The sequence below is a fragment of the Vitis vinifera genome, chromosome 15 (assembly GCF_030704535.1).
Source record: "Vitis vinifera cultivar Pinot Noir 40024 chromosome 15, ASM3070453v1".
NCBI lineage: Eukaryota > Viridiplantae > Streptophyta > Magnoliopsida > Vitales > Vitaceae > Vitis > Vitis vinifera.
The window spans coordinates 1190571-1262262 of NC_081819.1; the positions used below are offsets into that span (position 1 = coordinate 1190571).

A 71692-nucleotide genomic window follows, 5' to 3' on the forward strand; every position below is an offset into this window, starting at 1 on the left:
GACAATTCAGGCTTTTTTAGATTTTGAAAACAAAAAAGAGTCATTGACTATTTTTTTTACAAACATTAACTCTTCTTAATCAAATGAAATCTAATGGTGAAAATGTTTTAGATCTCCAAGTTGTGGGGAAAATTCTTCAAATCTTAACCATGTAATTTGAATACAAGGTAACAATAATTATTGAAAGATCTTAGTACTATGACGTTGGGTGAATTGATGGATTCCTTACAAGCTCATGAACAACACTTAGATGAAAGGTCTTAGATTGAGGCAAAAGAAGCACTAGAAAGCCAAGTAAGTCTTAGAAGAGAAAAAATAAGTCTCAAAATAATTTTAAATCAAGTAAAAAAGGTTAAAATTTATAGAGTAGAGGATAAGAAAATTCTAGCTCATGCTAAAAAGAAGGAAGAGGTAATACTTCAACTTAAAGAAATAATAAATCTCATTTTTAATATTATAATTGGAAAAAATATGGTCATTACAAGTAAGAATGTAGGGCTTGGAGATATGATGAGAGGAATTTCCAGGTTAATGCTATAGAAGATAAAAATGAAAATTTAGAAACCTTGTTATTAGCTTATAGTGTTGGAAGGGATGAAAAAATATGGTTTTTTTATATAGGCTATAGTAATTATATGTCTGGTAGGAAAGAGATGTTTTTTGAGTTAGAGAAGACTTTTAATTCAGAGGTAAAATTTGGGAATGAATCAGTAGTATCGGTTAAGAGTAAATGTAAGATTTCCATTAAATTGAAGGATAAATCCTAAAATTTTATCTTTAATTTGTTATATATTCCATGTCTTCATAAAAATCTATCAAGTATGGGAAAACTTTCAGAAAAAAAATATGATATGCAAATCTATAAGGGCGTCTATACCATCAATGATGATAAAAAAAGGACTAGTGCAAAGGTAAATATGACATAAAATCATTTATTTTTATTAAATATTAATTGTGGATGATTACCTTTCTTTAGCTCTATAATTGATGATAGAAATTGGTTATGACACTCATGTTTTGAACATTTAATTTTAAAAGTCTAAAATTACCTGGCACAAAGCCATCATTAAATATTAATTGTGGATAATTACCTTTCTTTAGCTCTATAATTGATGAAAGAAATTGGTTATGACACTCATGTTTTGAACATTTAATTTTAAAAGTCTAAAATTACCTGCCACTAAGCTATTGGCTTTGTGCCAAGAATTCAAGACTATGTGGCACTCATATTAAGAAGAAGAAAGTGGACCTATATGAATTTTGATTTTCTATATATGTAGTGGTAATATGACCTTACTTTGGGTATAATTATTGGTAGTAATCTAAAAACTCAAGCAGATATTGCCCATCTCTATTGCATTTCATGCCAAACTTTTGTTGGGTGGAGAATAGTTAGGATATATATTGTTGCTTTATAACTCACAAATTAATTAATTTTATTTCATATATATGAGTTCCAATCTTATGGGTGAATAATTTTGCATTCAGGTTCGCGAGCACAGACAACACATATGAGTTCTACTTTTTTTAATATATTAATAAGCTATCAAACTTTTTTATGTTTATAATTAAAAAAAGGAAAAAAAAAACCCTGAAGATTAGTTAAGTTAGCTTAATATAAGGATTTAGTTTATCCATAAATTATAAATTTTTTAAAAACTTCTTATCATCTTAATGAATCAAGTGGTTTTTAATTAACAAAAAGTAAAAATAAAAAGTTGGACGAGTAATTTTATTTTGGAGTGAGTAGCCCTTTTTGTTATACATCACAAAGTAGTTTTTTTTTTACTAGAACATACATAACAATAGTACTTTTTGTACCTAAACATATTTGATTTGCAATATATATATATATAAACCATCATAACTTATATAGTCCAAAGTGGTTTTTCTATGATTTCAATTCATAAGTAATTGATAATTTATATATGTCTTCAAATAAGATGAATTTACAAGACTCAACTTTTGAAAAAATATCATCAAAAATACACTCAAAGAATATTTTGTGGTCATTTAAATGATGTAATAGATCTATGATGAATTTCTCAAATAATAATAATAATTTAACCTTTTCTTTTTCAAATGTTAATTTCCATTCTTGAATTTTTTTCTCTTTCTCTAGTATATTAAAAAAATAATATTCATACAAATAGTGCTACCTTTGGGACTAAATATCAAAATTTTAGTGGGACTCAAATCATATCAAGATACATTCTTTATGACATATGTGCCAACATCAAGAGTAAGTTTGTGATTAAAGCCTTCCAATTTAATTTTTAAAATTTTAAAAAGAATTTCAAATATCAAATAAGTAAAATCCTCTCTAAATTTTCCTATAAAGAGATCAAGGAGCTTTCTTTTACTTCAAAGGGGGGATGGGGAAAGGGAATTGGGCAAATTGAGGCAAACCGCATCATTGATGAGAAGGTTTCCTTATAGTCTACATCCTCTCATTGGATGTGTCTGAGAATTATCAAAGTAGAGGTTGAATAACTGCAAATTTTTGGTTAGGAATGGCCTAGCCACCATTCCAATCCTGCCAATTACGCAGACACAGGAAGAATCATATAATCTCCCTAAAAGCCCTCATGGATGCAGGTTGTTTTTTCTGTTGTTGAAATTTCAAATTGTTAGGAGGCATTGTATAGCAGTTTGTATTTGAATTGTTGTGATATTTTTCTACCCTTTGTGAATAAACATTTCATATTTATTAAAAAGCCTTCCTCATCCCAATTCATTTTGAAATTTTAAATGGTAAGTGTTTATGTTGATTTGAAGGAAAAGCATACCCTAATCCTGGTCTTAAAAAGGAAGAAAGAAAATCACAAGCATTAAATTCAGACTTGTTAAAAGAAAAGTCAACATTAGGTCCACATTTTGAAGGCATAGGGGAAGCTAAAATTGCTTGTGAGAGAGGCAAGTGGGCCTGGCCTGGCCTAGCATTGTGGTCAAACTCAAAACTCAAAAGGGGTCTTCTGTTTTTGAACTATTTCCTTTGTCACAATCCAAGAGCCATCACCCAAGTATTGGGGTAAAAATTCACGCATAGTACGAATTGTAACTCTTGGAATTCATGCATGTAGCCTATCATTTTGAAGTCCTAAACTCCTAACTATGAAATTCTTTAATCCAATATCCTCTATCTTATATTTTTCTTCGAGGATTCCCATAGTTCCTTTACAGTATTTATTTGATTCATACATTATATGATATGTTATTCAAATCATTAAGTACTTAGTTTTTGCATATGAAATCATAATGATTCCAAGCTCCATAGGTGCCTGTACTTGTGCATTACTTTACCCTCTCCTTAGAAATGGGGGCATTTTCATATGAGCAAGATTTAGAGTTGTGAGGTAGCACAACATTCTTTGTTGCCGGTTCTTCGAGTCCATTCTAATAAACTTTTCTAGCTTTTCACCATAAACAGCCAAAGTAATCAAATAGTAAAAATGAATTTGTTAGAAGACTGTTAAAAATGAATTTGAGGTAAATGACAGTCTAAATTTTCTTGTTAAACAAGAAAGTCAGAAAAGGATGGTGGTCAAAAGCGAAGTCTTCCCAGTTTCTGAGCTATTTGCTTTTCCACGGTCTTGAGCCCGCTGCCCACAATTTTAACAAATGTCTTTGGATAAATAACATTTGTTTAAGTAAAACACATTGATTTAATTAGTTAGGATTATATTATCAAATTTTGGTGAATTGTAATTGTTACTCACACTTGTCAAGGGGATTAACATTTGCTATTACATTCACAGTCATCGACATCACAACATTTACACTGAATAGAAATGTATAGAAAACTTTACATAGGATATACAGCCACTATGCCTGCACCACCACCACATGTGAGTACAAATTGGCCTTCACGGATTACAGGGTGGTAAGCATACTGCCGAATCTGTAACATATGTGCCATGATTATCAATCTTAATATCAAATAAATCAAGGAGAAAATTAAATATATAAATCCTTACTATTCTCCACCCAAGCCAGCTTCCACATGAAATACAGTAGATAGAAACCTCATCCACCTGACTCCCTGCAGGAGCTTCACCTACATATGATAGCATTGGATAGTCTCCTTCTCTAAAATTCACACCATTACTGCACACTTGGAACATCAGAATAGATCAAAAATCAAGAACAGTTAAAAAGACTATCAAAATGCGTTCTGATAGCATTGGAACCTTACACGTAATCAAAGAGGAGCTGAGCCGTGGAAAATGGATAAAGATCCTACAAGAATAGCAAAGAAATTAATTAAGCATGAAATCTTGCAAGTGAATCTTAATTAATAGAAAAGAAAAAGTACCTGAATAAAGTTATGGCCCAGAGCAATGAGAGTATGGCAAAAGATACAGCGGAACACACAAGGAAGTGGTGGGGTATCCAGAAAGGCTTCAAGAGCCTGAAGCATATGTGCAGTTGCTGGTGGAAGAGGGTCACTGTTAGGCATTTCCGCCATTGGAACTTGGAATATTAGAGATTATCACCTACTCTTCTTGATGGATCCTGCAGTATCATTTGCAAATTAGGAAAAGAAAGAATAATACCAGATATTTATGAAGAAGGCTTCAAGGTGTATGAAAGCACTCAACAGCTTAAATTTTCCCAGGAAAATGAAAGAAACCAAAATGAGAGAGGAGGGAGGAAGGGGAAGTTATTTTGTTTTAGAAAACCAAAATCGCTCCTGTTTTTCCTGTTTTTAATTAGAAAGTAACAACTTCCACGTGGAAAGGGAATCTGATTAGAAAAAAAAGAAAGGAAATTAATAACTTCCAAGTGAAATTGAGTTTCAGATTCTTAACTAAGAAACTGAGAGCGAAACAGTTATGAATGTGAAATCAACGACACCCAAGTTATCAGATTCTTGAAAACTAGCAAACTTGAATTTAATTTTCTGGAGAAAGTGAGCGAAAGCGAGAGAAAGTGATAGAGAAACAGTTATGATTCTTATATAGGAAACAAAGAAAATGAACTTGAAGAAATAGATCCATACAGAAAGAAAGACAAGGGTTAGGAGAATTTTACCGGATTGGTGACCAAAAAGACCAAGAAATTGCTGAATGTGAAGTCAACAACCTCCAAGTTATCAGATTCTTGAAAGCTAGCAAACTCTGAATTTAATTTTCTGGAGAAAGTGAGACCGAAAGTGGGAGAAAGTGAGAGAGAAACAGTTAAGATTCTTGAATATGAAACAAAGAAAATGGACTACTTGAGATGGATCTCCAGAGAGAGAGAAAGAAAGAAAGAAAGCAAGCAAGCAAGAAAGAAGGAAAGAAAAGAGCTTCGAGAATTTTACCGGATTGATGACCAAAAAGATCAAGAAATTGTTGAATGTGAAATCAACAACTTCCAAATTATAAGATCGTCTCAGATGGGTGAAAGCAGCAAGTTGAATTTTCTAGGGAAAGTGATAGAAAGCGAGTTTGATATTGGCGGGAAAGAGAGACGGTTATGAATGTGAAAGAGGAATAGTAATGATTATATACTCTAAACAGTTTTATGCAAGATTGTCATTACACTCAACAACCTTCATATTACCACCGTGCCATCACATGTTTTTATATTTAGAGTCAAACATCAAATAGAATGCATATTAAAAATTTATCCCTTACTTGGATCATGAATTTTTTAAATTACCTTTTATTTTTCTTTTGAAACAATGATTAAATATCATGTTCTATTATTTTTTTTATAAAAGAAATAAGATATTCTATAATTTTTATTTTGCTCTATCTGAAGGATGTAGTGCATTATTTTATTAAAATATTCATTGGGTAAGTACAATAAAATAAATATCATCACCTTCCAAAATTAGTTATACCTCATTCCTCATTCCACTTAATATTATATGGTCATGTCAAGGAGATATAAGTTTTGACAAGGTACCTTTGATCTAGCCTGTGTGTTACAAAATAATTTACAATCTTTTAGAAATGGTGACTCGTTTTCATAAATCCAATTTCAATTCTTCCATTCTTTATTAAATAATTTCAACCATACAAATTAGAAACTTTCTATGATCCTTTAATAATATCATTAATATGAAAATACAATATTTACTTAGATTTATAGTTTGCATTGATAAATCATAGCTTCTATGATCAAGTCCTTTGAAAATTGAATATGGATTTTTAAATTTATTTTCTTTTTAGGACCTTGGGTTATTCATGATCAAGCTAAGTTTTATAGCTCAAAATTTTATCTGAAATATTTTCTTAGTTTAGATCCTTAATTACCATTTAATGATTGAAATTGAAGTATGTCACATCGTTTAGGTTCTCACTTCTTTTATAGATTTGGCTTTAGGATATGTAACAATAGGACAAACTTAGTTAACTAGTGATTAAGGGATAACAAGAATCATTATTACTTCTATAAAGTACTATTGTACCTTCTTTAGTTTGATTTTGACTTTAGTACTCTATTCTAAAATTGGTTTTGGTAAGCCAAGGTCAAAGATCGTGGTTCTCCCAACCAAAAACAACTAAAAAGAACAAGCAACTATTGGTATAGTGGCTTGATCCATCCCATAGGGACAGGTCTTGTGATACCTAATGGTGTAAATATCTAAGATTTCCAGTCTAAATCCTACGTTATTTTTAACCTAATCTAATTGAATTAGAAAGATGAGCTTTTTAGGTTTCAAAATGTACAAAAACATACTAAAAATATAAAGTGATCAAATAATGATGAAATAATCTAGAAACAAGTTCACTCCTAAGTTCAAATCTCAAGGAAAGTAGGATCCAATATGCTCCTATGACAGTCACACTATTTCACATTCAGTTTTCAACCTATTAAGCCATATACTCATCTCAAACACTAACCCTAGAGGCGTCGCAATAAGGGATCAAATCGAATCTTTGTGAATTAACTCTTATGAGGAAGCATTCATTAAATCCAATAAGAATCAAACATACATAACCCTAATAAATTTTAAAGAGAGTTATTTTTCCATGTAAAATTTGTGAGAAAGATGAATCTTAGAGTAAGGACAACTTTTCTTAACACTTTAGATGCACTCCACTAAGACTTTCCCATAGGAGATCCACTTTTTGTAGATATAATTGGTGTTTAGCCACTCAATGTTATTCCCACATAATGTATTGAATTCATGAAATCAATAGAGATTTATTGCAAAAATCAAAAGTAAGTTTTTGTGTTTTTCATCCTTCCTCCTCGTAAAAATCTCTCATTAACTCTTTATACTTGCAACCAAACCCTAAAAAAAAAAAATCAAGAAAATGCTTAAAATGTCTGTTACAGAATCAGAATCTACCTTACTTATGTAGTTGACTTACCTTATTTATGTATTGATTATAGGCTTGATTATAGGATGTAAATATAGGAGACTTACCTTAGATAGACTAGCATAGCATGTATAAATAGAGATGTTTCTGTTATGAATAAAGGAAGAGTTTACATATTCATTTTCTTTCTCTACATTTTACATGGTATTAGAGCCACGTTTGGCTCAAGGGAATTTTCTAGGTTTTGGGTTTTGTTCCTAACAGTCTGGAACAGTAACCTGTTACGTTTTTTTTTAGTCTGGATTGCGTCACCGCCAACCCAGGGAGGAGCACATTATTGTTTCCGGAGCGTGGGAGCACATGAGGCCACTGTTTCTTCACTGATTTGACTTTTCGACGTTTCCCATCTCTCGATCTGACTTTCTGATGTTTCCCATCTTTCCGACCATTCTCAAGTGGCATTCCGGTGTTCGATCAACTGTTGAGAGGAACATCTCCTTGGTAGGTTCTGTCCCTTTGATTTGTTCTCTGATTCCTTGTGGATATTCATTTTGGGTATCAGCTGTTTTTGGTTTACTGCTGGAATTATATTGTGAATATCAATTAAAATGACTGACAACAAAGCTTCTATAACTGAAATAGTTCCAGCACTGTCCAAAATAACTGATCATAAATTAAATGGCACTAATTATCTAGAATGGAGCAAGACAATTAGAGTTTATTTGCGTAGTGTTGAAAAAGATGACCATCTGACCATGGAAACCCTTGATAATGAAACTAGAAAGACTTGGATAAGGGATGAAAAATGCACGTTTATTCCTACAAATAAGGAATTCTATTGATAGTGAAATTGTTGGACTACTTAATCATTGTGAGTTTGTTAAAGAATTAATGGATTATCTGGAGTTCTTATATTCTGGCAAAGAGAATGTGTCCCGAATGTATGATGTGTGCAAAGCCTTCTATCGTGCTAAAAAGGAGGCCAAATCTCTCACAACTTATTTTATGGATTTTAAGAAGACTTATGAGGAGTTGAATGTACTTTTACCTTTCAGTACTGATATTAAGGCGCAACAAACTCAGAGAGAAAAAATGGCAGTAATGAGTTTTTTAGCTGGCCTTCCATCTGAATTTGAAACTGCTAAATCTCAAATTCTTTCCAATTCTGAGATTGGTTCACTTCAAGAAGTGTTCAGTAGAATTTTGCGTACTGAAGGTACCTCATCTATCCAGTAGACTAATAATGTTCTTGTTGCCAAAGGAGGAAGCAATGATACTGGGAGAAAATCAAACAACAGGGGAGGAAGCAAGACTTCTGATAGCTATAACAATGATTCAAGCAACATTGTTTGCTACTACTGTCATGAGCCAGACCATACCAAGAAATACTGCAAGAAATTACAAAACCATAATCAAAGAAATCAGATTGCTAATGTTGCCACCGCCTCTAGTACTTCTTCAAGTTCTTCTGATAAGACGATCATGGTCTTAGTTGATGGGTTTGCAAAATTCTCTCAGTATCAGGAATCATTGAAGATTTCTACTTCGGTTACTGCTCTTGTTGAGACAGGTAAAACATGTCTTATCTCCTCCTCAAACAAATGGGTAATTGATTCAGGTGCCACTAATCACATGATAGGTAATCCTAAAACATTCTCTAGTTTTCAATCACATTTAGCCCCTTCTCCTGTTACCATTGCTGATGGGTCAACCTTTAATGTTGTGGGTTCTGGGACTATCAAACTAACATCCTCTATCACTTTGTCATCTGTTCTAAGTTTACCTAAGCTTGCCTTTAACTTGATATCTGTCAGTAAACTTAACAAAGATCTGAACTATTGTATCTCATTCTTTCTTGACCATTGCCTTTTTTAGGATCTTATGATGAAGCAGATTATTGGTAAATGACATGTATCTGATGGTCTTTACATTCTTGATGCGTGGGTACCTCGGTCGTTTTCTTGTTCTAGCATCGCTTCTTCAGTTAAAGCTCATTTTCGTTTGGGACATTCATCTTTACCAGTGTTAAAGAAGTTATGTCCTCAGTTTCATAGTTTACCTTCGTTTAATTGTGAATCATGTCATTTTGCAAAGCATCACCGTAGTTCGTTAAGCCCAAGAGTTAATAAGAGGGCTGAATCTATTTTTGAGTTAGTACACTCTGATGTTTGGGGACCTTGTCCTGTTACTTCTAAAACTGGATTTCGATATTTTGTTACATTTGTGGATGATTTTTCTCAAACGACTTGGATTTATTTTATGAAGAATCGGTTTGAAGTTTTCTCTCATTTTTGCGCATTTTGTGCTAAGATTAAAACACAGTTTAATATCTTTGTACGAACATTGAGAAGTGATAATGGTAAAGAATATATGTCTAACTCATTTCATAGTTACATGACTCAACACGGGATTCTTCATCAATCCTCTTGTGTGGATACTCCTTCTCAAAATGGAGTTGCTGAGAGAAAGAACAGACATTTACTAGAAATAGCCCGGGCACTCTTGTTCCAGATGAAGGTTCCTTAACAGTTTTGGGCTGATGCGATATCTACTGATTGCTTTTTGATTAATCACATGCCATCTACAGTACTCAATGATCAAATCCCATACAGTATATTGTTTCCAAAGAAGTCTCTATTTCCAGTTGAACCACGAATTTTTGGAAGCACTTGCTATGTTCGAGATGTAAGGCCATCTGTGACTAAACTAGATCCCAAAGCCTTGAAGTGTGTGTTCTTAGGGTATTCTCGTCTTCAGAAAGGTTATCGATGATTTTCTCCTGATCTCAACAAGTATGTGGTATCGACTGATGTGGTATTTTCAGAAGATACACCTTTTTATTCTTCACCCCCAAATTCAGAAAGTGAGGAGGAGGGTGAAAATTGGCACATATATCAAGAAACCATCCCAAGTACTCCCACTGATTCTTCTGAGCAACCACACGCTGTTGTTGACTTATTGCCTACTCCAACTAAGCCACCAATTGTTCAGGAATACTCCAAAGGAGACAAAAGATACATGTCCTGCACCAACTTCTTCGTTATCTGATCCTCCCAGTGACCTTGACCTCCCCATTGGTCTTCGCAAAGGTAAACATCAATGCAAATCAGTTTATTCCATTGCTAATTTCGTTTCTTATGATCACTTGTCTCCTTCTCGAGCGCTTTTGTTGCCCCTTTAGATTCTGTCACTATTCCCAAAATTGTCAAGGAAGCCTTGAATCACCCTGGATGGTATAATGCAATGCTTGAGGAAATACAAGCTCTAAAAGTCAATCACACATGGAATCTAGTTGATTTACCAATAGGAAAGAACGTTGTGGGATGTAAGTGAGCCTTTGCAATAAAAGTTAATCTTGATGGCTCAGTGGCACGACTGAAAGCCAGACTTGTAGTTAAAGTCTATGCTCATACTTATGGGGTGGACTATTCTGATACTTTCTCTCCAGTAGCCAGACTTGCTTCAATCCGCCTGATTATATCAATTGTTGCTTCTCAGCATTGGCCCCTGCACCAACTGGATATAAAAAATGCATTCCTTCATGGAGATCTCCAGGAAGAAGTATATATGGCGCAACCACCTGGGTTTGTTGCTCAGGGGGAGTATGGGAAAGTGTGTCATCTCAGAAAATCTCTCCATGGATTGAAGCAGAGTCCTCGAGCTTGGTTTGGCAAGTTTAGTGAGGTGATTCAAGAGTTTGGGATGAACAAAAGCAAAGTTGATCATTCAGTCTTCTATAGACAGTCAGCAAATGGTATTATTCTTCTCATTATTTATGTTGATGACATTGTCATAACAGGAAATGATTGTGCATGAATTTCTTCTCTCAAATTGTTTATGCATTCCAAGTTTCACACAAAGGACTTGGGCGAGCTAAAATATTTCTTAGGAGTAGAAGTATCAAGAAGCAAAAGAGGAATCTTCTTGTCACAGAGGAAATATGTTCTTGACTTGCAGAAACTGGAAAGATGGAAGCCAAGCCATGTAGCACACCGATGATCCCTAATGTACATTTGACGAAAGATGATGGTGATCCATTTGATAATCCAGAAAGATACAAAAGATTGGTTGGGAAATTGAATTACCTTACAGTGACTCGCCCAGACATTGCTTATGCAGTTAATATTGTCAATCAGTTTATGTCTGCACCTACAGTGAAGCATTGGGCAGCCTTGGAGCAGATTTTGTGTTATTTGAAAAGAGCTCCTGGTATGGGCATATTGTACATCAATCATAGACATGCTCAAATTAAGTGTTTTACAGATGCTGACTGGGCTGGATCCTAAGATGATAGACGATCCACAACAGGATTTTGTGTCTTTGTTGGTCGGAATCTTGTATCTTGGAAGAGCAAGAAGCAGAATGTGGTATCTCGGTCTAGTGCAGAATCAGAATACAGAGCCATGGCGCAAGCCACGTGTGAAATTATGTGATTGTATCATCTTCTAATTGGGATTGGAATAAAGACTCCCATGCCAGAAAAACTTGGGTGCGACAACCAAGCAGCTATTCATATCGCCTCAAATCCAGTATATCATGAAAGAACTAAACATATTGAAGTAGATTGTCACTTTATTCGTGAGAAGATTCAAGAAAATTTGATTTCCACAGGTTATGTGAAGACTGGAGAACAACTGGGAGATATTTTCACTAAGGCGTTAAATGGAACTCGGGTTGAATATTTTTGTAACAAGCTGGGCATGATTAACATTTATGCTCCAGCTTGAGGGGGAGTGTTACAGAATCAGAATCTACCTTATTTATGTAGTTGACTTACCTTATTTATGTATTGATTATAGGATGTAAATATAGGAGACTTCCCTTAGATAGACTAGCATAGCATGTATAAATAGAGATGTTTCTGTTATGAATAAAGAAAGAGTTTACATATTCACTTTCTTTCTCTGCAGTTTACAATGTCTAAAAATGAACAAGGGATCCAAATGAAGGAAGTCTTGGAAAAAAATAACAAATTTTATAATCAAAATTCCAATACATGATCATTGTTGTATTGAAATGTTCAATAAAGGCCTTATCTTTTTAGGTCACCATTGAAACCCATGGGTCCTTGTTGAAATCAATATTGAATCATTTTGTCCTTGTATCAAAAAGTTCATCTTGAATAACATCATTCCTCTTAGCCTTCTCTTGTTGTATTAAACTCCAATACACTCAAATCAAGTTAAATCACTCCACAAAACACTATTTGCATGGATTGGTATTGAATATGCAAAAATGAAAGTATTTTCCAAAATCTTGAGCTTATATTGGCTTGGTGTAGAAATTTTCAATAGTGAAAATTTGATAAATGATTTTGTCATCCCCATTGGTATCAAAATTTCCTACCAAGGTTTTAGTTATGAAAATTATGTGTAAATGTTATTGACTACAATCGATGAAGGAAACTAAGGCTTGACTCTCTAGGTGCTTTATCAAATTTTTGATAAATCACATTTTGGTGTCAAAATAGGTTCAAAAAAGGGCATCAAACATCCAATTTTTGCTATTCATATGCCTTGAACTTTATCAATATTTTGAAATGATAATTTCTAAAGAGCCTTCCAACATTGATTTCCCCTGGTGTCGAAATGACTTTGATACTTCCTTTATATTGAAAAAACTTATTTCTTTTTCTTTTTTTTTTTTGCATTCTTTCATCCTTCTACAAATCTCTAAGTCTTGTTCTTTGATCTTGATCCTTCTTTTGACCTTCTTAAGACCTTTTTCCCAACCATATCATCCCTGAACTCCTTAAGCTAGCTTCCTTTCCTTCCTTTCCTTCTTCAATTCTTGAGTCACTTTGTACAATACTTAGCTTTTTATTCTTTTTTTTTTCATTGCATTTTCACTAACTAGACATGTTAGTATACATATAAGAACTGAGCATATACTTAAGTTAAAAGACAATGATTATCACTTAAAGTATATGAAAATCAATCTTTTGAGAATATATAAACAATGGCTTTGAGTGCTGCTCATTTTCCTACTCCAAACTACAAATAGAGTTTATTATTCTATTACTTTATCCCAACCATTATTGAATCCTTTTTGGGTTTTTATTTTACCCATTATTTCTCTATAATCCTAATCTTAAACTTCCAAACTTTACGTCCTAGAGTAGTTATGCGTTCCTCATGGGTGTGTTGTCACATACACAATCTATAGGAAAAAACTAAATAGAAATGTATTAAATCAATGAATCAAAACCAAAAGTCAAAACATATGAAAAAGAGAGCGAATATAACCTTAGGTCCAGCTTCAGGAACTACTTGCGTCAACATATAGGTGCTTCCATGTTTCATAAGTTGGGCATTAGGCGGGAAATCCCATATATGGTGGCTTGGGAAATGTCCAAAAATGTGGGCCTCCCACTATCTCAAAGCATCAAGGTGAATGGCACCACGGGTGTGATTGTTGCCATCTTAGTGCTATTTTTTCTTGAGGCTTAAACTTGCATAGTGCAAAATGGTGCCAAGGCCTATGGTAATGCCAAGATGGCACCATCCTTGCTTCCAAATGCTAAGTCCCAATCCTTTGTTTTCCCTGTGCAATGCCTCAATAGCTACACCAAATGGTAAACTCCAAGTAAAAAATTAAATCTTTTGACTTTGTTTAGGTTGGTTTGACTACGATCAATTGAGGAACATGTATGTCGTCTATCATGGGCTTAGTCTTATATACATATAAGATTTTAAACAATAAACACGACCATGTATATTTTGTTTGTATTAATATCCTTAAAAAACCATTATTAATATGATAATATGCTAAGATCTACATGGAATGTATCCATGTACTTTTGTACTTTTAACTTATCTATGTGTCTTTTCTATAAATAAATTCAAGTAGGACGTGTCTATCTTTATATGTTACTAAATATCATAAATAATCATATAAGGCCTATGAAAGTTTTATGTCCTCGCGGGTTTCTTGAAAGTAAATTACATGAAGTAATAATTTATATATGTTTTATTTTAAGGTAAATTATAGTAATTATTATTAATCTTAAAAAAAAAATATATTATCTCACATTTTTATTCTAAAATTAAAAAGTTCCAATTATATTTAAAAATTTGGAAGTATCTTCCATGGAATATGTCCCTCATTAATTGACCCATTTTGAAGCATTAATGGGTCAGACCTTCAATCCTTTTGGGCATTGCATCCTGGATACCAAGAATATCTCTTCTAATTTGAATGGTATTACTAGGTTTCTTATGAATTTATTTATCCCAACATAAAAGCTTCTGAACACATTCTACTAGAGGAACAAATGACTAAAGCATCCATTGTTGCATGCAACAGAGCTAGTATTAGCTAGCAATTGTAATCCTACTTCAAGTTTCAAATTTTATTCAATTGGTATTACATCACAAGTTTATCACATTGGATAACTGCATTGAGATTCTTAGTAACAGAGACCGTATCTATGGAGAGCCATCAGCCATGAGCCACGTCATTGAGCCATTATGGCTGAGGAGGAGGAGGAGAAGGAACTGGCAGCACAAAATGGCCTACATCGACAATAGGGTGGCCTGGGCTCCGCCGAAGCTGCATGTGAGATCTTGAGCTTGAGATTAGAGATTGCCAACACGTAAAACAGAAGATTGTGTGCATGATAAACAGAAGTTTGAGCGAATGGTATTTCTTACAACTTTCCAGCCAGCAGGTTGTGTGCATGATAAACAGAAGATACGGGTCAAGCCCAAATGAGCCGCCTGATTTGCAGCTCTAATCCCATCATAAGTTGTTATCCCTAAGCAAGAATCGAACATGCTGGCGCTGCATCCATGAACAAAATAATAATTAAAAGTAATAATTCTATCTGTAATAATTCAAAGTAATAAGAATCGATCAGAAAATAATAATATCACCCTACAAGGAGAACATTCATCAAACAAATATACAAGAAAAATGTGATTCTGATATATGGGGAGAGACATACTCGAACATTTTGCCTGCTAATAAAGCGTCAAGAGCAGTGGTTACAGGTGATCCATGTTGGAGTTAAGTCAGGATTTCCATGGATTATGGTTTGTTTCGCTTGTCGTCCCAACTATCACTCTCCTTAACCCATGCATTTAGAATTAAGTTTATGATAAAGAATTAATACAAATATTGTAACAAAGATGAGAACCGAGATGAAAAAGATTCAATAAGATTAATTTGAAAAGGCAATCTGATCAGAAAAAAGAAATTAACAACTTCCAAGTGAAATTGAGTTTCAGATTCTTGACTAAGGACTAGTTAAGGTATCCGGAAAAAGAAAGAAAGGATTAGCTAATATACTTGTACTTGATTGATGATGAATGAACAAGACTAAGAAGAAATTGCTGATTGTGAAATCAACAACACCCAAGTTATCAGATTCTTGAAAGCTAGCAAACTTGAATTTAATTTTCTGGAGAAAGTGAGACCTGAAGTGAGAGAAAGTTGAGAGAATTTTACCGGATTAATGACCAAAAAGACCAAGAAATTGTTAGAATGTGAAATCAACAACTTCCAAAGATTGTCTCAGATTTGTGAAAGCTAGTAAGTTGAATTTTCTAGGGAAAATGAGAGAAAGCAAGAGTTTGTTATTGGTTTGAAAGAGAGACAGTTATGAATGTGAAAGAGGAATAGTGACTGATTCTATAGTGTACTCTGAATAGTTATGGAAGATTCTAATTAATCTCAACTAATTTTTTAAAAATCGTAAAATTTATTACAAAAATTCTGAATTGTTGACAAAAATTTCAACAATTTCCTTGGTATGAAATTTACTAGTTAAAGTTTATATCTTTTTACAAAATATACAACTTTTAAAATAACTTTTATATTGTGAGGAATAACTTCTATAAAGAACGGGTCCTATCCATTTAGTCGAAAAAGAATCTCCCATGTGCTAGTTTTCTTTTATCTCCAAGCTTGGTTGTTCTTCTTTAACTCTCTACAAAGCTTGGCATTTTGTGTGTGTGTTTTTTTATTTATTAAATTAAGACAATGAATTGGTTATACAATATGTGCTTTATATATACCCATAGGAATCCTAATTAAACCTAGACTTTGTTTCTTTACTATCCTAAAATTATTAATATTTGAATTTGGTTCTTTTGATGTTGAAATCCTAATTCTATTAGGAGTTTAGTTTTAAATATATTAGGTTTTTATAATTGTTTATATATATATTAAAAAACAATAGAAAACATGGTGTGATAATTTTTACATAATTATTTATCATCTCCTTTATTTATTTAATTTTTTCATTCCTTTTGTGTGGAGAAATTGTTCTTGTGCTGGAAAGATTATTTTTGGTTGCTCACATTTGGTATAAGCACTTGACGGTTAAGATGCAAGCAATTAATTATAATAATATAATCCAATTCCAGTTTCCAAATTTTGATGGAAAAAATAATTTTGAATTTGAGTATCAAGATATTCGGGGAGTAGTAAATCAATGATTTGTTGTACCAACAAATCAAGCACAACTCACACAAGTACAAAAGTACAATTTGGAAAATTCCAAAAAGAAAATTTTAAGGACTCGCACCTTTGCATCTATTAGTCGATAGAAACAACTATTTTTAAGAAGAGTACAATTGCAATCACACAAGAAAGGTGCATGCGACATTCTTTTGAATACCGACAAAGGGGTATAGAAGGAGCAGAAGGCTCTATCATAGATTTTGAGAAAACAATTCAGGCTTTTTTAGATTTTGAAAACAAAAAAGAGTCATTGACTATTTTTTACAAACATTAACTCTTCTTAATCAAATGAAATATAATGGTGAAAATGTTTCAAATCTCCAAGTTGTGGAAAAAATTCGTCAAATCTTAACCATGTAATTTGAATACAAGGTAACAATAATTATTGAAAGATCTTCGTACTATGACGTTGGGTGAATTGATGGATTCCTTACAAGCCCATGAACAACACTTAGATGAAAGGTCTTAGATTGAGGCAAAAGAAGCACTAGAAAGCCAAGTAAGTCTTAGAAGAGAAAAAATAAGTCTCAAAATAATTCTAAATCAAGTAAAAAAGGTTAAAATTTATAGAATAGAGGATAAGAAAATTCTAACTCATGCTAAAAAGAAGGAAGAGGTAATATTTTAACTTAAAGAAATAATAAATCTCATTTTTAATATTATAATTGAAAAAAATATGGTCATTACAAGAAAGAATGTAGGGCTTGGAGATATGATGAGAGGAATTTCTAGGTTAATGCTATAGAAGATAAAAATGAAAATTTAGAGACCTTGTTATCAGCTTATAGTGCTGGAAGGGATGAAAAAAAAAGTATATGGTTTTTTTATATAGGCTATAGTAATCATATGTTTGGTAGGAAAGAAATGTTTTCTGAGTTAGAGAAGACTTTTAATTCAGAGGTAAAATTTGGGAATGAATCAGTAGTACCAGTTAGGAGTAAAGGTAAGATTTCCATTAAATTGAAAGATAAATCCTAAAATTTTATCTTTAATTTGTTAGATGTTCCATGTCTTCATCAAAATCTATCAAGTATGGGGAAACTTTCAGATAACAAATATGATATGCAGATCTATAAGGGTATCTATACCATCAATGATGATAAAAAAAAGGACTAGTGAAAAGGTAAATATGACATAAAATCATTTATTTTCATTAAATATTAATTGTGGATAATTACCTTTCTTTAGCTCTATAATTGATGATAGAAATTGGTTATGACACTCACGTTTTGAACATTTAAATTTTAAAAGTCTAAAATTACTTGCTACTAAGAAGATGGTTTCTGAGTCGCTTTTTATTAATTCTTCAAATGAGGTTTTAAGAAAAAAGCTTAGAGATAATTTTCCTATCAAAAAATCATGGGGAGCTAGGATGTCTCACAAGTTGATTCATTCAAATCTACGTCCAATGGAGGTTCTCTTAAATGAAGGTCACAAGTATTTTCTAAATTTTTTTTAATGATTTTAGTCAGAAGGCTTGGGTTTAGTTTTTTAAAGAAAAAAGGAGATGCATGTGAAAATTTCAAATTTTTTTAAGTTTATGTGGAAAAACAAAGTGAATATACAATCAAAATTTTGAGAATATATTAGGGTACTAAATATACTATTAGTGATTTTTTTTAAAAAAAATGCGATATTGAGCATCAATTGGCCACAAGGTATGCTCTACAACAAAACAGAATTGTAGAGAGAAAAAATAGAATAATTATGGTTATGGTGAGGTGCATGTTGCACTTAAAACAATTGCCTAGAATATTTTTGGGCCTAAACAATTTCTTGTGCAGTTTATTGATTTATTGAATAGGTGCTCCACTAAAAGTGTTTATGCAAAAACCCCAAAAGAAGCTTGGAGTCATAGGAAGTCTAACATTGGTTATCTAAGGGTGTTTAGTGGCATAACATATGCTTATGTACTTGATGCATTGGAAAAAAAAAATATGATGATAAAGGTGAAAAGTATATTTTTGTTTGTTATAACAAAAGGCTATAAATTGTACAATCCACAAACCAAGAAGGTTATTGTCAATCGTGATGCGATTTTCTATGAGCAAGTAGTATGAGATTGGTCCTCTAATAAAAAAGGACCATCAAGTGTACATATTCATCTTGAAGAACAAAGTGAAGATCAAAGTATGAATCCTACTATTACACCAATTATGACTCCATGTCTGATAGAGTCATCAAGGTGTCCATAATGTCAACATGTTTTACCTATATGTTTGCATGATTATGTGGTTGGTTGTGACAAGGACCTAACAAGGGAAAAAATGATGAATTTTGATTTATTAAATTATAAGAAAGTTGCTTAAGATGATTGTTGGCTTGAAGCTATAGATGAAGAATTTCATATAATTGAGACAAACAATACATTATGCAATTGAGGAAATATATTAGAGTTGAATATGATGTTGTAAAACTGACTAGATTCTCTTTGGACCTTTTCTTTTTTGGTCTTATCTTGATTCATATATAACTTGTAATGAAAGTTTGGCTTGCAAGATTTCATGTTTTCTCTACTGTTCTTGTAGGTGTTGCCTCCAATGACCATTCCAACATAGTCCAATGCCACATCAATAACATTTAAGTTTTATATTTTTGTTTCACAAGATTTACCTTTTTGCAAATTTCTAGCTATTGGCTTTGTGCCAAAAATTCAAGACTATGTGGCATTCATGTTAAGAAGAAAGTGGACCTGTATGAATTTTGATTTTCTACATATGTAGTGGTAATATGACCTTACTTTGGGTATAATTATTGGTAGTAATCTAAAAACTCAAGCGGATATTGCCCATCTCTATTGCATTTCATGCCAAACTTTTGTTGGGTGGAGAATAGTTAGGATATATATTGCTTTATAACTCACAAATTAATTAATTTTATTTCATATATATGAGTTCCAATCTTATGGGTGAATAATTTTGCATTCAGGTTTGCGAGCACAGACAACACATATGAGTTCTACTTTTTTTAATATATTAATAAGCTATCAAACTTTTTTATGTTTATAATTAAAAAAAGGAAAAAAAAAACCCTGAAGATTAGTTAAGTTAGCTTAATATAAGGATTTAGTTTATCCATAAATTATAAATTTTTTAAAAACTTCTTATTATCTTAATAAATCAAGTGGTTTTTAATTAACAAAAAAGAAAAATAAAATGTTGGACGAGTAATTTTATTTTGGAATAAGTAGCCCTTTTTGTTATACATCACAAAATAGTTTTTTTTTTTTTTTTAACTAGAACATACATAACAATAGTACTTTTTGTACCTAAACATATTCGATTTGCAATAGATATATATATATATATATAAACCATCATAACTTATATATCCAAAGTGGTTTTTATATGATTTCAATTCATAAGTAATTGATAATTTATATATGTCATCAAATAAGATGAATTTACAAGACTCAACTTTTGAAAAAATATCATCTAAAATACACTCGACACATCAAAACATTTACACTGAATAGAAATGTATAGAAAACTTTACATTGGAAACACAGCCTCTATGCCTACATCACCATCACATACGAGTACAAAATGGCCTACACGGATTACAGGGTGGTAAGCAGACTGCCGAATCTGTAACATATGTTCCATGATTATCAATCTGAATATCAAATAACATATAGATAAATCAAGGAGAAAATTAATTAATTTGTTAAATATATAAATCCTTACTATTCTCCACCCAAGCCAGCTTCCACATGAAATACAGTAGATATAAACCTTATCCACAAGACTCCCTGCAGGAGATTCACCTACATATGCTAGCACTGAGTAATGTTCTCTAATATTCACACCAGCACTGCACACTTGGAACATCAGAATAGATCAAAAATCAAGAACAGTTAAAAAGACTATCAAAATGCGTTCTGATAGCATTGGAACCTTACGCGTTATCAAAGAGGAGCTGAGCCGTGGAAAATGGATAAAGATCCTACAAGAATAGCAAAGAAATTAATTAAGCATGAAATCTTGCAAGTGAATCTTAATTAATAGAAAAGAAAAAGTACCTGAATATAGTTGTGGCCCTGAGCAATGAGAGCATGGCAAAAGATACAGCGGAACACACAAGGAAGTGGTGGGGTATCCAGAAAGGATTCAAGAGCCTGAAGCATATGTGCAGTTGCTGGTGGAAGAGGGTTACTGTTAGGCATTTCCGCCATTGGAACTTGGAATATCAGAGATTATCAGCTACTCTTCTTGATGGATCCTGCAGTATCATTTGCAAATTAGGAAAAGAAAGAATAATACCAGATATTTATGAAGAAGGCTTCAAGGTGTATGAAAGCACTCAACAGCTTAAATTTTCCCAAGAAAATGAAAGAAACCAAAATGAGAGAGGAGGGAGGAAGGGGAAGTTATTTTGTTTTAGAAAACCAAAATCACTCCTGTGTTTTCCTGGTTTTAATTAGAAAGCAACAACTTCCACGTGGAAAGGGAATCTGATTAGAAAAAAAAGAAGGAAATTAATAACTTCCAAGTGAAATTGAGTTTCAGATTCTTAACCAAGAAACTGAGAGCGAAACAGTTATGAATGTGAAATCAACGACACCCAAGTTATCAGAATCTTGAATTTAATTTTCTGGAGAAAGTGAGCGAAAGCGAGAGAAAGTGATAGAGAAACAGTTATGATTCTTATATAGGAAACAAAGAAAATGAACTTGAAGAAATAGATCCATACAGAAAGAAAGAAAAGGGTTAGGAGAATTTTACCGGATTGATGACCAAAGAAACCAGGAGATTGTTGAATATGAAATCAACGATCTTCAAATTATAAGATTGTCTCGGACTGGTGAAAGCTAGCAGGTTGAATTTTCTAGGGAACGTGAGAAAAAGCGAGAGTTTCTTATTTGTTCGAAAGCAAGACGATTATGAACGTGAAAGAGGAGTCGTGATGATTATATACAGTTATGCAAGATTATCAGTAAGCTCAACCACCTTCATATTATATTACCACCTTGCCATCGAGTCAAACATCAAATAGAAAGCATATTAAAAATGCATCCCTTGTTTGGATCATCAATTTTTTAAATTACCTTTTATTTTTCTTTTGAAACAATGATCAAATATTTTGTTCTATTAGTTTTTTCAAAATATAGTATATTCTATAATTTTTATTTTGCTCTATATTAAGAATGTGTCATAGTAATTTATTAAAACGCCCATTGGGTAACTGCAATAAAATATTCTACAATTTTCATTTTGCTCTATCTTAAGGATGTAGTGCATTATTTTCATTAAAATATTCATTGGGTAAGTACAATAAAATAAATATCATCGCCTTACAAAATTAGTTATACCTCACTTCTCATTCCACTTAATATTGTATTGTCGTTTCAAGGAGATATAAGTTTTGACAAGGTAACTTTGGTCTAGCATTTGTGTTACAAAATAATTTACAATCTTTTATAAATGATAACTCATTTTCATAAAACCAATTTCAATACTTCCATTTTTTAATAAATAATTTAAATCATGCAAATTAGAAACTTTCTATGATCCTTTAATAATATCATTAAAATGAAAATACAATATTTACTTAGATTTATAATTGGCATTGATAAATCATAGCTTCTATGATCAAGTCCTTTGGAAATTGAATATGGATTATTAAATTTATTTTCCTTTTAGGACCTTGGGTTATTTGTGATCAACTTAAGTTCTATCACTCAAAATTGTATTTAAAATATTTTCTTAGTTCAGATCCTTAATTACCATTTAATGCATCAAATTGAAGTATGTCACAAAGTTTAGGTTCTCACTTCTCTCGTAGATTTGGCTTTAGGATATGTAATGATAGGATAAACTTAGTTAACTAGTGATTAAGGGATGACAAGAAGCACTAGTACCTCCATAAAGTACTATTATACCTTCTTTGGTTTGATTCTAACTTTAGTACTCTATTCTAAAATTGGTTTTGGTAAGCCAAGGTCAAAGACCCTTGTTCTCCCAACAAAAAACAACTAAAAAGAACAAGCAACTATTGGTATAGTGGCTTGATCGATCCCATAGGCTATGTTTGGTTCCCGGAAAGTACAAAGGAAAGAAAAAAAATGCTAAGGAAAATGATTTTCTCATGTTTGGTTGTCCTATGAAAAATATCAAAGAAAGTCAAATATAATTAAAACTAATTAAAAACTTATGTATTTTTAAATTATTTAATTTTTATATTGATGAGTTAAAATAAATAAAATGAGTTTAAAGTAACAAAAAAAATAATTTATCAACTTTTAATCTATTTTTTTATTTTCCTTCACTTTTTCTTTCCTTCTACTTTTCCTTTGTATTTTCTTTCCCTCGCATTTTCCCTCAAATTTTCCGGGAACCAAACATAGCCATAGGGACAGGTATTGTGATACTTAATGGTGTAAAGATCTAAGATTTCCGGCCTAAATCCTATGTTATTTTTAACCTAATATAATTGAATTAGAAAGATGAGCTTTTTAAGTTTCAAAATGTAGAAAAGCATACTATGAATATGAAGTGATCAAACAATGATAAAATTATCCAGAAACAAGTTCACTCTAGTGAAAGTCTTCCTCCCTGTTCCCGTAGACGTAAACAATCTGTTGAACCACAAAAAATCTGTGTATTTTGTTTTTCTCTAATTTCTTCACCAGGAATTGTCAGCAAGAAAATCAACAGAGTGTTTTGCAGGCTCTTTACTTCTGAGTTCAGTTTCATGAGCAGTTGTAGAATATTATGCTAAAAGCAAGAATCTGGGGCATCCAGAAGAGAATCTTCTTACATGTTTGGCTGGTCTGTTCACAGAGTTAGGCTCTCAGAAAAAGAAAACAGGGGTAATTGGTCCCAAACGATTTGTACAAGGGTCGAGGAAAATTCCCCATCTTTCTGTATCAAGGATCAGACCACATGGGCAGTGATTATCAATTTTGAAAGGGTGAAAGGTCCTGCAGATGATGCAAGTAGAAAACCAGAGGATGCAGTCACATGTCAAGGGACTGAACCAGAACATCAGGCTCTCGTTCCTGACTGAGCCCCGTGGCAGTGGGAGTCCTCACGCTTGGCATTTCATTTTGTTTCTTCTGTGGTGTCGGGCCACGAGCTTCCAATGAAGAAAGCTGCCTATTGGCAAGAACTGGAGGAACAATTTGTATGTCTTCAGAACCTGATACAGCCGAATGAGCAATTATGCAGTTCAGGAAATGCTACCGGCATCCCACTTAATTCAACAGGAACATTGATGAAACCTTTTTGCAACAAAAGGAGGCACGTCCAAAGCTTTATCGGATTTGGAAGTCATTAAGGTTCCCAGTTCAAGAGAGCGTATGGGAAATCAGAAGTTGCAGTTGATGAAGGAAGAATCTGTAGTTCCAGCTCCTGCTGCAAAACTTTCCAGTCCAAGTTTTGTTGAAAGGATATTTGATCGTGCATGGGAAGATTCACATACTGAATCTGGTCTTGTCCGCTCATCGTCCATTTGTATTTCTTTGTTGGATCCGAAAAGAGCAGTTTCTTCTCTTTTCAGTCGGTCTATCCGGAATCAGCACATGTATAAATCACACATCTCTGTCAACCCTGAGGCTGTTGACGCAATGCTATCTAAACTTAGTGATTTGCTTATGCTTTTGAAATGTGTCATCTGATGAGAAAATTTTACCCACAGCCGCCTGGTGAACTGAGACCTCCTCTCGGGAAACGTCGACTGATCAAGAATGTAGAGTTTATTGCAGTACTATTGCGAACTGGCAATGAAATTGCAGAAAAGGAATTAGTCAGCTCTGGTGCCATTCAACGAATCCTCGTTTTCTTCTTTGAGTACCCATACAATAACTCCTTGCACCATCATGAAGAAAGCATTATATTGTCATGTTTGGAAAGTATAGGAAAAATGCCTGAGGATTCAAGCAGTTGGACCAATCTACAAGAACACCAGCTCCTGAACCAGTCAATGCACTGCAGAAAGTTGAGAGAACCTTGGAAGATGGAAAAGAAATGGGAAGATTACACTCCCAAAGAATGGGTTGAAAAGTATTCATCTCTTCTCATGGCCAGAGCATTGTAAGACTTATCTAATCAAAATAGTCAGTTGCAAACCAAGGCATCCACAGTGGCAAAGAATTGATGAAGGAACTGAAATTCGGATACAAATTTACCAGGATATTCCTTGAGAGAGATACAGGATATATTTTCAAATCTAAAGTTTTCACTGGATGGAGACAAGAACGAAGCTAATGGAAATCCTGAAAATTCTGATGAGAATGCTGTTGATGGGAAGAGTAAGTTAGAGAATGTTATTTTGACATGGTCGAAGGGTTTTGTAAGGGATACACAGTTAGCTGGGTTGATCCAAAGATTACATCTGATCATTCTGCTGCTTGACAGTTCATGACAGTTGCAGGAGAGTTTTTCCTGCCCCTAGAACGACAAAGATTTGGTCTAATTTCCAATAGCTCTCTGCTTTGATCTCTGGGCATTGGAGATTCTGGTTCATGGTTTGCAAAGGTTTACTTTGCTCGACGTCCCTCTTGTTCAAAGATTCTGAAGGAAAGGGATGACCTCCGACGTGTTTTACAGATGCGAAATTCATTTGTTACTGGAATACGGAAATGTTAAAGCCTGCAAACACTGGTAGAGCTTGGGGTGAGGATCGGACATTACCCATTGCTGTTGATGGTTTGGAAAAATCAGAAATGAAGGAGCGTTCTGAGATAAAGCCAGATGCTTCTCCAAATGCGATGTCGACTAAACCTGTTGTTAGCAAAGGCTTATTTCTGATGCTTGATCAAGGTTGAATGATGACTCCCATGGCTTTCCTGGAGCGCATCAGAGATGACTTTGTGTGATGATATGGGGGTAAGATCAAGACTGTCACAGCTCCTCATGTAAACAGCCTTAACAGGGATTTTAGTTCAAAATTGAAGAAACACATGCAGTACTGTGTTGATCATCCCGAGGAGATAAGCATGCTTGCGAAGGTGAAAAACATTCTACACGAGGCTTGACGATGACATGAAGACTGTAGCTACTATGGATGTTTTTTTGTATCAAAGATGGAAGCAGGGGTGAAACCGTGAAAACCTCATCAAATTTTGGAATTTCAAGTGAGACTTTCGATGTGATAGAGATTCAAACCAAGCCGGTCTTCCAGGTTCCATTTGCTAGACATGTTGGCCAGCATAATCCCTCCCAATACCCAGGCGGCCCCACTCTGCATGGCCATGCATGACCACCTTCACTCCTGGTGTACTTTCCTATTTGGTGTTTTTTATCTGCTTTTCTTTTATTTTCATTTTCCTTTTTAAATAAAATTCATTTTCCATTTCTTAAAAATTCTTCAAAAACTCCTCTATAAATATTTCAAAGTTAATAAATTATATAATAACATGAATAAATTATATAATTCCAAAAATAATGGAATTCCTCTACATTTTTATAATCTTTCTCCATGATCATCGTAAATATAGAATTTATAGAATTAATTCATGAAAATAAATTAGACATTGATGGAGCCATGTATGAGATTTTTGCCATTTTATTGGTGATTCTAATTGTCTTGTACTTGTTGATCTTTACTCATCTCATTGATTATTTTTTGATGCTTCTCTCAACCATAGCATAACTTAATATTTCTAGGTATTCGATCAATCAATCAATCAATCAATTATTGTACTTGCCTTAACTTAATTAGTAGAAACCTAACTTTAAGACTTAAAAAAGGGTGTAATGGGTTATTATGGTACCTTCTCAATAATTTAACCCCCCACTCAAACTTGGTTTTTTTTATATTTATGTTTTCCTTTTAAGAGTGATTTTTTTTCCTTTTTTTTATTATAAAAAATAAAATAAAAAAATAAAAAAAGTCACCACCCGAACACAATTTTTACAAAAAAAAAATCAAAATTTCAAAATACGAGTCTTGCCATGGAATGAGGATGCACGTGGAAAATGTGGGTTCACACCTATCCACCAATAAATATATTTTTTTAATATTTTAAAATAAGAAATTTTAAATTAAAAAGATTAAGCTGATAAATGTATAGAAAAAAGTGAAGGCTCAAGGAATTTCTTGTAATTTAATTAATGCCATTAATATGGAAATATTAATGTGACAAATATATAATTTTTATAATTATTATGATGAGATTAATTGGTAAATATGAAAAATTAAATATAAAATAAGGATATTTTGGCAATTTTTACACAGTGATTTACCCTTTTTACATTTAATTTTTGCTCAACACACTAATTTTATTTAAAGATAATTACAAAAGATTCCACATCACAATAATATTCCTTTTTTTAATTTTTTTTTATTTTACTAAAAAAAATTGGTGATTTATCCTTATATATATATTTAACTTTCCCCATATTAATCCATTAATTTTCTTTTAAAAATTTATGATAAAGGTATAGATAAAGTCAAGGCTCAAGATTTTTTGTAATTTAATTAATGTGATTAATATGGAAATAACTTAAACTTAATTTTTACAATTTTTAAGAATAACATGAAAGAGATGTTTGATAAAACTAAATACTTATTACTTAATGATTTAAATTGATTTTAAGTTAAATTATACTTATGTTATTGACTTAAAACTTATTACTTAATTTTTATTTTAAGTATTAAAATTGTTTGATAAAATTAAGGTGGTGTTTTTTTTTTTTACTTAATCCTAAATAGAACATTAATGTTTAATAGTGTTAAATATTAGGTTGTTTGTTTTTGTAGTATTTTATTTCTATTAAGTATTAAAAAGTAAAGAAAAACCAATATGTTATTTTTTTTTTATTTAGAAAAAGCTACATATTTTGGTTTTTTATGTTTAGTAAAAAGTTTATAATAAATCATGAAAAAGTAGAAAAACAAATAACTTAAATTCTGAAAACAAATTGCTTTCAACAAAAAACCAAAAAAACAAACACCACCTAACTTAAAACTTATTCCAACTCATCAAATTGATATATTTATCTTTATAAATCATAATTAGAATAAAAAAGATCGAGTAATAATAAAGGTTATGAAATAGCAAAGAAGATTATGGAGATAATTATGACAAATAAAATAAAAAGATAAAATAAAAATATGAATTTAAGAATAAGTTAATAATTTTAACTTATTACCTTAAAATTATTTTTTACTTTAAATCATATCATTAAATTATTTTAGCAAACATCCTTAATTTGTTTAATAACTTCAATTAAGTTATTATGTGGTTTTAAGTTATTGGTTGATTTACCAAACACTCATAAACTTATCAACAAATAGTTTAAATATCAATAAATAAAAAATAAATTCTTAAATATTTTATATAATATAAGTTTTAAATAAAAATAATTGATAAGATAAATTGTAAAATTAAAGACATTTTTCAAAACAACACGGTTGCACATATAGCTTTTTAAAATTTATTTTTTAAAATAACATTTTATTTTATCATGCAATCCAAATTTTAAATCAGTTTTTTTTTAAAAAAATTAATCTGATAAATCATTTTTTATCATTATCTATATATATATTCAAAATTTTCAAACTGTATCTTAACCAAACCGTTATAAATTCCAATGTTTAAAACCCAATTCATCACTCCTTCCCGGGATTTGTTTCATGTTTGGGTCTAGGGTTTATGATTTTCTTTTTCGGCTTTGAACAACATGGAAGCAGCCATTGCCACTGTTGTTCCATCTTCTTTAGGATTCTCCAGAGCTACCAATTTCCGTTCTAGATCGACTGTTTTCAATGTCAATGGATACCTTAATTTGAAGGTACCGAATTGGTCTTTTGCATTTTGAAATCAGATGTAATTGTTTGTTGATCAATTTTAATTTTGTTGGTTAAGATTTTGATCGATACCCATCATTCTGCTTGCTGAGAAAAGCTTGGGCAGAGACCAAACTACTTGAAATTTCAGAATTGTACCGGTTTTTCTTTTTTGCTTTTCTGTTTGTTTGGGATTTTCCAATAAAATAAGTTTATGCTTTGGCTTCTGTTGCGTAGATTTTGAACAGTTTGGGCCTGTAGATTGATTTGTTTGGTTGATTTTTGGTTTAATTTGTGAATGGCAGTCTCACTCAAGGCCTGGACATAGGAAAATGGCTTCTGGATGGAAAGAGCAGACAATGGTTAGGGCATCAGCAACTGTCGACAACGACTCATATGAGTCGGCAGCTCCAATCGCCCCACTTCGCCTGGAATCTCCAATTGGTCGGTTTTTGACTGAGATCTTAATAAGCCACCCACATCTTGTGCCTGCTGCAGTTGAACGGCAGCTTGAACAGTTTCAAACAGACCGTGATGCCGAGGGACACAAGCAAGAGTCTTCAGCTTCTGGCATTGAGTTATTATTATACAGGTTAGTATCAGACCCAGCCGCATAACATAAGCTATGTTTGTTTGCTGAGAAAACTTAAAACAGAAGTAGGAAAATAATTTTAAGGCTTATATATTCTTATATTTAGCTCCTAGTAGTATGGGTAAATCTCTGGATTGATTTTTGTTTTTTTCTTGGTGAACCAAAATTTTCAATTTTTAGTTTCAAGAATTTAAATACGTTAGAAGATAACTCTTGTTGGGTTTTCCCTTTGTAGGAGGATTGCAAAAGTTAAGGCTAATGAAAGGAAAAAAGCTCTTGAAGAAATCTTGTATGTATTGGTTGTGCAGAAATTTGTGGGTGCCAATGTTCCTTTGATACCCAGAATGAGCCCCTCTTCCCTGGGCTCGTCTGGCCGAGTAGACAATTGGCCAAGCCTGGATAGGGACCTTGGGGAGCTTCACTCTCCTGAAGCCACTGAGATGATCCAGAACCACCTAGCTTTCATTTTGGGAAACCGCTTTGGTGATTCAACCTCAGTGGCTAAGATGAGCAAACTCAGGGTTGGGCAGGTGTATGCCGCGTCTGTGATGTATGGTTACTTCCTTAAGAGGGTAGATGAGAGGTTTCAGCTTGAGAAGACAATGAAAATCCTTCCATATGCCTTGGATGGAGACAAGGGTTATGTTGAGGAAGCTATGGGGATGTCGCCCTTTGGTAGTGATGACTCTGTCCAAGGTGTAGAATCCCAGCCTGAGGCCTCATGTTGGGCTGGTGGCTTGACCATCGGTTCTTTTGGTCATTGGAAAAAACCGTCCTCACTTGGAAGCTATGTGAAGTTGATTGATGCAGAAACACTAATGAGGTATACAACAATAAGATCCATGGAGGCTGTAAGCATCATTCAGAAGCACACCCAGGCATTGTTTGGAAGACGTGACGTTGCTATAATTCCCAATATTCCTATGTGGACCTTGGATTCTTCCGAGGATGAACTCATCAAGATGAGCTTTGGTGGTTTGAAGAGACTTGTTTTGGAGGCTCTGACTTTTGGTTCTTTTCTCTGGGATGTTGAGAGCTTTGTGGATTCTAGGTTACATTTTGTTGTAAACTAACTTCTGTTTGCTTGAGTCCATGCCAGAAATAATCTTGGTAAAGATGTCATTAACTGACCAGCAAATTGATCTGTATATATTTACGCAATTTTAATTTGTTAAGGATCTTAAACAGTTGAATTTGTGATTTTGGTATCCACTATCCTAGAGTCGAAATTGAAATTCAGTATGCTAGATACTATTATTACCAGTCCTTCTCTCTCTCTCTCTCTCTCTCTCTCTTTGTATATATACATATAACAAATTTATGGTCTTCCATATAAACATGTCCTGAATCCCAGGCTACATTGACCAACGACTGTTTCCTCTCCATCTAGGAAAAGTTGCCTCTCTATTATCTTCAATTCCACTTGGGGTTAATGATTTGGCAGGTGGTGGCATTGGGGTTTTGGGTTTAAGGTACATCTTTGCCCCTTACCAGTAGGAATTTTGAAAGATTTTAGATAACCCATCTTGCTAGCAAGGGTTTGTGTATAAGTACAAAATTGCATAACCTTTATCCTTAGCTAATAGGAAGTTGAGTTTCATGAAGCCCCACCATGGCATGTGCTCCTACAAGCTCTTCAGTCACCTTTAAGCTATTTAATTTTTGCATTATGCTCATGTAAGAGTGATCTAGGCCCTACAGTTGAGGTCATATTTTTTTGTGGTCAGCATCTTACTGCGGCAGGAGGAGATTGTGAAGGCCCTTCCTGCAACTATGGGGTGTTTGTTGGCATTCAGGATCAGTACACCGTCGGGAACCTGCCACAAAGTTCATGATGTTGATTGTGTCAAACACTTACGTTTTTTTTTTGTTTCAATGTCTGGTCTGGTTTTAACCCTTTATCAAATACCTTATTTTTCTGGTTCCAAAAACAATGGTTTTAACAATTAGAAATTCTTTCATAGTTTTTTTCCAATCAAAACCGAAAAGAGTCCCAAGTTTTACACTCTTGCCAAGATTAAATTTCTTATTGCAATTAAAGCAATAAATCCATTTGTTACATTTGTCTCGTATAATTCTTATTGAATCATCCATGTTTATTGCTTCTAGTTGAGACACTGTTATTTGCTCCATAGAGGTTGGTTAACCTAACAACAACAGTAAGATTGTATGGTCAAGAGGCCTGTATATCAACTCAGAATGCTCTTCTTAGGGATACCCATGAAAACAACACAAATGTTGTTAAATATGATACTTAACCTGTAAAATTTTGTGTTGCTTGGTTGAATTTTCGCCTCAGTTTACCACAAATTGGTAAACTTGAGACAGTTCATGGTAAGCATGTCTTCCAACATCCTTCACATACCCAGATGCTACAGATCCCATGTCAACCTTGTAAGAGACTATGTCACAAAAACCAACAAATCGGAGATTCTCCCTCCTAAAAAAATTGAAAAGCTAAATTAATCAAACTCGAACTGAAGTAACTCCATCTCACATAATATTTCAAAAAAAAAAAAATTACACTGCTGCTCTAAACTCAATTTATAATTAACAGTGTTCCAAGAACTCAAATCCTGAGTTGAAGTAGCAAGTGTTGCTTGCATTTTGCAAACAAGTGAAACATCTAGCTATAAATAATAAAAAGCATGGTATGGTAAGAAGGGTTGAATCACAAACCCCACAAAAAAAGGAAGAAAAGATGAGTTGTGATGGTAAAGATAAATTAATGATCAAAACTTGACAGCAAGCCCAAAAACGTGCACCGATGCAATATCCATTCAAGATTTCAGTCTTCCAACCCCTAGACAGCTGCAAGATTAAAAAGAAAAATGAAAATAAATAAATGATCCACTGATAAGCTCCAACTGAAACTTGGCATCCATAATAAATAAGCAAACTCAGAGCAGATAGGTCATACAATATCTAGAAGTTGCTGCATTGTCATTTTCAATAAAGAACCACAAGGAATGTATTTATATTGATTTTATTATTGATGCTCATGATTAACGATTGAGTTTTTTCCATGCCAACACTCAACTGAGGAACTAGCCAAAATTGAATCAGTGACAGAAAATGTAGGCCATATTATGTGAACGAGTACCTTGGCTAGAAAGTTCAGCAGGAGGCTGGACAGAAGGCTCATCTTGAGGTTTCATGGCTGGAAAGAGAAGAACTTCCTGTCCCCCATAGAATTCAAAATGTGAGCAGTAACCAAGAATTTAACAGTCTCATTTATATATACCATGGTTCCTCCTCGATACATGCACATGTGTGTGAGAAAGAGATAGAGATCATAACACAAATATACCACAAAGGTAAAAACAAAAATATAATAGAAAAAAAGGTGAGATGCAAACCTTAATATTTTGTGAATCTGTTAACATCATTGTAAGTCGATCAATTCCCAATCCCCAGCCACCAGTGGGTGGTAATCCATACTCAAGAGCCATACAAAATGTTTCATCCAAAGCCATTGCTTCATCATCACCTGATTGTCGGTCCTGATATTTGGAAATACATTCACCTCAGAAAAAGTCAGTCATTCAATTAAGATGATACCTCAGTTGCACATTTCTGATGATTTTTTCTACCTTGAGTTGTTCGGCAAATCGCTGACGTTGGACCACAGGATCATTCAATTCAGTGTAAGCATTGCAAAGCTGTGCAATTACAGAGTAGTAGTAACAAGTATGAATGAGAGAGTTGGTTTAGAAAAAACAAAAAATAAAAATAGAAAACAAATCTTGAAGTAGCATAGGTACTTCATGCTTGTTGACAAACAATTCAAAACGTTCAGTCAAGCTTTGTTTCGATCTGTGCCACTTTGCCAAAGGACTCATTATTTCAGGATGGTTAGTGATGAAAGTAGGATTTACACATGTCTCCTCAAGAAAATGCCCCACAAGCTGCAACATTGCAAAATGGCAATAATTAAAAATCCATAAAATTTAAAATGTGCTATACATCATAAAAGATACAATTTAAATCACAAAATGTTGCAGCAAAAATAAGTCAGAAGTGGTGCATAAGTCTCAAATTGCACCAAAAATTCACTCAGAAGCTCATGCAACTTACTAAAAGTATTACAACCTACAAGCCAATGAAGACTATTATCGTCCAATAGAAAAAAACACAAAAACGTTTGAGAGAGAGAGAGGGGAGCCAGGGGGAGGGAAGGAATGCTCTGCCAGCATACAAGTAATTGTATTTTAATAAAAATAATCCATGTGAGAAAACATAAGTAAGAGCATTCCACCAAATTGATGATTGAAAAATTGGTAAGATAAAAGAAAAGGAAAAACAAATAGACCACGAAGGGCTTTAAGCATTTTCTCATGTCAGGCCTTAAAAATGGTATATTTTCAGAAACTGTTTTCAGAAAATATTTCCTACATGTGCTACCTTCAGGGAAGATCAAACTGTTGTGTTCTGCATTTTATGAAAAGCAAGCACTTGAACAATGAAACAACCAAAAAACAAGTTTTCAAGGATGTATTGCTTTCATTTTGGAGATAAAATGTCTTCATCAGAACATCTTTTCCTTGTAGGAATTGGGATTGAATTTAAGACATAGGAATTAGATGACCAAATTTCCTTTTTGATGGGTTTAATAATATTAGCTGTCTAATGCCCAAGCTTTATCTCTTTTTCTGGTTCATTCATCAAGTCTCCACACTTCAGGTTGAAACTCCAATGATGAACATGATTGCTGAGGGAGCAGCGGCTCATCCATAGGAATTAGAAGACCAAATAGATTCTTATAATGTATCAATACCAGGTCCAATAAAATTCAGAAGGTATTGGAGGAAGCCCTACCAAATAAAGGTTTTTGCTATTAGCTTAAGTTCAATTAAAGGATCACTACAACAAATAATACTCCAAAAATTGGGAGCCAAAGGAGTTTTTCAAAGTGCTCATGGTGGGAAAAATGTGTCAAAATGCTCCATTTTTAATTTTCTTTTATAGAAAAAATTTCCATAGAAAATTTAAGAAATTAAAACAATTTTTTAGGATTAATTTCACTCACCTCCCTTCAGAATTTGGCTAAATACGCTTGACCTTCATTGGTTTGAAGTTTCATCAAATACCCTCCTTATTTTGAGAGAGGAGAGGTGAATAAAAATGACAAATGAAAAGGATAAAAGCATTTGATGAAATTTCAAACCAATAAAGGTTAAGTGTATTTGGCCAAAACCTCAAGGGAGGTGACAAAGATTAACCCTAATCTTGTCTCCTTCACTAGCTCAATTTAAAAATCCAGAATTTGAAATATCATATAAAAATTTTGGCTCTGATAATGAGGCTGGAGATTAGGGAGGAATAGATCAAGGAGGGATGTTAGAAGTGACAACAGTGCCTTTGGTGTTAGAGGTGGTTACATCTAAAAGAAGTTAGTACTTGTGGTGGTGGTGGACAGTGAATGTGAGGCAATTATGCTGGTGGTTCTTAGACAAGATACCATTGGTGGTGGCACATATGTTGAAGGGTTGGCAGCAGAAGTGATACTTGTAAAATTACATAGATTTGAGATCAGTTTTGAAGAGGATAGTTTAGTGGGGTGGCCACCTATCAATACGATCTTGTCAATAGCATGTAGAAACATTATGTGATCCTAGTATTCATAGAAATGCTGATGCCGGCAACATGCACTAACAGGGGGGTGATGATAGTGGCAGCAATGCTGGCATGGTTCCAAAATTGTAAGTAATGGTGAAGACAACAGTGGCAGAAACAACGGTAGTTGTGTTAGTGTCAGTGGTATTGAGAGGAGCTGGTAGTGATTGTAAAGTGTAGCAGCACATGGCTAGCCTGGTGAAGGAGGTTAAGGTGGAAGAAATGTAGTTTGTTGGCAGTGCAGCTATCAGCCATCTACCAAGGGTTGAGATGAGCTCTTAGCTGAACCCATAAGGGCTACTGAACCATGAAGAGTCATGTTCTGGAACTTCCCCAGCAAGGAAGCAGTAATATAACATTAGACCACAAACTTTATCATATTCCCAGATTCCACTGACAAATATTGAGATGCTTACGAATGGGTCAAAAATAAATAGAGGATTTACTTTGTCCAACAAACGAGCAGTTGTTTGAGGAGGGGGGCATTTGATATCAAATTTCAAGCATGCATCCACCAAATATTTGTTTGCTTCATCGCTTGAGAGATCCTTGGGTATGCTGAGGTCTGCCATCTTCTCTAAATCCTCTATCATGTCAATCCTTCTGCAATATTTAAAACATCAATCACAAAAGTTATTCCAGAAGATAGATGTTTGAGGTTATACTTTGCACCATAGATTAATGTAGTCAATAAACCTGAAAGGTGGAGTAAAGTCAATCTCAATTGGGTCCTTATCCAAGCCATTTGCATGATATTTAATTTTGTAGCCACCTGTAAGTTCCTTGACCATACCTGTTTCAATGAACTATGGTTAGAAAAAAAATTCTGGGAAAAAATTAATAAGGATAATGAAATGCTACACGGAAAAAAAATGTGCTTTTTTGGAACAACCCAAATGCCGTGCCTACCACTCAACATTTTCTCAGTGAGCTCCATCACGTCATTGTAGTCTGCAAAGGCCATATAAAACTCACATGTAGTGAATTCAGGATTATGGGTCAAATCAATTCCCTCATTCCTAAATTGTTTTCCGATTTCATAAACACGGTCTAATCCACCAACAACTAGCTCCTTAAGATAGAGTTCAGGAGCGATACGCATATATAACTTCATGTTTAGGTCATTGTGATGAGTCACAAATGGACGAGCCGCTGCTCCTCCAGCAATCATGTTCATCATTGGAGTTTCAACCTGAAGTGTGGAGACTCGAATGAATGAGAAAAAGAGATAACGCTTGGGCATTAGACAGCTAATAATATTAAACAATATTGATAATAAAGAAGATTAACACCTGAACAGATGACTAACCTCCAAGAAATCAAGATTGTCAAGAAAGCTTCTAATGTATGAAATAATCTTAGCTCGGGTCTTGAATATTTGTCGAACCTCCATATTCAACATCAAATCCAGGTAACGTTGACGATATCGAGTTTCCTACCAAAAATATAAATAAGCAAATAAATTTAAAATTTTAAAAATAAAATAAATTAAATTAAAAAAAAAAAAAAAAACCTTGATAACCAAATAATGAAAGGGATTTTTTTTTTCTAAACTACCAAGAATAAAAATAATGCAACAACTTATAAAAATAGGAAACAAAGAATTTCAAACAGCACAATTAATAATGTCAACACAACTCCATACTGCTCAGATGATTGAAGTGGAACTCACGTCGGTGTGCCACTGGGATAAAAACTCACTTTTCTGTTATTCTATAAGACACTATTCACATTAATGCACTAGCCACATTAATATTATAAAGAACATTCAGGTTATTGACTATAGGAGGGAGGTGTGGTTTGGTGCAACAAAACAACCAAACTTCCCTTCACTAGTTTTGTTGAGTTCTAGGCACTTCCATCAATGTAAACTAACCTGCATCCAAATTGTTCACTAATAGTCATTTAATCAACTTTAGCCCTAATAAACTTAACACTCTCCCAAGTAAACCTTACACTATACTTATATAAATAAGTCTAAAAACACATCATTATATTAACAATCACTATTAACGATGGCAAGAGAGCAGCTACCACATCCATATTTGGCATTCCCATCCTCTCCTGCTCCCATTCTCTCCTGCAATGCCCTCCATTCCATCAAACATCCACAGCCGTGTCACAGGCTGGAAAAATTGATATATCACGATAATCAGCCAAAACCAATCAGCAATGTTGCCATATTGCCGATATATCAGCAATCTTTTGCCAATTTCTGAGAAAAATCAGCCTCCCAAGATGTCTCCATCATTTTTTGCTTTGGAATTTGCCGATACACGTTATTTCATAAAAAATATCCCCAATTTTTAGCGACATTTTCGTCCTTGCTTATAACTTGGGTTGCTCTTCCTGAAATGCCCTAAATCAAATCCAATTGTGATCAGATCAGATCACAATCACAATTGGATTCTAACTCAATCTTGATTCCAAATGCTCAATTAGATGATTGCATCAATAGATAATCACTCTAACATACATTAGAATGTGTAATGATATATAAAGCACTTTGCCCTATTGATTGGGGCACTCCCAAGTAAACCTTACACTATACTTATATAAATAAGTCTAAAAACACATTATATTAACAATCACCATTAACGATGGCAAGAGAGCAGCTGCAACATCCATATTTGGCATTCCCATCCTCTCCTGCTCCCATTCTCTCCTGCAATGCCCTCCATTCCATCAAACATCCACAGCCATGCCACAGGCTGGAAAAATTGATATATCACGATAATCGGCCAAAACCAATCAGCATTGTTGCCATGTTGCCGATATATCAGCAATCTTTTGCCAAATTTTGAGAAAAATCAGCCTCCCAAGATGTCTCCATCATTTTTTGCTTTGGAATTTGCCGATACACGTTATTTCATCAAAAATATCCCCAATTTTTAGCAACATTTTCGTCTTTGCTTATAACTTTGGTTGCTCTTCCTGAAATGCCCTAAATCAAATCCAATCGTGATCAGATCAGATCACAATCACAATTGGATTCTAACTCAATCTTGATTCCAAATTCTCAATTAGATGATTACATCAATAGATAATCACTCTAACATACATTAGAATGTGTAATGATATATAGAGCACTTTGCCCTATTGATTGGGGCACAATGAATGCTTTTCAACTCAAGACTCTATCCATCTATGTCCAACTGTTTGAACACTTGAAGAAGATCAAATCTCCTTTTTAGTTTGATATTATCAGAAAGAAAAGAAAATTATACCATTTATATGAGGAACTTCTACTACCATTTGCTTTTTAACAATTAAATGAGTACCATAACAGTTCTAATTACATGATAGTTATTTGGTGTCATTATAATCTTGAATTCTTCATGCATAAATAGATAAATGTGTATTATATATATTAAAGCTACCTAGATAAAGTTTCACATATATGTTCACCCTTGAGGCTTGGATCAAATGGTAAAGGGTTAAGAAGGGTTTGTGGGAGGTTTCAGATTAAAGACCCAATGGGACAAAAATTTACCAATCTAAAAAAAAATCATATTATATGTTCAATACAATAAATCCACAATCACTCACATATAAACATCCTTCCATCTAGAGTTTTTGGAGTTGACATGTCTAATACCCCATGTTTGTGTCCATGTATCTCTAATATTGTTCAGGTTCTTTTCAAGGGGTAAAACTAATTCAGGCTGATCAACTAACTGATAGGTTTCCCAAGTGGGTCAAAAATACATTGAAAATGGACATTGCAAAATCTTTTTTTTACCTTGCTCTTTGCATTGCTAAAAATCCCATCCCCCCTTCCCCCTCTCCCACCAAAAACAAGGTAATTTGTAGACCTACATCATGAGCCAGTATAACTAATATGCCTTGTTCGAAAGAGACAAAGTGGGTCATGTGAAACCAACAGCCATGGAAATAAAAAAATAAAAAAAATGTGTATGAATATTTAATCAGTAAATATGCATGCATTTCAAATTCAACACAATGATACAGAAATTGAACGAGTAAAATGAATTAATTATAGAAAACCACATTTTTTTTTTCATTTAACTAGGATGAAATCAATAAGAGCAATTCAAGAAACTCAACTCAAATGAAAAACAAAAAGAACAAAATTTGGACAATTGACACAATTTCAAACAGTTAGAGGTCATGTTTTAAGTTGTAGGCTATTAACTAATACCTGATCTTTCAAAATATATGTTTCAGGATTCCTGGTACTTCCTGGGACCCATACATCAGTTTTCTGTACAAAATCCATAAAAAATTGATGTTAGGAAAAAGCCAGACGGCACTAAATCAATCACAAAACAAAATCTGTTCACCTTCACATTGGCATTATCAGAACCAGGACCAGCTTTCTGTCTTGGCATCATATGGAGACAATGAGATAAGACTATGAAAGATTTTGGAAAAATACTTAGCTCCCCCCTTTTGGTTTTTCCTGAAAGATAGTTTAAAAAAAATAAAAGAAAAAAGAAAAAACCAAATTAAAAATAAGGAACAACACAAATCACCATAGCTTGAATATGAGCATCATTAGAAATTCTACAATTAACTATAATGCAAAATGTTTTCCATAAACATTAACCCAAAAACCAGACTCCCATGGATAATAAAAGAGGTAAGATGACAAACAAAGCTTCAATAGAACAGTGAGAACATGACATGAAAGAAATGAAAGAACAATATCAGAATAGTTGCACATTGAGATGTTGACAATATTTTAACATCTTCTAAATGATTGCAATCGATAATATCCATGCAGTGCATCAAACATAACATCTAGTAAAAGAACCCATGAGATAATAACAAAGTCGTATGTAGTAGAAGGAAACAACTTAAAATGGTTGGGCATAGGAATAGATATCAGAAGCAAGTAGGAGAAGGGGTAGAAGAGAGCACCCTACACCAATCATAGTAAAGGTTCAGAGAATGTAGGAACATCCAAACACACATACAACTTTGACAGTAAAACTAAAAGCTTAACTAAGATTGTACAAGAAACATATCTAAAACCTACATTATCAAGTAATTAAAGAATTAGGAATTATACTACTGCATGGAAAAATGCCAAAAACATCAGATGTAGGCTCAAGGCTCCCATTCTCAATTTTTTTCCCTTCAAACGTAGCAGGTAGGTGCTAGGAGGGAAGAACAAAATAAAATTGATATACAAAGCTAATAAAGAACCAATATGATTCAGGATCATAACCAATAACCAATACTCTGGGATCTTATCCTGTTTCCAATAGGCAATGTTCCCTAATGACAAGCAGGATATTCACTATCCAGAAGATGCACCCTCATCATACTTGAGATACTCCATTACAGACACTGAGCAGGTTTCACAAGATAATTGATAATAGGAAGGTTTTTTTAATTCAATCTAGAAGTATATAATTCTCCTATAATATAAGGAGTTTCCAGCGAACTAAAGCATGGTTGAATGGATTTTTTTTGTTTGCAATCAAAGCTAATCCATGTCTAATTCTGGTTGGTTGCTTCTCTTTCTTTCATTTTTTGTTTTTCTTGATAGATAAAGAAGTGTATCTATATATATACATAGGCACCAAAAGAGTGGCCCAAGGAATATAGGACGTATACACCTACCACCAAGAGGCTCAAACAAGAGAAGGATTTACAAAACAAAAAGGGCAACAAGAGCCCAACCAATTAAAGAAACTAACTAGAGTCAAAGAACCATCATTTATAAACATCTTAGTCTCCAACCAAAGAAAGCAAACAAAAGTTTTAGCCTTGGGATCAAAAGCACTTCATCATCAAAAGCAATCCTATTCCTTGACTTCCAAACCATCCAAAAGATGCATAAGGGTCTTACCCTCCGAACCTTCTTGCACTTTTTGCCCATAAACAAATCATGCCAACCTAGTAGTGTCTCTCTAACCCACGAGGGAAGCACCCAAAACACTTTGAAAAGAGCAAAGAGCAACTCTCATAAAACTTTTGTCTTTGCACAGTGCAAAAAGATGTGATCTATGGATTCTTCCTCCAATTGGCAAAGATAACATCTATTCACTAAAGACCACCCTCTTCTTTGGACTTGATCTAATGTTAAAAGTTTTTCCCCATGTTGCCTCCTAGGCAAAGAAGCATACTTTAGGCTGCACCCATGAGTTCCAAATGATTCACATTGGAAAAGAAATTAAACTGTATCTAATGTTAAAGTTTTTCCCCATGTTGCCTCCTAGGCAAAAAAGCATACTTTAGGTTGCACCCATGAGTTCCAAATGATTCACATTGGAAAAGAAATTAAACTGTCCAACTCCAAGGCGTTATAGAGGGACTTAACTGTAAACTTGCCACTTTTCATCTCTATCCAAAGCACCTTATCTTCCTCATCCCTACACACTCTCTTCCCATGAAAACACAACAAAAATATCTCCACACAATCCACCTCCTAATCATTGATAGACCTAGAGAAGCAAGGACTCTAACCCCCCCTTCCCCTCCTCCTCAACTGAGGAATTCCAAACATCCTGCACCCACACCACTTATCCTTCCAAAATTTCACATTTCGCCCATTACCACCAAGAATGAAATCTTACTACTCAAAGGTCTCAATCATTCCTTCACTTCCCAAAACCCAACATCATACCCCTCCCTCACTTCTCAAGAACACCACCCCCTCCTTCCCCATACATCCCATTAATGACTTGATTCCAAAGGGGCCCTCTCTCACTCACAAATCACTAACTCCATTTGCATAGGAGAGTCTTATTGAGAGTTGAGTGACACTTAACTCCCAATCCCCCTTTCCTCAATCTTATCGATTGTGGCATGCACAACAAAGACAAAATAAATTGGCAAACTAGACAAAGTGATTTGAATTAAGGTAATTCTTCCTCCTTTGGAAATGGATTGTTTCTTCCACATGACCAACCTTAGGTGAAACCTCTCTTCCACTCCATCCCAAGCTGCCACAAATTTAAATGGTACACCCAAAGGGAGAAATAAGAGGAAGGCTACCCACCTTACAACCAAACTTTGAAGCCAAATCATCTATAGTTTCCACCTTTCAACTAGAGTTAACTTGCTTTTATCCAAATTTATTCTCAACCCCATAATGGCATCAAACCACATAAACAACCATCATAAATAAGTCATTTGATTCTAAGAGGCCTCATAAAAGACAAGAGTATCATCATCAAACAAAAAATGGGATATTTGAACCCCTCACCTGACAACCCAATAAAAGTCCTTCTTTCACTGCCCTCTTTAAAAGGCAATTGAGTGACTTCATAGCAATCACAAATAAATAGGGTGAGAGGGGATCCCCTACATTAAGCCCCTAGATCTTTGAAAAAAGCGTACCAGGGTGCCATGACCAGGTTGGGAATACACACCACTTGATTCCGCTTCTCTTTCTTTCATATCCATCATTCAACTTTTTCTTCTCCTTCTCTTCTCTCTTATTTTCTTTCTTCCATCCTCCTTAATGCTGCTGATTGTTGACTGTTTAAGTAAATGCGGCTAGCTTATAGTATGTTGATGTTAGTAACTGCCCAGTCTTTATTACTGTTTTTTTCTGAGTTTAGGCTTTCATGATGTGATCTCAAAATTCTGGATGTCAAAGCACAGATAAGTGCTACTGTAATTGCTTTTTTGCAGTTATTTATTTTTAGTAGTAATGGCTACCATATCTGAAATAAAAGAGTCTCTTGGTGATTCTGAGAATATAATTGTTGTTCAACAAAATGACAATCCAAGTCTCAAAATTACCACTACTTTAGTCAATTCTAAAAACTATATGCAATGGTCTAGAGCAACACAAAAATTCATATCAAGCAAAGGAAAGTGGTCTTGTGTTGCAATGGTCTCAGCTTACTGTGAGTAATTTTTTTTCTTTTTATTTATTTATAAAAGAATGTATTAAGTGCAAAAAAATGCACAAGAGTACACCGGATGTATACAATGAGCAAAAGATGCAAAGCAAAAAGGAGGGAAAACAAAAAACTACTCCCTCTCTCAATCAAAGCCCATCTAATCTAAAAAATCAATTAATGAGAAAGAACTCCCATTAATGTACACGTGAACCCACATAGCAAGTTTGCTAAGGAATGAACTTTTTAGCCTTTGATCTGGCGTCTCCTCATCTTCAAACACTCTTTGATTTCTTTCTTTCTATATAGTCCAAAAAAAACATAATGAAGGCGCTCTCCATATCTTCCTACGCTCTTTTCTCACATAAGAAACTTGCCACCCTAGTAGGGTATCCCTTCCCGAGGTAGAAATAACCCAAGGGATATCAAATAAAGAGAACACCAACAGCCATAAGATCCTTGCTTTAGCACAATGAAGAAGAATGTGGTCAATGAATTCTACATCCTCTTTGCAAAGAGCATACCTATTGACCAACGACCAGCCTCTTCTTTGGAGCTGGTCCAAAGTCAACACCTTCATCTCCTAAGCTTCCTAAGCAAAAAAAAAAACCTCACTTTAGAAGGAACCCAGGAGTTCCAAATAATCCCTAAATGAAAATAGACAACACAATTTGGTTCCAACAAAGAGTAAAGGGATTATACAGAAAACCTTCTTTTGCTATCACCCTTCCAAACCACTTTATTCTCTTGCTCCCTATTCACCTATTGACCTTGGAGTTGAAGTAGAAGCCTCTCCACATAATCCAACACCCAATCATTTAGATTCCTAGCAAAATTGAAGTACCAATCCCCTCCTCCCTTCCTTTGCTCCCATAAATTTGCTACCCACACTTCTTTTGCCTTGGATAAGGCAAACAAAATTGGGAACATGTTTAAAGGCTCCTCACTACACCACCTATCTTTCCAAAACTTCACTCTCTTTCCATCCTCACTCATAGCTTATTGTGAGTATGATTGGGCTGAGTTCAATTCTTGATTCTAAAAATGTTTCTTCATTGTGAAATTTTCTTAATAGTTAAGTGCCAATTGGCCTTAAAATTAAAGAGAAATTTTAAGGTAGAAGATCTTGGCCACCTTAAATACTTCCTTGGGATAGAAGTCTCTTACTTGAAGAAAACAGTTTCCTTTGTCAATGGAAGCATGCAATGCATTGTTAAAACATATAGGTTTTCTTAAATGTCAAGCCAGTGATAATCCTATTGATATGAACAAAAAGACAAAGTTACCTACACATAGTGGCACTCTTTTGCCTAATCCTCAACTGTATCAAAGTCTGGTTGATTAACTAATTTGTCTCACTATTACTCAACCTGATCTAATATATTCAGTTAGTCTTATCAGCCAATTTATGCATGTGCCATGTACTAAACATTTGCAAGTAGTTAAATCAATTCTTCATTATATCAAGAATGCTCTAGGGAAAGGAATTTTGCCCCAAAATAAAGGCCATCTAAATATTGTTGACCATTCAAATGCGGATTGGGCAAGTTCATTAGGTGATAGAAGATCTACTACATGATTTTGTATATTTTTGGGAGGTAACTTGGTAATATGATGTACCAAAAACAAAACTATTCATGGTTGTTCATAGTAGTATCAAAGCTGAATATAGAGTCATGTCTTAGACATGATGTGAATTAATTTGGCTTCAAAAAATTGGTAGCTAAGTTAGGTTTTCCAATTTCATCTACTTCCCCTATGCATTGTGACAATCAAGGGGTCATTCACAATACATCTAATTCTATTTTTCATTAACATACAAAACATATAGATATTGATTGTCACTTTGGTCATGAAAAAGTACTAGATCAAGAAATTTCTATTCCTTATATTTGTTTTGTAGATTAGTTTACTGTTTACAAAAGCCCTTTCTAGAACTGCATTGCAGTATGCTTTATCCAAGCTAGGCTTGATTAATATCTACACATCAGTTTAAGGGGGAGTGTTGAAGATATTGGCTCCTATTATCATATGGTTATCTTGTTATATATTTATTCTTTTTTATTTCATTTGTGGATATAGCTATCTAGTTTATAAAGTTATAGATGGTTAGGAAGTTTGATATAATCTTGAACTCTTTAAGTTATTAAATAGATAGCAAGGTGTTTTTATGTGATCTAGAACTCTATAATTCTCTTATAAATATAAGGAGTTTCCCTAACTAAAAAGTGGTTGATTGGGTATTTTTTCTTCGCAGCCATGATTAACAACATTAACAAAGGATAATAAAATTCTAATGCAATCCTTAGAATTTGGAAAACCAATTTGCAAGAACAAAAAGTTAAATCCACAAGGCTTCATTGTAGTAGCAATGGTTTGATTTTCAGATCAAGATATATAAATAAAAAATAAAAAATAAAAAAAATCGTATATTCAATTGAAACTTGATTTATAGCCATAATTTTATTTCATGTACTCAACCAAAGACACATGAAATATTTATAAAGATAGATCAAAGATGCTATATTTGATTAATAATTGTAATATCTGGACCTGGAAAGCCAGTGACACCAACAATATCACCCCGCTTCACACCAGAATGGAACCTAGAAAATTCAGCCTCATCCATATCTGAGCTCCTGAATCAATGAAATACATAGTCTGTTAGCGCTTTTCATGAAGGCAAAAGCCACAAGAAAACACATAATAACACATAATTGAATCTACTCAGAGAACTCATAGATACTGTCATTTTAACACCTTCACATATTTAAACAAAAGCTATACACATATTGAAGCATGAGTTACACAACTAAAAAAATATCCTAAAGCAACAAGAACTTTTATTGTATCTCAAGCTCCTGCACATGGAGCACACACATATACAGCTAAACACAGATGATAACCCCCAACAAGCATAAAACAGACCAACAAAGGTCGTCTTAAACTCCTAAACACTCAAGGGGTTAGGTCGTAGGTGGAAAAGGGGAGAATTGGGATGTTGTGCAAGGCCGATTGCGTTTGTGTGTACAGGAAACAAATTCATGTCTCTAAGTTACCTTTAATATTGAAATTTAGAATGCCAATTTGAAGAAGAACATATAGTTGAAAACCAACTTAGCATAGAGTATGGAACAGTAGTTGAGCTTCTACAAATAGATAACAGACCAATAATAGAATAGATATAGACTTGTCTGAACTATATAGAACCCATCAGGAAATTCAAGAAGATGTTCAAGAAGTATAACAAAGAAAGAGAAAAAAAAACAGTTCATATTAAATAAGTCACCAGAACAACCATAATGGAAGCTAGCTTTTGATCTGAATATCAAGGGTTTAGACAGGCAAAATACTAACAAAAACCCCTGTTGAAAATTATTTGCCCCAGTGACCTTACATAAATACAAAAAGAGCATGGAATATGGATATGTAAGTAAGAAGAAATAATAATCATTAGATACCTTGCATCAGCCATAACTTGAACTTTAGCACCATCACCATGCAAATCATAAAAAAATAGCTTTGAAGAGGACGACCGTTTGCTCATTATTCGCCCTAATATAAGAGGAATGTTATAAAGATTAGTGTAAAGAAATGCAAAATAACAACAGGTAACACTAAATATGTAGAACCCCCAAATTTCCAATACCAGCCAATGATACTGTGACATCCTCAAGGTGATCCCCATTGCTTAAGGCTCCATATTTCTTTATGTATTCAAGGATAGATAGTGTAACAAAGAATTTGTGAGGATATGGATTTTTCCCAGCAGCCTTTTGAGCTGCAAGATATTTCACCCTATTTTCAAAGTATTGCTGCACAAGAAATCAAGCAAAAAGAGCAGCAATTGAAGGTTAATACCATATAGAAAAACATTAATAGAAAGGTCCACTTGGAAACCATTAATAGAAAAACATTATTTAATCAGGGGGTGACAAAGCTCTACAGTTGGATCCATATCTTCATCATCACCAGCCATGGGTTTCTGAACCTTCGAGCTTGATACTGCAGCAGCCTAGAAAAAGAAAGGGACTTATATAGAATGGAAAAAAACAAGAATTAAAGACTAAAATCTTCTCAGGAAATAGAAAACTTTAGAAGTAGAAATATCTTTATTAAAAAAAAAATAGAAAAATCAATGTTAACCCTCTCTTGTGATTCAATTACTAAAAAGGCTGGTGAATTTGACCATTAGAACTGGACTAAGACCTCTAACTCTCAGTTTAATTGTTATGGAAAAAAAAACGATTCCATTATCCCCTGTTGTGGAAAACCAACACAAGAAGAAAAAAAAAATCCATTCATGATCGAGTTTAGAACTTCAAAATTCTTTCATTTTCTTTCCTTTAATTCTCTCCAAAACCAAACAGAGCCTAGATTCCTCAAAGCAATAATAATATAAAATAATAATAATAATAATAATAAACGGTGTTTTAAAAGGCTATTGAGGCTTACACCTTGAGGCTCACTTCAAGGTGAGGCCATGCAAATTAGCCTTGAGGTTATAGCCTCAATAGAGGGCAATTGAGGCTTAAGTCTCACTTGATTGAGGCTTATAGCCTTGAGGCTATTGAGGCTTAAGTCTAAAATATTCAAAAGGTTTTAATGGGTTTAGGGTCTTTATTGACTTTTTGTACATTTGTTAATAGGTTGAAGCCTCAATATTTATTGGTTGTACTGACTTGTGCTTTTATGGCGTTTTTGTATAGATTTATAAGTTTTGTCTTGTATCCAATATTAGGGTTAAAACTTTTAAAAAATAAGGGCTTAGTTGACTACCAATTAACCCTTTAAATTGAAATGAAAGGATGAGATTGGGAAGAAGAAATCAAAGAATTGTTGATCACTACAGTGATCAAGCTTACATATAATCATTATCTTATTTTTCATGGCTATAGTAAAAAAAATCACTATAATCAATGGATAAAGAAGAAAAATGGATTGACATTAACATTGATGGGGAGGATAATTGAACAATTGGTCCTATCAAAAAAGTAATAGAACAATTGGATATAATTAAGATTCATTAGAGGATCCTACTAGTGATAGTGATGGTAGTTTTGAAGATTATTTGATAAATGCATGAGGGAATTGGATTTTAGAAAAGACAAGGAAACTAAATTAGAAGCTATTGAAAATAACATACAATTAATCTAATTATTATACATTGTATAGTTTTCTTATCATTTGATTTTCATGTGATTTTATTAGTATTTTTCTAAGTTTTAAGATTTTTTTCTTTTTATTATTATTAAAGTCAAGGCTTACGCCTTGTTCCACCTCGAGTGTTATGCTTTGCTTCATTTAGGCAAAACACCTCAAGACCACCTTTAGCCTTTTAAAACATCGATAATAAATAAAAGCTCCTCTCAATTGAACCTATGTCAACTGCATGGCTTAAGCAAGCTGAATTTCCCTGTTTTAGAAAGCTGAAAAACTGAAACAAAAAGAAAATCAAATTTTCTCTTCAACCAACAGACAATTAGGATCTAAGAAACTAATCACCTGCTTTGCTTTTTCCTCCTCTTTGCGCTTCTTTTCCTCCTCCCTCTGCTTCATCTTCAACTCCTTCTTCCGAGCACTACCAAAAGCAATCAACAACACAATTTCAGTCAAGACACTACCAAAACCTTAGTTCCACATTGCCACTATTTGCAGCCAAAAAACGAAACACAAAGCCTCCATTTTCACTGGGTTTTCTTGTATTTTCTCAGGAAATACACAGAGAATTATAGTACGAAAAACTCACTTTTTGCTTGTGGTTTCAGATGAAGAACCATCCACGGATAAATCCAAGATTGCTTTGGCAGCTTCTTCAGCAGCACCCTCCATTGGGAATATAGCTTTAGGTTTTTTCAGGCTGTAAAAATAAAGATTTTTATTTTTATTATGGAGTAAATATCACCTGAACCTTGTTTCCTATCAATTATTAACTTCACCTGTTCACCATGATTGGATAAGAATAGATCGAATCCACCATCAAATGGATCTGCTTATACTAAAGCTTTAGTCTTAGGGAATTAGATCTAAACACTCTTCTTTTAAAAGAATTCCCAAAAATTACACTTATAATTTAGATTTGATTAAATATGAAACAATCATAAGGGAAACCTCATTTACTTATTAGGACCCAAATCATTTTCTTGATTTGTAAGAATCTTGCTACGAAATGCAAGGCATATGATTTTTCTCCTGGGGCTCAAAAATGAAAACAGTGAACAAGTTAAATCTTGTTAATCTCAAATCATTTTCAATGGTTAAAAGTCCTCCGAAACTAACCCAATTTGAGACAATGTTTTTGAAAAAAATGCTACCAAACATGTTTTCCATGTCATGTTCATTTTCCTTATAGGAAAACAGTTTTTTTTTTTTTTTTTGATAAGAAAAGCAAATTCCTTATAGGAAAACAGTTTTCATTGTCACTACCAAATATGTTTTTCTTGCAACAAAATAAATGAAATGCTTGTATCATCTCAAGCACCCAGTTTCTATATTAGATCAAAGACAAATGCATGCATCATACACATTAGTTTCTCCACTTTAGGACACTACTCAAAGCAGTACCTAGCCAAAACAGGCAATCAAAACAAAATTTTCTGAAAAACCACAAGATACATTCCAACAACTCAACATTATTTCGGATCACAACAAAAAAAAGGACTCCGATGACAACAAAAAAACAGCCTTGTGGCAGAAAATTAAAAAAATATATATATTAAACCACCAACTGTGCCAATTTCATATCATCGACGCAACAACTGAAATTATAGTAAAACAAAAGAAAAAAATAAATAAATAGACACAGGTACAAAGACCGATAATCCAACAAAAATTTCGTGAGCTGTAATCCAAACTGCCAATAGTTCAGATGTTCAAAGAGAAGCACTAGAATTCAAAACTTACAGCTTTAGCATTCCCAATTTATAAAACACTCGAGCGTGAAATCCGACCCTCTGTTTGGATTACCAGGAAAAATGAAGAAAACTAAAAGAAAACCACACTTTGATTACTATCTTGAGCCCTAAATGGTGCAAAATTTAAGATTCAAAATCTTCTTTCATTTTCTCATTATTTTCTCAGCACCCAAACGATTGTATATAAATTGGGTATAGAGATTGGAAGTGTAACTAGTACCTTTAACTCAAGAATCGACTGAAACGCAGCGTTTGGTGAAGGAAAGATAGAATGCTTTTGAGTGGAGAGATGGAGGCTTCTGCTGCTGCAGCTGCCGCCGGCAAACCCTAGAGAGCTGGAGGTTTCTGCGTGAAGTCTTTCAGATGACAGTGGGCTGAGCTAGACCGGGCCCAAACGTAGAAACGTGAGTTCGTTCAGGTGATAGCAGGCTAAGCCTAGACCGGCCCAAATTTTTTGACTAATTGGGCTATCTGTGCACTGATTTCTAGCCCATACCAGAAGGGATGAAAATTTTTGGCGAAATTTCGTGTTTCAGCGGTCAGCGATATGTCGGAGGACCGATTTTTCCCAAAAAAATCGACATGTTCGTTGTCAAACTTGGTCAAAGCTCCATGCGCTGACGGAGACTCGAACCCCACATATGAGGCTTACAGTACACCTGGCAATTTGAATATGATGCTCTAAATTTATATATTTAAAACTAATCATATAAACAAAATATAAAAGGAATATTTTAAAGTACAAACAAATTATAATTATTTTATAATTAAATGTAAAAATTTCATTTAACTGATTACCAAAAATATAAAAATTATAATGATAATTTTCTTTATAATATTTTTAATATTATTAATATATTAAAAATATATACGTGTAGACCCCCATTTAGGGGCTCATGTTTTACCACATTTGCTGTAAGTTTTTCTTTGCAGGTGGAAGGCTCTCAAGGAGCCACGTGTCTCTTCCAGGTTGGCTAGTAAAGAATCAAGTTAGTGGTTTTGATGGCCAATGAAAGCTTGACACGTGGAGAGATATTCAGCAGAAAAGCTGAAAACCGTTAAGCTGCATGGCAGGGTAGTGGAGAGAGGCAGCTGTGTGAGGTGTCTGGGGGTGCTCGGCCGTTGGAGATATTTTTAGAGAGGAATGATTTGCAGGGAAAGAGGAAAGGCAGAAGAGCTGGTTTTTGGTGGGAGAAAAAGGGTGAGAGACATTTTGGGAAGAACCAGAGAGCTTAGAGGAGACATTTGAGGGAGCTAGGAACCAGGGAGCTTAGAGGAGAGGGGTGCTTTTGGCTGTTTTTTTTTGGGCTGATGATAGAGTAGCAGAGAGCTTGGAGAGGTTTCCATTGCCAGGGAGAAGGGAGTTTTCTTTAGAGGAAGATAGTAGAGCTTGAGAGTTGAGGGAAGAAGCTAAGAAAAACAGAGCATGTTTCTGGAGAGAGGGTGCTGATTTTGCAGTGAGCAGGCTGCTAAGGAAGAAGAAGAGGGTTTTACTGAGTTCCTGTCGATCTGGTTGGAGAGAATCACTCTCAGGTATGCTTTTCTTCTCTTTTTCTACTCATTCTTGGGAGATTTTTGGGGATTGCTAGTAAGTATGTTCATATATATGTTTTTTTTTATTTTTTTTTGTGGTTCTTGCTGAAGATCAGTTTGTCCTTATTTCTTTTCCCCCATGATATATCTGTAATCATGCTTTGATCCTTGTTGAATGCTCATTTGCCTTCACTCACCATCATCTGAGCCCATTATTTCAAACATGAGATGTGGCTTGTATGAGTTCGTTTTATCCATTCCCATTGTGCTCTGTTTTTCGCCGTTTTCCCCTGTTCCTAGTACCCTCCCAGAGTGCATCAGTTTTCTTATCAGTGTTTGAGGAAGGGAAGCAAAGTAGCAGACGAGATTTTCTGGGGGGCAGTGGTTCATTGTGAAGGGAATAACACAGAGGTAGTGCTTTTTAGGAGTAGTGATACCTTCATTGCCACGTTTGACTCCGTCGACTATTTTCTGCAACTCCAAGGTTCGTACAGGAAGTTGGGTCAGCCAACAATTACGGGTCAACCCGTTGTCTCTGAATTTGAAGAACCATCAGCATGGGAAGGTCCTTTTCTCAGTTGTGTGTAAGGCAGTGTCGGTTAAAACTCCGAACCGACGTTGGAGGCCTCAACATTACTGAAGATGTCACTCAGCTTATAGGGAAAATACCGAGGGTGTACCTGAATAATGTCATAAAGGGGTCTGTTGCAAACGTCGCCGCCAAACTGGAAATCATGGAGTCACGTAGCAGTGCCCTAAGAGTATCTCCAAGAGGAACAGAGCAAGATTGAAGAGATTGTCAAACTCCTTTGATAGGAAAGAAGTATGAGAAGGGTGAAATTATCATCTGGGAGAAAAGAATAAATCATGGTAGCTGCAGTGAGCAAGATTCACACGTTACCTTTTGTGAAGCCACCAATGCAAACAATGATGTTGAGTGTTGCACACAATCCATTAATCGCGAGCTTTTTGGTGTTGATGAAATTGAACAATGCAAAGCAACGAGTGAATAGGACTGACGCGTTTGATGCTCATGGGCGGTATCATTAGAGCTTCACTCTAGTGTCTTAACGGCCAAGGTAATCCAACCTTCAACCGGTGCAGTCAAGCAGTAGCGTGCTAGCCATTATAATGACACTAGCAAGTTTTAAGAAGAAGTGATGACCTCGCCCCATGCCGAGATTGAAACAGTTTGGTTCAGTGATGATCTCCAGCTTACATCAGGGATGCCGTGTATGACTTTGTGTTGAAGTGGGCCAGTGTTCAGTAGCATCGTTTCCCCAACATAAAGTATAAATGTCATGCCCAAGGCTCGTGGGCAGAATGATATGTTTTCTAAAACTAAAAGCACAATGCTTGAACCCTTTGCTAGTGTACATCGGCTAGAGAGTTGGTGATCCAGATGCAAGTTGAAACTGTGGAGCTTGCAAGATCATCAAGGCTTTCCTGCATGCATGGGTCCGATACCCACTATTAGGAAGAGAGATTGGAGTGCATTCAAGCAAGATCAACGGAGAGTGTCTTGGGCCTGGGAATCGCATATACTCATGAGGGGCTGCTCACATCTATGTGCATCACGGGAATATGTACCGGTGAAAGAATGATGATTTACGCCGGACTCAAGGAATATAATATAGTTCAGAGCTCCCTTTCGATCTTTACTCTCTCTCTCTCTGGATCTTTTCCATGAGGTGAAGAGCAAGAGAAGCAAGAGAAAAGAGAATCAAGATACCTTAAGTTTAAAATCCCACTCCGGTTTTGGTTTGCATGGCTTCATTGAGGCCACGTGTCACCTTCATTTTCTTCCTCTTTGATTTTAAAAATAGTTTTTCAAATCTCATTTTTTTAAGTAATTTTTTTCTAAATCCCATTTTTAAATGATTTTCCAAATTCCAATTTCTCAAATAACCTCTACTTCCCCATCTTCCATCTTTAGAGATTTTAGGTTTTAAAAGCCTCATTTTTAATCAAATATTGATGCCATTTTTCCTTTGGGCATGCAATTTTCATCTCCCTTGTTTTTTAACTGTTTTAAAATAAGCAAGAATCAAATTTTGTAATTCCTAGTGATGGAATTTATGGAATCGATTCATGCAAAGATAAACGGGCTTTGGTGGGGGCCCTACATATGAGATTCCATGATTGATTGATTGATTTATTTGTCATGCATGATTGATTTATTCTATTCCTTGATATGCGCTTAATTATATATGTTCATTGTTCACTAACCATGTTTCATGATAGTGCATTCGTGATTGCCGCCCAGGTACGCATCTATTCATATTTTGCTCATTCTTTATACATGCTTTGTTTCTCATATGTGCATGATTGATTCGAGTATTCATTGATTTTCTTATTGATTGCCATGTCAGCTTCATCTCATTAGTAGAGACCCGACTTTAGGGACTTAGAGGGGTGCTACGGTCTTTACCGTACCTTCCCGATAAGTAACCTGACCCCCGAACCCGATCCGGTTTTTCATAGACCACCTTTTCCAAAACAAGGAGTCACACTTAGGGTTTTTCTTTCTTATTTTGTTTACCCTTTAAAAATAAAACAAAAATAAGTGGCGACTCCAAGTCATTTTCAAATAATCAATAAAAATCATTTTTCAAATAAAAATCGAGCTCGTCATTCGAGTGGGAAATGCATTGAGCCGAAATGCGGGGTCCACAAAATGGCGACTCCACTGGGGATTTGTTTAGAGGGTCAAGCTTGAACTTAAGATGAAGCAAACATGACATTTGATGAGTCTATCAGTGGGTACTCACTTCTTGATTGCACTTTGAGAGTTCCCGAGTTTTCACTTGGGACATTGGCATGTTGATCATGTTGGTTGATTATTTTGATTGGGGATTCTAATATAGCCAGTTTCTTCATGCTTCATTGATATATTTGTATGAGATATTTGACATGCTGATTATGAGATTGATTATCTTGATTGAGGATTTTGATTTTCTCTTTACTTCATTGCCATATTCGTTTGAGATATTGACATGCTGATTGTATTGATTGCCTATCTTATTTCGCTTGGCATAGTGATTCTGATATTTGCCATGATTATTCTGATCACCTTGCATGTATGGATTCGTTGTTGGTTTGATTTGACATGTCGATTCTCTGGCTTATATATCATCTTGATCGTCTTTGAGCATGGTATTCTTATCACTATTCATCCTGATTCTCATAGCTTGTATGTGTGCATGAGTGATATATCCTGTACTCTGCTTGACTATATGATGCATGACTGCTCTCCTTCTGCATGATTGCATGTCGTTTGCCTATGTGGGTCGCACTTCTATCCCCCTATCTCCAATTCTCTTGGTTTCGGTCATTCCTTTCATCTCGGCTCTCACTATTGCAAGTGTGAGGCCTTCTGTGTGTTTGCTATCTGACCGAGCCAGAGATTAGGAGTAGGGTCTAGCGACGGGCTATATCGATGTACGGGAGCATTTTGGAGGAGAGCGACACTTTGATGTCGATTGGAGTCCGATCATTGAAGACTTGTATAGCCCCGAGCTAGGTTTCATGGATATTTGTGTGGCCAGTGTGTTTCATATCCTGCTTTAGCTTCTTAAGGTTTCGGATGCACCCACACCATCACTGTGCACTCTAGTTGGCTATTGAGTGTTGAGAGTTTGAGAGGTTTCACCATAGGAAACCCCCTGGGATGCAAGGTAGTGCATGTGTGGAGGTGATGACCACCTTGCATGGAAGCGCCCCGTCTCTTCGGAGACGTGCAGAGGGTTGCGTACCGTCGGAGGGTATGATCGCTTCTGCTAGGGATATTTTAAAGTCCATCCCTATCCATTTAGAGCCACCTTCACCTCGTAGGTTGAGCCGTAGATCATTCGATTAGGAGTCCCTCCCTACACGTGGGTGCATTTGAGGGCTTTCCGTGCCTCTATAGCCGCAGTTTTGGATCCGATTTTTCCCTCTGTTTAGTCTCCAGTTGAGAGTGCACTGAGATCAGGACGAGTTTGAGTACGGTCGGACCGCTCATCTTCACTTGGATGCTTTGCTTGTTCCCGTTCAGATTATCTTATCTTCTATACATTCCCCGAGCCATATCCTTATTCCGTTCTTCGTGCTTTGTAGGATCGGACCTTTGTTCCTCGTCTTGATATACCTTTGTGGATCAGAGTAGAGGAGGAGTACTTTCAGGATCAGGATTTTTACTCTCAGTCTGGGTATAGTTTCGTGGATCAGAGTAGAGGGCAGATTAGTTCGGGTTTCAGATACACCAGATATGGATCAGCAGGTCGTCACGGTCGATCAGTTCACGGCTGCCATGGCTTCTATCCAGGAGGCTTTGGCTAGCCTCAGGCAGGAGATCGGTGGTCAGCAGGTTAGACCACCGACAGTTCAGGATGAGACGCCATATGACTCACATCCCCCTCCACCACCCCCACCCGTTCCTTCAGTGCATCAGGCATCACCATATGTATTACACGGGCATTCTGAGATCGCTCCACCTGTAGTCGCCCAGGCCGTTGTCGCTGATGACACGCATGCGCGCATGGACCGCATCGAGCAGTGTATGAGGCAGATGAGAGTGTCAGATGGATCAGTTGTTTGGGATGATTTTGGGGGTATGCCGGTAGCCAGCTTGCCGGCTAAGTTCAGGATGCCAGATATTGAGAGGTACACTGGTGTTGGTTGTCCGCGCCTCCACCTCAGACTTTATAGCACCGTGATGAGGGCTCATGGACTGGACGAGCCTCAGATGATCACTCTTTTCCCCCTATCTCTGAGTGGGGCGGCTCAGCACTGGTTTGCGTCTCTAGAGTCCTCGAGACGCCGTACATGGGATGACTTGGCCCAGGAGTTCCTACGACAGTTTTCGTTTAACATTGTTGTAGACGTATCGAGGAGAGAGCTCGAGGCTCTGAGGCAGAGGACAGAGGAGTCCGTTTCTTCTTTCATTTCCCGCTGGCGTGGGAAGATAGCTGAGATAGTGGATAGACCATCAGAGAGAGACCAGATTCAGATGGTTTTGAGGAGCCTACAACCGAGGATCGCCAGACATGTGGTCGGGGTCCCGTTCGCAGATTTTGGGTCTCTGGTTATGGCTCTGTATGATGTCGAGGACGGCATCTCGAGAGGTTTATGGGCAGATTCTTCCCCTAGTGATGTTAAGGGGAAGAAGCCATTCGTGGGACCGAGGCCGACAGATGTTAGTGCTATCAGTTCATCCAGTCAGAGGCCTCTCAGACTCCATCAGCTGACCCCACAGTTCTCCGAGCCTCATTCTTCCTATGCATCTCATCAGTACATGCCACGGGCACCTCGTCCGGCTTTTGATCAGACATATCCGGCTCAGCCATTGCCTCTATCTTACTATGCCACTCAGGGCATTGAGAGGCCTCCTGTTTCATACACGGCCACTGGACAGCCATGCTACGCTGCACAGTTCACTCCGAGGCCCGCACCTTCATACCCTAGGCCTCGAGCTCAGCAAACCTCTGCACCTTTTGCTTTGAGGACGCAGAGACAGTTTTCGCAGATAGGCATGCCGTTGAGCCAAGCTCTTCGGAAGCTCACAGAGGCCGGTTTGTTGACCGCTCTCACTCCTCGACCACTACCTCAGCCGATTCCAGCTCAGTTTAGGATGGACTTACACTGTGATTATCATCAGGGGCTTGGACATGAGACTGATCGATGCACCGCTCTGAGGCACGCTATTCAGGATCTGATAGACCAGGGTTTGGTACACTTGGGTCAGCCGAGTGTGACCATAAACCCGTTGCCGACCCACACCACACATGCAGTTCCTCCACCAGCCGGTGGTATTCATTTCTTGGACTTCGATGAGACTGATGATCATGTCCATATGTTGAGTTGGGATGATCCAGACCCAGAGCCTATCATGCCAGCTGGGATTTACGATACGAGTGGGGTGACTCTAGAGCCACAGATGCCCGCTCCATTTCGATTAGTTCCTGAGGCAGCATCTGTACAGGCGGCCACTTCCGAGCCTCTGACATTCACACGCTATAGCGTTCAGGCGCCGTACATTATGATCCCAGATGTTGAGGAGGTTCAGGCTCCACACAGTGATGATCCTCAGACTCTGGACGTTCAGTATATCCTCCGAGGGGGTAGAGTAGTGAGATAGCCACCTCCCGCGGCAGCTAGGCCAGTTGAGGGTACATCTGCTTCCCAGGAGGAGGTCAGAGCAGAGGATGACGAGATTTTGAGGCAGTTGCAGAGCACTCAGGCTCGTATTTCTATCTGGAGCCTTTTAGCATCCTCTAGTACTCATCGGGATGCACTGACTCGAGCTCTGAGCCAGATCAGAGTTGATACCACGACCACTCCCGAGGGACTCATTCATATGATGATGGCTGGCAGAGCCACTTGTATCGTCTTTTCCGATGATGACTTGCCACCAAAGGGTTCAGGCCACACTCGCCCGCTCTACATATCTGTTGGTTGTTCAGGCCGCCGAGTCCCATTTGTCCTCTTGGACAATGGCTCGGCCCTGAACGTATGTCCTCTTGCCACTGCCATCGCCCTTGGATACGCTCCTTCTGATTTTGGTCCCTCTACTCAGACCGTTCGCGCATATGACAGTACTCGGAGGGAGGTCATGGGTACATTGGAGATCGAGTTGCTGATCGGTCCGGCCGCTTTTGTCGCTATATTCCAGGTTTTGAGGATTCCTACATCCTTTAACCTGCTTTTGGGCCGACCATGGATCCACCGAGCCGGGGCCATTCCTTCTTCCCTTCATCAGAAGGTGAAGTTTATTCACGATGGTCAGGTTGTCGTGGTGTAGTCTGTGGGAGACATGTTCATTGCTGCCGAGCCTGTGCTCGAGATTAGTCACACTGATGACGATCTTTTTCTAACTGGATTCACCTTCGATGAGGTGCAGACTGTGGAGATGGAGGATTTCTGCCGAGATTTCGTAGCCATGTCCTTTGACCAGCATGGGAGCACAGTGGTGCTCGATATTATGCGGAGCATGTCTTATCTACCCGGCATGGGGTTGGGTCGACGTCAGCATGGACCGAGCGAGTTCATCACTATTCCTGATCATGACGTACCATTTGGGCTCGGGTTCATCCCCACTGAGGCCGATTATCTCTACATGGCGCGTTTGCGCAAGGAGAGAGTGAGGGCTCGACTGACCCACACACCTTTCTACTATCCTCTTCGCCCATACACCAGGAGCTTAGCAGATTACTTTGTGAGGGCATCGGAGCCGCACGCACCATTTGACGGGATCGTCGGAGGACTTAGCACCACCCAGGAGGCCGAGCTTCAGCGCCTTGTCCAGCAGTTACGATTGAGAGACGGAGCCCCTGGCTCTTCGACTTCTGTGTTGATCACCCCTTCCTCTCCAGATCGCACTAGCCTTATGACGCTTTGCTTCCCAGACGAGACCGATGAGCATGGGACCTTTGCTGAGGTTGGGGACGTAGTGGACGGAGCCGCCCCACGCGACGAGTACAACGACGAGATGCTTGCCCTGAGCCTGAGCCCGATCGAGGAGAGAGTTCATCCTGGGCTTGCTTCATCATTTGATCTCTTCGGGGTATTCGTCATCGAGCTTGCCGAGGAGAGCCTGACTGCCCTTGCTCTGGAGTCTGCTGAGGACCTTATAGTTTTTGATGATTTGATTGATAGCCATGTTGGCATTGTTGAGGGAGCGTCTGACTTTGTGGACCCACCTCTTTCATTTGACGTTCTGTCGGGGTTCGTCTCCCGTTCTGACATTGTTTCCGATGTTTCATCTATGGATTTGAGCATTTTTGAGTATCTGCCTGTCTCTTGTGATATTGATTTATCTGCACCATCTTCACCCACATCACAGATTTTTGATATTGATGATGAGATTGCACAGCACGACTCAGATGATGACTCATCTTCTGTTTCTGATTCGGATCCCGTTGATCAGAGGGTTTCGCCTGCTATAGGAGACACAGAGATTGTTGATTTCGGCACCGCAGATCAGCTTAGGGAGTTGAGGATCGGGTCAGATTTTATCCTCAGATGAGAGAGATAGTCTCATCCAGCTCCTCAGATCCTACTTGGACGTTTTCGCATGGTCCTATGAGGACATGCCGGGCCTTGATCCATCCATCGTCCAACACCGTTTGCCACTTCTGCCCCACGCCAGACCGGTTAAGCAGAAGTTGAGACGATTGCACCCTCGTTGGAGCTTGCAGGTGAAAGAGGAGATTCAGAAGCAGCTCAGTGTAGGATTTCTGTCAGTGGTCGAGTACCCAGAGTGGCTGGCCAATGTCGTCCCTGTTCCCAAAAAGGATGGCAAAGTGAGAGTATGTGTTGATTTCCGAGATCTCAATAAGGCCAGTCCTAAGGATGATTTTCCTCTTCCACATATAGACATGCTAGTTGACAGTACGACAGGTCATTCGATGTTGTCCTTTATGGATGGATTTTCCGGGTACAGTCAGATCTTGATGGCTCCAGAGGATATGGAGAAGACGTCCTTCATTACCGAGTGGGGTACTTATTGCTATAGAGTCATGCCATTCAGATTGAAGAACGCAAGAGCCACATATCAGAGAGCAGCGACCACGCTTTTCCATGACATGATGCATCGGGATGTCGAGGTTTACGTAGACGACATGATAGTGAAATCCCGAGATAGATCAGATCACTTGGCAGCTCTTGAGAGGTTCTTTGAGAGGATCAGACAGTTCAGATTGAGACTGAATCCCAAGAAGTGCACTTTCGGAGTGACTTCTGGGAAGCTCCTAGGATACATGGTCAGTGAGCGAGGCATAGAGGTAGATCCGGACAAGATTAGAGCCATCCTTGACATGCCTGCACCGAGGACAGAGAGAGAGAGGTCAGAGGCTTCCTGGGCAGACTTCAGTACATCAGTAGATTTATTGCCAGATTGACAGACATCTGTGAGCCCATTTTCCGACTCTTGAGGAAGAGTCAACCTACTGTTTGGGATGATCAGTGTTAGCGCGCATTTGAGAGGATCCGAGAGTACTTGTTGTCGCCTCCAGTTTTGGCACCGCCTACACCAGGCCGTCCTCTACTCCTATACTTGTCCATATCAGACGTGGCTTTGGGATACATGTTGGCTCAGCTCGATGATTCGGGTAAGGATCGAGCCATTTACTATTTGAGTAAGAGGATGTTAGACTACGAGACGAGATACGTCATGATTGAGCGTTATTGCTTGGCTTTGGTTTGGGCCACTCGTCGACTGAGGCATTACATGACTGAGTATTCAATGCATTTGATATCCCGTCTAGATCCTCTGAGATATTTGTTTGACAGACCTGCTCTAGTTGGTCGCCTTATGAGATGGTTGGTACTTCTGACTGAGTTTAACATTCATTATGTCACTCAAAAGTCCATCAGAGGGAGCATTGTCGCAGATCACTTAGCCTCATTACCAGTTTCTGATGCTAGAGCTATTGACGATGATTTTCCAGATGAGGATGTCGCAGCTATGACTAGTCTGTCGGGTTGGCGCATGTACTTCGATGGTGCAGCCAACCATTCTGGATATGGGATAGGCGTCTTATTGATATCCCCTCATGGTGACCACATTCCCAGATCTGTTCGTTTGGCATTCTCGGATCGACATCCGGCCACGAACAACATTGTTGAGTATGAGGCATGTATCTTGGGATTAGAGACAGCCCTCGAGCTCGGGATTAGACAGATGGAGGTGTTTGGTGACTCCAATCTGGTATTGAGACAGATTCAGGGCGAGTGGAAGACTAGAGATGCGAAGCTTAGGCCTTATCATGCATATTTGGAGCTACTGGTCGCGAGGTTTGAGGATTTGAGATATACACATCTGCCTAGAGCGCAGAACCAGTTTGCTGATGCTTTAGCTACTCTAGCTTCCATGATCGACATTCCCGCTGATGCCACTGTTCGGCCATTGTTGATCGAGTCGAGATCTGCTCCAGCGTATTGTTGTTTGATTGATGATATGGAGATAGATGATGGTTTGCCCTGGTACCATGACATATATCACTTTTTGAGACTCGGCGTATATCCTGAGGCTGCCACGGCCAAGGATAGGAGAGCATTGAGACAGTTGGCCACCCGTTTCGTGATTTGTGGCGAGACGCTATATAGACAATCACCTGATGGGATGCTGCTATTATGTTTAGACCGCGCTTCTACCGATAGAGTGATGCGAGAGGTTCATGCGGGAGTCTGCGGACCACATATGGGAGGACATATGTTGGCTCGTAAGATCATGAGGACAGGATACTTCTGGTTGACCATGGAGACAGATTGTTGCCAGTTCGTTCAGAGATGTCCCGAGTGTCAGATACATGGAGATCTCATTCACGTTCCGTCCTCGGAGTTGCATGCATTGACTTCACCATGGCCGTTTTCAGTATGGGGTATCGATATCATCGGGAAGATTTCACCGAAATCTTCCAGTGGTCATGAGTTCATCCTGGTTGCTATCGATTACTTCACCAAGTGGGTGGAGGCTGCCTCGTATGCGAGATTGACGTCATCTGGAGTTGCCAGTTTCATTAGATCACACATCATTTGTCGCTATGGAGTCCCTCACGAGCTTATTTCAGACAGAGGGGTGCATTTCAGAGCAGAGGTTGACACCTTAGTGCAGAGATATGGCATCCGGCATCATAGATCGTCTGCGTACAGGCCGCAGACGAACGGGGCAGTAGAGGCCGCGAATAAGAATATTAAGAGGATATTGCGGAAGATGGTTGAGACTTCTCGGGATTGGTCCGAGAAGCTTCCTTTCGCACTATGGGCTTACAGGACTTCTTTTCGCACCTCTACAGGAGCCACACCATACTCGTTGGTATACGGCATGGAGGCAGTGCTACCCGTTGAGATTGAGATGGGATCATTGAGAGTAGCACTAGAGCAGCAGATTCCCGAGACGGATTGGACTCAGGCTCGATTTGATCAGCTCAATCTCCTAGATGAGAGGAGATTGAGAGCAGCAGACCACGTTCGTGCATATCAGAGGAAGATGGCCCGCGCTTTCAAAAAGCGGGTCAAGCCCAGACCACTGCATGTAGGTGACTTAGTTTTGAGAGTCATCAGAGGATTGATCAGAGATCCTAGAGGGAAGTTCAGACCCAGTTGGAGCGGACCTTATTTCATCAGGGAGTTGACTCCAGAGGGCGCTGCATGGCTGATGGATTTAGATGGAAACCAGTTCTCAGAGCTGACCAATGTGGATCAGCTAAAGAGGTACTATGTTTGAGACCATGGTTGCAGGATGGGTGGCCATCATTTCGGTTAGCCATATCCCTTTATCCCCCTGCTGATATATATAGTTTGTTGCTAGCCCATTGAGCCTCGCACGCGCATTATAGCCTTTCTTTCTTATTGCCTTGCTCACACTTTCTCACCGGGATAGGGGCCCTCTAGTGTATGCATGCATTGTTTAGGAGTTTCATGAGCCTTGGACCTAGGGGCACATTCTTCTCATTATCTGTGCTCACCACTACATCATTGCATTTCATCTCATCTCACTGTTCATGTTATTCATCATATTTTATTTATCTTATCTACTGTTCGTTTCACGTCATCTTCTTTCACCCCGAGAGGTGATCCTCCTCATTTCATTACATGGAGGGTAGTCATGTCATTTCCACTATCTATCCCACGGACACTGATCCAGGGATCCTCAGTTTGAGAAGGTCACCTCATCTCATCAGATTGAGTTTGTGATATATTGATATTTGAGAGCATGTTTATTCATTTTTGATCTCGTCTTTGGGTCTTCTTTGTATGCGTTCAGAGCATGTACAGTTCATTCATATGTTGTTAAAAAAAAAAAAAAATTGAAAAAAAAAATAAAAAAAAAAATGGAAAAAGAAATAAAAACCAGGTGTGTATTGTTATCCATCACTGAGTGTATGTATTGATATTCGAGGGTCACTTGATCGAGTATGTTTGTTGACGGGAGTTCGTATGTGAGCTTCCCGGGATCCCTCAGACTTTGTATTCATTTTGTTGCATATTTTGTGAGCGAGATGAGTGACTTTCTCTTAGGAGCTATGGGTTATTGTCCGTTCCATCATTATGTTCGTAGTTGATGTGACTTCACTCCATGTCTGATATGAGTTGATCATCACTCCTTTTGATGTTATTCGCTTCATTATCATCGTCTTCATTTTCGCTTTTGATTCATCATTCTCACTTCACCTCTTATTCTTTTCTTACCACGACCCATCTCGGGTTTGATATTCCCTTCGTATCACCATTACATATCTCATTATCAGTTTGATTTGCTTCACTTGTCTCCTCATTGACACTATGTTCACATTGGGCACCATTGGGTCCATGGCTCACGGGATTTACTATACTTGTTGCATTTCATACATGAGGGCATGGGTTTTGATCATCGGGTATTTGAGCTTAGTTTCCCTTCGTTTCTATCACCCTATCACCCTAGCCTACGTTACGTCCCGTGTCTTAAGACCACCCTGAGGCCATGGGATCAGATATCGTCTTCTACAGTTTCTATGTGGACAGGTGTTTGAGATTCGGTTGACATTTAGATATTTGCCATGCATCTTCTTCTGGGAGACATTTCTCAGATGTTTAGATCCGTTTCGACTGTGTTTGGATTACCAGGATCACGTGTTTGATGAGGGATGATTCGATGTCACTTGTTTTTCCTGATTTGTCGCACGTCAGATGCCGTACTGGGGCATATTCCGTTTCGGAGGATCTTTATGGATCTTCGCAGAGGTCACATGTTCGAGGATAGATGATTCCATGCTATCTGATCTCTGACCTATCACACATTTCGATGCCATACAGGGGCATATTTCCATTTCGGATGAGATTTACAGATCATGAGGGAGTTGCGTGCTTATCCTTATTTGCGAGATGTATGCAGTGATGATGATATGTTCGCTATCCTCGCGATGATTTCTTAGTGGACCCTATAGAGAGCCATCTAGCCAGGCCCGCGCTCTTAGATGCTTAGATGTCGTCACGCTTCCTTCCGAGGGACGCTTCTTTGACATGTGGGTTTGCTTCAGTTGCAGGCATAGACGATTTGAGCTCATCTTTTTTTTTTTTTTTGACATGTTACATTTTCGATGCCACACTGGGGCATATTCCCCATCTTGATCGAGATTTATAGATCCCCACTGGTTTACATGATCATCCATGGCTATGAGATACACGCCAGGTTGATGATTGATTTCATTTTGTCCTGATATTCCGAGAAGCCTCTCTTGACTCGTTCAGCCAGATTCATACTCTTTGATATAGTCGTGATTCTTGGATGGGGTTATCTTAGGTGCCTAGATTTCCCGCGTCATCATTTCAGTGGGGTACATATCAGGTCTGTTACGCGTCCCATCGGTGCTATTCTCGGGTTATCAGGACAGATCCGATACATCTGATGCCATACTGGGGCATATTTCCCTCATTTAGTCGTGGAGGCGATCGTTCTCTCACATGTCCATCACAGCTTCCATCACTCGGCCGAGATATATTGTATTCGCCTCATTGACCATTATTCCTGAGCTCTTCATCGATATGAGCTCTCAGTGGAGCGTCGTTCGAGACTCGTACAGTCCCTTTTAGCCATTTCTAGCAGTTTGAGATTTGCAGCGGCATGCCACACTGGGGCATATTTCCCCCTCATTGTTTCCTTGCAGTCTGGCGTTCAGAGCTATCATCGGTTTTCAGATCGACATTCAGAGTCACATCCTCGGTTTCGACGTTCAGAGTTGTTATCATTTCTCAGTTTGACGTTCAGAGTCATCATCATCACTTCTCAGTTTCGGCGTTCAGAGCTATCATCGGTTTTCAGATCGACATTCAGAGTCACATCCTCGGTTTGACGTTCAGAGTCATCATCATCACTTCTCAGTTTCGGCGTTCAGAGCCATCATCGGTTTTCAGATCGACGTTCAGAGTCGTTATCACTCCTCAGCTTCGGTGTTCAGAGCCATCGTCATCACCGTGTTTTCAGATCGACGTTCAGAGTCACATCCTCGGTTTCGGCGTTTAGAGTCGTTATCACTTCTCAGTTTGCCGTTCAGAGTCATCATCATCACTTCCCAGTTTCGGCGTTCGGAGTCATCGTCGGTTTTCAGATCAACATTCAGAGTCGTTATCACTTCTCAGCTTCGGCATTCAGAGCCATCATCGGTTTTCAGATCGACATTCAGAGTCGCGTCCTCGGTTTCAGCGTTCAGAGTCGTTATCACTCCTCAGCTTCGGTGTTCAGAGCCATCGTCATCACCGTGTTTTTAGTTCGACGTTCAGAGCCATCATCGGTTTTCAGATCGACATTCAGAGTCACATCCTCAGTTTCGACGTTCAGAGTTGTTATCACTTCTCAGTTTGACGTTCAGAGTCATCATCATCACTTCTCAGTTTCGGCGTTCAGAGCTATCATCGGTTTTCAGATCGACATTCAGAGTCACATCCTCGGTTTGACGTTCAGAGTCATCATCATCACTTCTCAGTTTCGGCGTTCAGAGCCATCATCGGTTTTCAGATCGACGTTCAGAGTCGTTATCACTCCTCAGCTTCGGTGTTCAGAGCCATCGTCATCACCGTGTTTTCAGATCGACGTTCAGAGTCACATCCTCGGTTTCGGCGTTTAGAGTCGTTATCACTTCTCAGTTTGCCGTTCAGAGTCATCATCATCACTTCCCAGTTTCGGCGTTCGGAGTCATCGTCGGTTTTCAGATCAACATTCAGAGTCGTTATCACTTCTCAGCTTCGGCATTCAGAGCCATCATCGGTTTTCAGATCGACATTCAGAGTCGCGTCCTCGGTTTCGGCGTTCAGAGTCGTTATCACTCCTCAGCTTCGGTGTTTAGAGCCATCGTCATCACCGTGTTTTCAGTTCGACGTTCAGAGCCATCATCGGTTTTCAGATCGACATTCAGAGTCACATCCTCGGTTTGACGTTCAGAGTCATCATCATCACTTCTCAGTTTCGGCGTTCAGAGCCATCATCGGTTTTCAGATCGACATTCAGAGTCGTTATCACTTCTCAGCTTCGGCATTCAGAGCCATCATCGGTTTTCAGATCGACATTCAGAGTCGCGTCCTCGGTTTCGGCGTTCAGAGTCGTTATCACTCCTCAGCTTCGGTGTTCAGAGCCATCGTCATCACCGTGTTTTTAGTTCGACGTTCAGAGCCATCATCGGTTTTCGGATCGACATTCAGAGTCACATCCTCAGTTTCGACGTTCAGAGTTGTTATCACTTCTCAGTTTGACGTTCAGAGTCATCATCATCACTTCTCAGTTTCGGCGTTCAGAGCTATCATCGGTTTTCAGATCGACATTCAGAGTCACATCCTCGGTTTGACGTTCAGAGTCATCATCATCACTTCTCAGTTTCGGCGTTCAGAGCCATCATCGGTTTTCAGATCGACGTTCAGAGTCGTTATCACTCCTCAGCTTCGGTGTTCAGAGCCATCGTCATCATCGTGTTTTCAGATCGACGTTCAGAGTCACATCCTCGGTTTCGGCGTTTAGAGTCGTTATCACTTCTCAGTTTGCCGTTCAGAGTCATCATCATCACTTCCCAGTTTCGGCGTTCGGAGTCATCGTCGGTTTTCAGATCAACATTCAGAGTCGTTATCACTTCTCAGCTTCGGCATTCAGAGCCATCATCGGTTTTCAGATCGACATTCAGAGTCGCGTCCTCGGTTTCGGCGTTCAGAGTCGTTATCACTCCTCAGCTTCGGTGTTTAGAGCCATCGTCATCACCGTGTTTTCAGTTCGACGTTCAGAGCCATCATCGGTTTTCAGATCGACATTCAGAGTCGCGTCCTCGGTTTCGGCGTTCAGAGTCGTTATCACTCCTCAGCTTCGGTGTTCAGAGCCATCGTCATCACCGTGTTTTCAGTTCGACGTTCAGAGCCATCATCGGTTTTCAGATCGACATTCAGAGTCACATCCTCGGTTTCGGTGTTCAGAGTCGTTATCACTTTTCAGTTTGGCGTCCAGAGTCATTATCGTCATCTTGTTTAGGCTTCCAGAGCCCTTACCGTCATCTTGTTTAGGCTTTCAGAGTCATTACCGTCATCTTGTTTAGGCTTCCAGAGTCATTACCGTCATCTTGTTTAGGCTTCCAGAGCCATTACCGTCATCTTGTTTAGGCTTTCAGAGTCATTACCGTCATCTTGTTTAGGCTTCCAGAGCCATTACCGTCATCTTGTTTAGGCTTCCAGAGTCATTACCGTCATCTTGTTTAGGCTTCCAGAGCCATTACCGTCATCTTGTTTAGGCTTCCAGAGCCATTACCGTCATCTTGTTTAGGCTTCCAGAGCCATTACTGTCGTCCTGTTTTGACTTCCAGAGCTGTTATTTTCTAGTTTAGCTTTTAGAGTTAGTTTTTGGTTTGGCTTCCAGAGCTGTTATTTTCTAGTTTAGCGTTTAGAGTCAGTTTTTGGTTGGCTTCCAGAGCTGTTATTTTCTAGTTTAGCGTTTAGAGTCAGTTTTTGGTTGGCTTCCAGAGCTGTTATTTTCTAGTTTAGCGTTTAGAGTCAGTTTTTGGTTGGCTTCCAGAGCTGTTTGTTTTCTAGTTTGGCTTTTTAGAGTTAGTTTTTGGTTGGCTTCTAAAGCTGTTATTTTCTAGTTTAGTTTTTAGAGTTTAGTTTTTGATTTGGCTTCCAGAGTTGTTGTTTTCTAGTTTAGTTTTTAGAGTTAGTTTTTGGTTTGCTTACAGAGCTGTTATTTTCTAGCTTAGTTTTTAGAGGTAGTTTTTGGTTTGCTTACAGAGCTGTTGTTTTCTAGTTTAGTTTTTAGAGTTAGTTTTTTTGGTTGGCTTCTAGAGCTGTTGTTTTCTCAGTTTAGCATTTAGAGTTAGTTTTTGGTTGGCTTCCAGAGTTTTATTTTCTTATTTCCTAGTTTAGTGTTTAGAGTCAGTCTTGTCATGCAGAGTCACAGCTCCTAGCATTCCTATTCAGTGGCATTGCGCGTCTCACCTTCATTGGATTTACACTTGTTCTTGTCCTCCTCACTTCGTTACCTTGTGCTTATCCCCTATTCATCTCGTAGTCCACATAGGGCAGTCTCCTTTAGACGTATTCTTGTTCGTACTCCAGGGTGGTTCGACCGTTACTCATCTTTAACATCGATCTTTGAGTTACTTTTGGAGATATCCTTGAGGGAGCCCGGATCCTTAGTGTGGTTTTAGAGGCATTTTGATACATCATTCTGTTTTAAGATTAGAGCCTTTGTGTTAGTCTGTCAGCCTGAGCGAATTCGTGTTTTGCTAGTGTCCCTATGGGGGTCTCCTTGGGTCTTCGGTAGAGTTCACTTCATTCCACTCACTATTCACACTTTCTTTTCACTTCAGTGTTCATATTCCTTACACTCGTGAACTCTACCGAAGAGGGGCATATTTGTAGACCCCCATTTAGGGGCTCATGTTTTACCACATTTGCTGTAAGTTTTTCTTTGCAGGTGGAAAGCTCTCAAGGAGCCACGTGTCTCTTCCAGGTTGGCTAGTAAAGAATCAAGTTAGTGGTTTTGATGGCCAATGAAAGCTTGACACGTGGAGAGATATTCAGCAGAAAAGCTGAAAACCGTTAAGCTGCATGGCAGGGTAGTGGAGAGAGGCAGCTGTGTGAGGTGTCTGGGGGTGCTCGGCCGTTGGAGATATTTTTAGAGAGGAATGATTTGCAGGGAAAGAGGAAAGGCAGAAGAGCTGGTTTTTGGTGGGAGAAAAAGGGTGAGAGACATTTTGGGAAGAACCAGAGAGCTTAGAGGAGACATTTGAGGGAGCTAGGAACCAGGGAGCTTAGAGGAGAGGGGTGCTTTTGGCTGTTTTTTTTTGGGCTGATGATAGAGTAGCAGAGAGCTTGGAGAGGTTTCCATTGCCAAGGAGAAGGGAGTTTTCTTTAGAGGAAGATAGTAGAGCTTGAGAGTTGAGGGAAGAAGCTAAGAAAAACAGAGCATGTTTCTGGAGAGAGGGTGCTGATTTTGCAGTGAGCAGGCTGCTAAGGAAGAAGAAGAGGGTTTTACTGAGTTCCTGTCGATCTGGTTGGAGAGAATCACTCTCAGGTATGCTTTTCTTCTCTTTTTCTACTCATTCTTGGGAGATTTTTGGGGATTGCTAGTAAGTATGTTCATATATATGTTTTTTTTATTTTTTTTTGTGGTTCTTGCTGAAGATCAGTTTGTCCTTATTTCTTTTCCCCCATGATATATCTGTAATCATGCTTTGATCCTTGTTGAATGCTCATTTGCCTTCACTCACCATCATCTGAGCCCATTATTTCAAACATGAGATGTGGCTTGTATGAGTTCGTTTTATCCATTCCCATTGTGCTCTGTTTTTCGCCGTTTTCCCCTGTTCCTAGTACCCTCCCAGAGTGCATCAGTTTTCTTATCAGTGTTTGAGGAAGGGAAGCAAAGTAGCAGACGAGATTTTCTGGGGGGCAGTGGTTCATTGTGAAGGGAATAACACAGAGGTAGTGCTTTTTAGGAGTAGTGATACCTTCATTGCCACGTTTGACTCCGTCGACTATTTTCTGCAACTCCAAGGTTCGTACAGGAAGTTGGGTCAGCCAACAATTACGGGTCAACCCGTTGTCTCTGAATTTGAAGAACCATCAGCATGGGAAGGTCCTTTTCTCAGTTGTGTGTAAGGCAGTGTCGGTTAAAACTCCGAACCGACGTTGGAGGCCTCAACATTACTGAAGATGTCACTCAGCTTATAGGGAAAATACCGAGGGTGTACCTGAATAATGTCATAAAGGGGTCTGTTGCAAACGTCGCCGCCAAACTGGAAATCATGGAGTCACGTAGCAGTGCCCTAAGAGTATCTCCAAGAGGAACAGAGCAAGATTGAAGAGATTGTCAAACTCCTTTGATAGGAAAGAAGTATGAGAAGGGTGAAATTATCATCTGGGAGAAAAGAATAAATCATGGTAGCTGCAGTGAGCAAGATTCACACGTTACCTTTTGTGAAGCCACCAATGCAAACAATGATGTTGAGTGTTGCACACAATCCATTAATCGCGAGCTTTTTGGTGTTGATGAAATTGAACAATGCAAAGCAACGAGTGAATAGGACTGGCGCGTTTGATGCTCATGGGCGGTATCATTAGAGCTTCACTCTAGTGTCTTAACAGCCAAGGTAATCCAACCTTCAACCGGTGCAGTCAAGCAGTAGCGTGCTAGCCATTATAATGACACTAGCAAGTTTTAAGAAGAAGTGATGACCTCGCCCCATGCCGAGATTGAAACAGTTTGGTTCAGTGATGATCTCCAGCTTACATCAGGGATGCCGTGTATGACTTTGTGTTGAAGTGGGCCAGTGTTCAGTAGCATCGTTTCCCCAACATAAAGTATAAATGTCATGCCCAAGGCTCGTGGGCAGAATGATATGTTTTCTAAAACTAAAAGCACAATGCTTGAACCCTTTGCTAGTGTACATCGGCTAGAGAGTTGGTGATCCAGATGCAAGTTGAAACTGTGGAGCTTGCAAGATCATCAAGGCTTTCCTGCATGCATGGGTCCGATACCCACTATTAGGAAGAGAGATTGGAGTGCATTCAAGCAAGATCAACGGAGAGTGTCTTGGGCCTGGGAATCGCATATACTCATGAGGGGCTGCTCACATCTATGTGCATCACGGGAATATGTACCGGTGAAAGAATGATGATTTACGCCGGACTCAAGGAATATAATATAGTTCAGAGCTCCCTTTCGATCTTTACTCTCTCTCTCTCTGGATCTTTTCCATGAGGTGAAGAGCAAGAGAAGCAAGAGAAAAGAGAATCAAGATACCTTAAGTTTAAGATCCCACTCCGGTTTTGGTTTGCATGGCTTCATTGAGGCCACGTGTCACCTTCATTTTCTTCCTCTTTGATTTTAAAAATAGTTTTTCAAATCTCATTTTTTTAAGTAATTTTTTTCTAAATCCCATTTTTAAATGATTTTCCAAATTCCAATTTCTCAAATAACCTCTACTTCCCCATCTTCCATCTTTAGAGATTTTAGGTTTTAAAAGCCTCATTTTTAATCAAATATTGATGCCATTTTTCCTTTGGGCATGCAATTTTCATCTCTCTTGTTTTTAACTGTTTTAAAATAAGCAAGAATCAAATTTTGTAATTCCTAGTGATGGAATTTATGGAATCGATTCATGCAAAGATAAACGGGCTTTGGTGGGGGCCCTACATATGAGATTCCATGATTGATTGATTGATTTATTTGTCATGCATGATTGATTTATTCTATTCCTTGATATGCGCTTAATTATATATGTTCATTGTTCACTAACCATGTTTCATGATAGCGCATTCGTGATTGCCGCCCAGGTACGCATCTATTCATATTTTGCTCATTCTTTATACATGCTTTGTTTCTCATATGTGCATGATTGATTCGAGTATTCATTGATTTTCTCATTGATTGCCATGTCAGCTTCATCTCATTAGTAGAGACCCGACTTTAGGGACTTAGAGGGGTGCTACGGTCTTTACCGTACCTTCCCGATAAGTAACCTGACCCCCGAACTCGATCCGGTTTTTCATAGACCACCTTTTCCAAAACAAGGAGTCACACTTAGGGTTTTTCTTTCTTATTTTGTTTACCCTTTAAAAATAAAACAAAAATAAGTGGCGACTCCAAGTCATTTTCAAATAATCAATAAAAATCATTTTTCAAATAAAAATCGAGCTCGTCATTCGAGTGGGAAACGCATTGAGCCGAAATGCGGGGTCCACAATACGTCATTTATTTTATATCATTTAATACAATTGAGTTAAATGAATCATAATTTTAGTATTAAATATATTTTAAAATTGGAC

The 71692-nt window shown here is 37.2% G+C and overlaps 4 protein-coding genes across 7 annotated transcripts; 1 reads left to right on the forward strand and 3 right to left on the reverse strand.

The window, feature by feature from the left end:
• Positions 1-3660: 3660 nt before the first annotated feature.
• Positions 3661-5549, reverse strand: LOC109124055 (uncharacterized). Its single transcript, XM_019225594.2, has 6 exons — positions 5306-5549; positions 5035-5134; positions 4316-4515; positions 4196-4239; positions 3978-4107; positions 3661-3901 (listed from the first exon to the last, which is right to left on the reverse strand). The coding sequence occupies exons 3-6, from the start codon at positions 4466-4468 to the stop codon at positions 3806-3808; spliced, it is 423 nt and encodes a 140-aa protein (XP_019081139.1). The 5' UTR covers positions 4469-4515; positions 5035-5134; positions 5306-5549; the 3' UTR covers positions 3661-3805.
• Positions 5550-20171: 14622 nt separating this feature from the next.
• Positions 20172-21616, reverse strand: LOC109124056 (uncharacterized). 2 transcript variants are annotated; one of them, XM_019225595.2, is made up of 5 exons: positions 21449-21616; positions 20746-20945; positions 20626-20669; positions 20411-20537; positions 20172-20311 (listed from the first exon to the last, which is right to left on the reverse strand). In XM_019225595.2, exons 2-5 carry the CDS (start codon positions 20896-20898, stop codon positions 20216-20218), a joined length of 420 nt encoding a protein of 139 aa, XP_019081140.1. In that variant the 5' UTR covers positions 20899-20945; positions 21449-21616; the 3' UTR covers positions 20172-20215. The 2 variants fall into 2 exon arrangements, with proteins under 2 accessions (XP_019081140.1, XP_019081141.1); XM_019225596.2 differs by lacking the exon at positions 21449-21616 and adding an exon at positions 21242-21358.
• Positions 21617-28237: 6621 nt separating this feature from the next.
• LOC100245443 (UV-B-induced protein At3g17800, chloroplastic) lies at positions 28238-30257 on the forward strand. Its single transcript, XM_002273244.4, has 3 exons — positions 28238-28462; positions 28763-29049; positions 29285-30257. Exons 1-3 carry the CDS (start codon positions 28352-28354, stop codon positions 30120-30122), a joined length of 1236 nt encoding a protein of 411 aa, XP_002273280.1. The 5' UTR covers positions 28238-28351; the 3' UTR covers positions 30123-30257.
• Positions 30258-31490: 1233 nt separating this feature from the next.
• LOC100262532 (lysine--tRNA ligase, cytoplasmic) lies at positions 31491-49781 on the reverse strand. 3 transcript variants are annotated; one of them, XM_019225753.2, is made up of 18 exons: positions 49392-49593; positions 48238-48348; positions 47994-48069; positions 46435-46503; positions 46138-46303; positions 45950-46043; positions 45042-45127; positions 38970-39088; positions 38828-38890; positions 35975-36100; positions 35575-35857; positions 35362-35458; positions 35112-35268; positions 32814-32957; positions 32643-32711; positions 32409-32552; positions 32153-32228; positions 31491-31860 (listed from the first exon to the last, which is right to left on the reverse strand). In XM_019225753.2, exons 1-18 carry the CDS (start codon positions 49400-49402, stop codon positions 31853-31855), a joined length of 1899 nt encoding a protein of 632 aa, XP_019081298.1. In that variant the 5' UTR covers positions 49403-49593; the 3' UTR covers positions 31491-31852. The 3 variants fall into 3 exon arrangements, with proteins under 3 accessions (XP_019081298.1, XP_002269584.2, XP_059599071.1); XM_002269548.5 differs by lacking the exons at positions 31491-31860; positions 49392-49593 and adding an exon at positions 49623-49781 and having other exon boundaries at positions 31867-32228; XM_059743088.1 differs by lacking the exon at positions 31491-31860 and having other exon boundaries at positions 31867-32228.
• Between the last annotated feature and the right edge of the window lie 21911 nt (positions 49782-71692).

What these genes read in the sequence shown, in the direction of transcription:
- LOC109124055 (XM_019225594.2), bottom strand. Translation starts at nt 4,468, where the DNA reads ATGGCGGAAATGCCTAACAGTGACCCTCTTCCACCAGCAACTGCACAT. An exon ending in CAGCTCCTCTTTGATTACGT is followed by an intron (nt 4,108 to 4,195) that starts GTAAGGTTCCAA and finishes CCAAGTGTGCAG; the next exon opens with TAATGGTGTGAATTTTAGAG. An exon ending in GCTGGCTTGGGTGGAGAATA is followed by an intron (nt 3,902 to 3,977) that starts GTAAGGATTTAT and finishes CATATGTTACAG; the next exon opens with ATTCGGCAGTATGCTTACCA.
- LOC109124056 (XM_019225595.2), bottom strand. Translation starts at nt 20,898, where the DNA reads ATGGCGGAAATGCCTAACAGTAACCCTCTTCCACCAGCAACTGCACAT. An exon ending in AGGGCCACAACTATATTCAG is followed by an intron (nt 20,670 to 20,745) that starts GTACTTTTTCTT and finishes CTATTCTTGTAG; the next exon opens with GATCTTTATCCATTTTCCAC. An exon ending in GCTGGCTTGGGTGGAGAATA is followed by an intron (nt 20,312 to 20,410) that starts GTAAGGATTTAT and finishes CATATGTTACAG; the next exon opens with ATTCGGCAGTCTGCTTACCA.
- LOC100245443 (XM_002273244.4), top strand. Translation starts at nt 28,352, where the DNA reads ATGGAAGCAGCCATTGCCACTGTTGTTCCATCTTCTTTAGGATTCTCC. An exon ending in ATGGATACCTTAATTTGAAG is followed by an intron (nt 28,463 to 28,762) that starts GTACCGAATTGG and finishes TGTGAATGGCAG; the next exon opens with TCTCACTCAAGGCCTGGACA. An exon ending in ATTGAGTTATTATTATACAG is followed by an intron (nt 29,050 to 29,284) that starts GTTAGTATCAGA and finishes TTCCCTTTGTAG; the next exon opens with GAGGATTGCAAAAGTTAAGG.
- LOC100262532 (XM_059743088.1), bottom strand. An exon ending in TCTGAAACCACAAGCAAAAA is followed by an intron (nt 48,070 to 48,237) that starts GTGAGTTTTTCG and finishes TGCTTTTGGTAG; the next exon opens with TGCTCGGAAGAAGGAGTTGA. An exon ending in CTGCTCGTTTGTTGGACAAA is followed by an intron (nt 32,958 to 35,111) that starts GTAAATCCTCTA and finishes GCAATGTTGCAG; the next exon opens with CTTGTGGGGCATTTTCTTGA.